General features: G+C 42.2%; 2 protein-coding genes across 2 annotated transcripts; both read right to left on the bottom strand.

The window, feature by feature from the left end:
* Positions 1 to 3380: 3380 nt before the first annotated feature.
* Positions 3381 to 8511, bottom strand: LOC115381519 (fetuin-B-like). The gene is made up of 7 exons (XM_030082979.1): positions 8305 to 8511; positions 7863 to 7976; positions 7098 to 7176; positions 6072 to 6238; positions 4577 to 4690; positions 4242 to 4370; positions 3381 to 3781 (listed from the first exon to the last, which is right to left on the bottom strand). Exons 1-7 carry the CDS (start codon positions 8500 to 8502, stop codon positions 3524 to 3526), a joined length of 1059 nt encoding a protein of 352 aa, XP_029938839.1. The 5' UTR covers positions 8503 to 8511; the 3' UTR covers positions 3381 to 3523.
* Positions 8512 to 24838: 16327 nt separating this feature from the next.
* On the bottom strand, positions 24839 to 29365 carry fetub (fetuin B). The gene is made up of 7 exons (XM_030082960.1): positions 29088 to 29365; positions 27747 to 27860; positions 27285 to 27372; positions 26946 to 27112; positions 26481 to 26594; positions 26196 to 26282; positions 24839 to 25641 (listed from the first exon to the last, which is right to left on the bottom strand). The coding sequence occupies exons 1-7, from the start codon at positions 29295 to 29297 to the stop codon at positions 24895 to 24897; spliced, it is 1527 nt and encodes a 508-aa protein (XP_029938820.1). The 5' UTR covers positions 29298 to 29365; the 3' UTR covers positions 24839 to 24894.
* Positions 29366 to 72089: the final 42724 nt, after the last annotated feature.

Below are 72089 nucleotides of genomic sequence, written 5' to 3'. Positions count from 1 at the left end.
TTCCCATCCAGCCTTTACAACAGGGGTGTGAAACATTAGCCTGTGAGAGCTTTATCAACACTGAGATCTAATCCCAGATATTAGCTGTTTGCAAAGTACTGTCTGTATAAAAAAAAAAAAAAAAAACCCACAAAATGTTGAAAAAAGCTATTTATTTTTGTAAGATTTCATTGTGTTTTGAACCAGGGAACATCGTTCAATTGAAAAAAAAAAAAAAGTCATTTTTTTCTTATTTTGTTTGTAAATTTATATTTTCTCTGATTTGGTGAAGAGATATTAAAGGAAGCATTTTTGTAATTTTTAATATTATTTACTTACTTACTTACTTACTTATTTGTTTGTTTGTTTAATAATTATTTTATTTTATTTTATTTTATTTTATTTTATTTTATTTTATTTTATTTTATTTTATTTTATTTTATTTTATTTGTTTTTACCAGTCATTTTAGCGGCTGCATAGAATGTATTAAAGTAACAATTATGGGGAAAACACTTCATGTACCAGCAGTTTGACTGAAGCAAATACAAAAGACTGAAGGTGACATCTTGTGGTCACATTATAAACTGCAGGAACCTTTCAGTTCACCAGTATAATGAATTTGTGTTAAAGTCTGTATGTCTACCACTGATCACCAGTATTTTATCCCATTTGAGCAAAACATCGTTAAAGGACTGTTAAATCTTGACTGAAGTGACTGCAATTCAGTTTCCTCTGGAAAATCAATGGCATTAAAAGATAATATAGAATAATTCTAATTCATTTTGGACAACATACATCAATTTTATTGTGTTCTTTAAACATATTTTAAGTAAGGCAGGATATTTAAACTGATTAAAGTGACCACAGCACCTCTGTAGTAACCTTAATGAATCACATCCAGATAAACAGCCGCTGTCTGAGCTGCTGCTGTGTCAATGTATCGTCTGTTACTTGGACCACGCCGTGTTATGTAACAGTAAAAATAATTCACTTTGTTGTTTGGCAGCCAAACGACTGCTCTCAAACGAGTCCGTGGATTTGCATTCAGCTCGCTCCCCTTGGCTCCACAAGGTTTCTTCTGCTGAACCGTCTCACATTTTCTCACAGTCTTCCAAGCACGGCCTTAATGGACCCATAAAGGTGTCGCCACAAATTACGCCAGCGCTTCGCTGTGGTGGCCATCTTGACTCAGGCTGGTGCCTTAAACTCTGCAGTAAACCTCACAAAGGGCAGGAGGTGTGATGAATTTTCTTTGTATTGTAGTGAAGAAGAAGGTCAGGCGGGAGCCGGATGAGATATGCTTGTTTCCTCACATAAAGTCATGAACATGCAAAACCTTCGAGCCACTTTCATTCCAAATGTTGATTTAAATGGCAGGAGCATAAACTACAGCCAAACTGGAAAATGGGGAATTAAATCCACGACTCTGTTCCGTGGTCCATTCCTGTTGATTTATCATAAACACTGGAAACCCTGACCCAAATCAATAGAAGTGTTGAACTTTTCAAACTCACTGAATTACAATAGGCTGCATTTTGAGCCTGAGATACTTCATTAAAAAAAACAACACAGTATGCCCAATATTTTATCATAATAACAATAAAAAGTTCACCTGGCAAATTGTCAAATCAATTCAGCTTTATTTATATCACTCCAGGTACAACACAGTCATTTCCTGGCATTTTTACAGAGAAAGTGGGGATGTAGAGAGGGGCATATTCACATCATGATAATCAACAACAAGGTTGTCATTTGTATTTAAATAAATATAACGTACAGACTGAAAATGTGCAATACATATTTCTGATGTATTTATCAATACGTCCCTACATATCAGACCAGATGGTTTATCTGTAGTTCATGGTTCTTCAGCCGCTCTGCAGCGGTTCCCTGGTGGAGGAGCAGGAATAGGTGTGAATACAGCTGCCATTAGATTGTTCTGTAAAATGTACTTATGTACGACTGCGGTGGTGTTTATTGGTGCAGAAGCTCACAGTGATTTTTCTTGAACATGGCTTGTTCTTACGTAAATTATGGGGCACTAACTATAATAAATAGCAAGTCCACTGTTGTGTAATGATAGCCAACTATAGTGGCTCGTTCTGTGTGTTATTACTGAACCAACTCACCTGATCTGCCCCATCGGTGCTGACCGAGCAGTTTTCACAACTGATCAGTCAAACATACTGACTGCCATCACATCATTTATGAAATACTCAAATGTTTGTGCAGTCAGTCTCCTGATGAATTTATTGAACAAAATGACTGATTATCATAGAAATACAATATTTATTACATCCATGGAAATGCTGGTTTTGCCATCTGTGAGTGACTGTTTGCTTGGATGTGAAAAAACGTTTCTTCTGTTTGACACCAGAAGGTAACGGTAAAATTTGCTGAAACTGTAGTCATTTTCAAGAGGAATTGTTTGGATTGGGTGAATATATATATACATTTTTATCTTGTATGCTCTGTGGCACAATAAAGAAAACTTTAAAATTGAAACGTAAAAGTCATGATGGCACTATTTTACAGCCCACTCACGATGAAATGTGGCCCCTGAAATAAAATGAGATTGATGTTACTGATTTGAAGACTATAACAAGGGTTAAAGGACTGACGTCTCAGCAGGATTCAGAGACGGTCCATGTGAAGGTACCCAGGTCAACACGTACAGGACAGCTGATTCAAAGCGCTGCTGCAAACACCACATCAGTTCTCAGGTGTTCGCCCGGGCTTCCTGTCACACTGAGAATAATTTTCAAACTCATACCACTGGTTAACGGAGCCTCTCAGCTCATTTGAAAACAGACTGATTTACCCTCAGATTTTATGTTGCATGGCATTATTAATAATTCAATGTTTTCTGTTCAATTTACTTAAAATGATATTAGTTTTCCTTGTTTATTCATTTTTTTTTCAGTCATTTTGTTTGTGCCAACTGCACATGTGTGTTATTGTAAATCATTTTGAACTGCGCTGTTGCTGACATGTGCGATACAAATAAAGCTTAGGGAGATTCTGACAAACTTCTCAAATCACAAGACTGCTGAAGCGGTGAAACAGACCTTAATAAGTGAAGTCTCTTTACGTAGATTCTTAAAAATTTTAGGATGAATATGTACGTAAAGGTTTCCTCCATTTTCACAGTCGTTTATCACTTTCAGAGACCTAAATCACTGTCTCAGCAGAACTGATGGAAACATGGAAGCAGTGAATTTTAAGAGATACAAAATTCATCTTTGACCTTTCTTGCAACAGTTTGTGGATAAATTAATCATGGCTTTCAAAAATATCTCAGTCAGATGGGCCCTCAGAAGACCCTGTCAGTTTATAGACAAAAACACACACACAAGTATAAAGCCTCCTCTGGTGTCAATACTTTAATCAAGCAGTCAGTATAATGTGATTTATAACAATAATCGCTGGTCTCTGGCTTCTGCCCTCCAATACTTTGATAGAGATTTCATCCCTTATGTAACTAACAGAGAGAGACTCAGGTGTGAAGACAGGCAATCATCATCCGCCTCGGCCCCGACTCATTCAGAGCCGGAGTCTATCCAGGCCCATCCTGTGCCTGTGGGGGCCTGGGCAGGCTCTGGCCGACGGGGCCGACCTGGGAGAGGCGGGCTTCTCCACCACAGTACCAAGCGAGCTCGGGGGCTTGGACGTGGCGCCGCTCGAGCTGTCTGTGTCCGAGTGTGTGTGCTCATGAGGATGCAGGTGTGTGTGGTTGTGGTGCTGATACTCAGTGTGCTCAGCGTCTGCTTTGGCATGGACCGTCTCCTCCTCCGTGGCAGCCTGTAGAAAAAGAGAATCAGGCCTGGTTTACGCAACAGCGTTACACATTACAGGACTTAATTTTTGCGTTTTTTTGTTTATGAGAAGTTTTACTTTTCATCAGCATTTTTGAAAATTATGTCTGTTTACACGGAAACAGCAGAAATGCTGACAAAGATGTAACTTTCATGCCAGACCGCCAGTGGGTGAAGTATTTTGTGTAATGAAAACACACACGTGTGCAGAGTAATGTGCTGTAAACATTAACAATAGAGAGTACGCTTTAATCAAAAATATGTAATGTAGACACATAGCAGCGGTGTACGGACCGGTGGAGGATATTCTGAACCCTGTGTGGATATACTCAGACTGAATTACCCAACGATGCGTTGATCGCACATACACCAACATATTATTTTAAATCATAGATTCTTGAATTACATTAATAACACAGGACATCGTACACAGTTTTATTTTGTACCTTGGGTTCGTAGATCTCACAAGTAACTTGTACAGGATTCTGAAACGAGCTGTCTTTTTTCCCCACCGGCCGTCTGATTTCAAACATCTCCTCTTGAGTGACATGTGAGCCCCGGCAGAAGCCTCTGTGCTGAGAGAAAGGAGATCAAAAACAATTCAACCTTCACTTGCATCTTAGGAGAAAATTCACAAGTGAAGTGTGGATGAAAAACACAAACAAGCTTAGTAGTTTATTGGTCAATATGTCTTTACAAATCTCAAACCAACACCAGTTTTTAGTACAACTTCCAGCAGAGTTCTTCCTTTAAACACTCTGATTCATTGTGTGCTACTTACAGCAAATTGACAGTCCATTGGGGGGCAGCTGCCCAGTTCACCGGGATCAGTTCCCTTTGAACACACTGTCTCCACGATGGTGAAATCCACAAAGTAAGCAGGGCCAACGACCCACTGACAAAACACATAAAAACACATTTTTAAAACTGTATTCACACATGGAAGTCCTTACTGTTCTTAAACATGGAGGAGCTGAACCTCAAAGTAAAAAAAATAAATAAATAAATAAAAAAAAGACAAAAAGACACAAAAGAAACTACTGCAACTTAAGTAAGAAAACAAATGACATTGAATTCTGTCATCAGATCAACTAATACCTGCAAATTGAAATGAACACATTACATAAGTATCACTTCACAGTAACTTTTTAAATACTGATTTGCACGGAAGATGAAGAAAAGACCTGCTTTTACTGCGAATTGCAATGAGCAAATACTTTTATCTGACACTCAAAGAAATGCAACGGTGGCAAGCGGACATCAAACACACTGCACCTCCCATTCATGGTTACTACCTTAAACTCAACTAGAGAAACTAGGTTACAAAACCACAAGAACACGATGAAACACAACCACTCATAACATTAGTAGCAGTTCGGTGAGACCACTGGAGCACCATCGCTGATAAAATGGCCCAGAAACTCAGGGTTCAGCTGCAACCCGGCCTGGTGGGTGACAGTGAGGACTGCACCCAGACTGGAGAGAGCTCTGTCGTAGCCAGCAAAACTGTCAAGGTACACCACACAGCGACGACAGGGCACGTCAGCCACCACCATTTCCATCAGTCGTTCAAATGCTTTAGGTGCATTGCAGAGCCCAAATGGCGTGATACAGAACTGATACCGCTCTCCAAGCTCTCCCCTCATTTCTAACTGAGAACACAACATTGTTAAACATGAAATGAACACAACAAAAAGGTAATAGGAAAAAAAAAAAAGAGGAGAAAAATCCCTCCATTTCTTTCTCAAAGTGAAACATGAAAATGTTGGGGTCCCACAATCATCATGTGCTATTTGAAAAAAGCCAAGTTATACCTTTGTGGATGCATTTGGCATGTGTGTGAATGGACTTATGATCCCTATCACTGGTTTTATGTGTGAAATATAAATAATCAAATATGGCGCCAGTTGGGCAAACCACTATGGTGTTTACGTTATTATAGTAAGGCAGACCGTATCTCAAGGCTGTCTCAATGTCCCACACCACCTAAATTCATGTATCATCTTCAATTTTAAAATTGTACACAAAGAAAAGTGGAAGTCATCAAATATGGTCACCTGCCTGATAAAATGTGATTTAGGGCTTCTGACAGTGCTAATATTGATGTGAGCACATTGAACAGAGGAAGCCTTTCACGGCTTTTCATTGACTGTTTTCTTTTTTTTAAAAACACAACTGAGTGGTGAAACCAATAAGGTTCAGTTATTGAAAACTAGGTTCACTTTAAAACTGATCATTCACAGCATTGTAGAGTTGACAGTTCTTTGATGCTGAACCTGTGAACTGGCTCTTGTAATGCTCTCCAGAGCGAAGTAGTTCCCCAGCTTGCTGTCCTTATTGAACATCTGCAGGGAAAGGTTGGCCGTTTCCTTCACGATGGGCTCGTCCAAGTTGTCGGCTGTGGGACAGTCCGGGCACACGCCCACCACTTCGATAGCAGGAACTAACCATGAGAATAAAGAACAATAAAGGTAACCCACACGAAGCTGACAAGGGAAAATAAAGACAACTTTCTGCAGTGTCTGCTTCACTCATGCAATTATTTATTATAAAACTACTTAAACAGTCATAGATCGTCAACTTACTTGGTGTCACTTTACATCATACCTTAAAGATGATTTGCTATATATATTTGCTTCTAAAATTAGAAGCTTTCAGCTCCCAGGTTTCTATTTTATGGAACCAGTTCAATATTTACTTCAGGGTTAAGGCTTATGGTCACCCTGGACCATTTTCTGGTTTATTCTGCTGTTAGAACATTTACCAATGTGCAAGTCTTTCCTTCCCTCTTCACACTCGTTACGTTCATCAAGTTTGTGACGATTGACTCAGAAACTTCCTCTTTGAGGACTTCCCAGCTTTCAGATTAAAGTGACCAGTAGTTCACGTGAACAAAGGAAAAGGGAGGATTCAAAAGAGAGATGAGATGAAAATAATGACAATAACAACAATAATACGAAACAACTTTATCATAGAACGCAGAGTTAACAAACAAAATCGACACTTAATAGAAAACCGAAATAAAGCTGAATAAGAAAATGTGTGACTAAGTAAAATAAATGTATAGTTTTTCCAGAGATGGTTGGATTACAATGATCGACAGCCTGATCACTTTTCATCAGCTTTTCACCTCTGAAAGCTAACACTGTAAAACATCACTGGGCTTCACTTTAAAAGGCCCATTCTCACCACTTCTGCAGTCTTTACACCGTTATCCACACTGACCTATTCCAGCATAGTGAAATTTCCACTATATGAACAAGCTGAACTATGAAAAAGTTGTGGGGATGTTTTTTTGTTACCTTGTCGAATTGCACAGGAATAGCTTTGGAGTTTGACTTCACTGTCAACGTGAGCAGAAACCTCACACTCTCCATACACCTGAAATGCACCAACAGACTTTATCAAACTTTTCTGTCAGAGCAACGTAAAGATCATAAAACTTCTACTCATATCTGTGTCAAGGTTTCTTTGACCTTTTTCCAGCCTTACCATCCAACAATAGAGACAAGTAGAAGTCATGTGAACTGTGAATATTTGGTTTATGTGGCATCGATTCTTTAATATGTGGAATGCTCTTTTACTGGCTGTGATACCTTTGTAGAATTCAAATTGGCTAAAGGAGTGCAACATCGTTACAAGATAACTTGTGCCTGACGCTACCATGTTAGTTTATCAGGAATTTTGTGTGGCTTTAAATTGGTTTCTCGCTTGAAGAAGTTAAGAAAAAAAATAATTTGTTGTATTTATTACCCCAGACACTGTTACTCTGGGTCACATGGTTCTTCTTCTAAAAATCTATGTGCACAGTTTGAGACTGTTTTATTTCTCTTTTTGTGTTTTTGTAAGATCAAATATGTCAAATGTTTTCAAGCAAGTGGGTCTATAAACATGCAACAAGAAGTAAATAGAAGACGCTAAAGCAAACATTAAAGTATATTTATGGAAACAGTCCAGAGCAGGCTGAGCAAGAGCTCAGCCTTGTTTTGAGTTTCACTGTAGGGCCCATGAAAAAAAACAATAAATAAGCTGCATAGTTCAGATGTTCAGCAGTGTGTGGCACTCACAGGGATGTCTCCAATACTCCTGACTTCACAGTCTTTCCATGGTTTTCTGCTTATTATGTGGCATCTAGTCTCCAAAACATCAATGGTTAATTTGTAGAACACACCACCTTTCTCCTAAATACACACATGGAACAATCACAATGACGTCAGGTGAAATTACATGAGCTTTCTGTACATTCACCCCAATAAGTTACTTTAATCTTAACCACAACTAGGATTCACCAACCCTTTAAAAAAATGTCTTCAATTACGTGATCTATGATTTACATAATGGGGAATGAGCAAACACTTCTATATGAAAATACGTGCAGTGGGTAAAACTCCACTGTAACTGTCATCCATGGTTCATTATCTGCACTGTTTTTGAAAAAAAAACGTTGCATGTTTTGCATAATTTAAGCTGCTGCAGAACCCTGGCACCAGTAAGTTTATTTTTCCTTACCTTGTCTGGAGAGTGAAAAACATCATAAAGTCTATTGAGGCCCCAGATGTATCCGTTTGTCCTGTCCTGGTTGATCTGCTGCAGAGCCTCTTCTGCCACCCTCACTGCATCCGGACTCGAGCAGTCTGACGGGTCCGGACTGGACCTCGCCTCCTGCTGCAGTAAAGCCAGACATAGGAGCAGCAGGTACGCACGCATCCTGCAACACAGACACGCACAGTGTGTCCAAACGGATGACCGCAGCCAACGTTTAGATGAATAAATGCACTGATATTGTTTTCTTTGCAAGACCTGAGATCCCAGTTCTTTCGACAGACACACGTGTGGCCGATGCTGGACTTTCCCCTGCCTCCCGAAAGATGAGCAAACAGCTGCTATCTGCTGCTCTGCAGGCCAATGGCTGTCTCAGTCTGACGAAGGGATCAGAGTTCACTGGGGAACAGGGGAAATTAATGGAGTGAGGTCTAATGCATGTTTCATACGCCAGCTATAATGCTTATGAAGCTGAAGAAAATTATTTAAGGAAGCGTCTTTATTAATTGCATGAAATCAGAGTATTTACCAACAAACTGTTTTCCAAATGGTTCATCTTTATCTTACATTTTCCAGTTTTCCATATTTCCAGCAGTTCAATACATTTGGTGATTGTAAGTCACTGGTTTTGTCAAACACATTACAAAACGCCATTTTTGTTTTTGTTAATGATGATGCAACCCTCAACTGGGCAGTATTTTCTTTTAGAGGTCCCCTCCTAAAATAAGTTATCTGCCATGGCAATGGCCAAAAAAGAGCCACACCAAGCAACCACGGACCACGCCGAAGCTTGAATACCATTCAAATATTTACTTTATTTGAAGTTTTTTGTTGTTTCTCAGATGCAGTTTTACTCAACTAACCAGCAGTATTGAATCACAAATCATATCAATTCAGTTCTAATCAACTAAATTATTTTTTGTTTATATGGAGCCAAATACAATGCAGTCATCTTAAGGTGCTTTAACTGAGGAGAAAAACTCACCACACTCTGTCATAGCCCCACTCCTTGTGCAACTCCTACAAGCCACCCAGGAAACCCTCGAAGATTCTCTGGTTGGCAGAGACCTGAAAGAAGCCGTTCACCAAGATTGTTTGTATTGTAGTGACTGAAGAGACTCAGGCAGAAGCATTGCATTCTGGCTCATTTACATTTCATTTTTCATTCATTTCATTTATTGGTTCATTTGGAGCAGGTCTTCACAAGAAAAGAAAATACAGTACATCAGTACGACCAGTTCGTCAGATACATCTACTGCTCAAAAAGGAGTGGGAAGAAGAAAAACTTATTGAATCCCACCCCTGTCTCCCAATTCTGACATAACTAAATATAAGAAATTAACTTCCTTATCTGTACAATAGAGAAAAACAAGACAAATGCAAAATTCATTCTCGTTCAGAAAAAGAACACAAAGGTTTTAGACAAAAGTTACACATATGGTGTTCCTCACAGAAACATTTGACTATTACAACAGATACATACCAGCAATAGTGAGGACAAAAATACCAACAATGGTAGAACATTAAACTTGTCAACACTTCCCAGCTGGCACTCCTCTGATTGAAGGATTTCTGTTAAATTTATATTTTGAACCTTTCAGTACAGAGTTTGCATGTCTTCTATGTGGCTTTTATTGTGGTTTTCTGACTTCCTTCTGCACACCAAAGAAGTACTCATTAATGTGCCAGCTGTGGCTCAGGTGGTGGAGCAGGTCATACTCCATTTCCCTGATTGGCACCTTTCGTCATCCGCATATCAGAGTGTCCTTGGCCAGGAAATTGAACCTCTAAATTGCTCTCAATGGAAACACCTTGCGTGGCAGTTGTCACTATTAATGTGTATAGTGTGAGAGAGAGAGAGAGAGAGAGAGAGAGAGAGAGAGAGAGAGAGAGAGAGAGAGAGAGAGAGAGAGAGAGAGAGAGAGAGAGAGAGAGAGAGAGAGAGAGAGAGAGAGAGAGAAGTTGTTCATGTAATGGTGTGAGTCCCATTGAGACTTCTGGAGCTTAGTTTATCATCAGTGCATCAATCAAAAAGGATGTAAACACTGTCATATGAAATTGAGAATGTGCTTAAATAATTTTAAAAAAGTATAGATTGGACATGTGGGTCATTTGTAAGTCATCAGTGTTCATAAATCCCATGCTCATGTACTTTTAAGAACATTTTCCTTCAGAAATGCCTCCAATGAAACCAGATATGGCAACCACACATCTCTTTACAGTTATGTCAAAGAGAGTGAGAATGAGAAGCTTATCCAAAACTCAAATCTAGGTACTTGTCAACAAGGTTGAAGCAAACAAGAAAATGTTGTTTGGTACACTGGTTGTAAAGACCAACAATATATATATATATATATATATATATATATATATATATATATATATATATATATATATATATATATATATAAGATACTCATGGCAATTAATTCTGTTGATTCAGAGGACAGATGGCAGATGTGCTCTGGGATGGCTTCAGTGCCTCTTGCCTCTAGCTCCAATATAGTGCATACACTCTGGCACAAATCTGGCATAATATTTGTTTTGGGAAGCGGTACCTACTGACATAGGTGCCGACCCCGTAAGTGCACTGATGCTCGAGCTTCCACTGAAAAGGATGAGCATCCACTGAGAAACAGCTGATCAAAACAACAACAACAACAACAAAAACATAAAGAAGTCTGCATCCTGGCCATGAATCAATCCCCAGCCTCCCACACAACAGGTGAGAATTCTAGCGCTGGACTATCCGTGACTCCACATGTGACATGGACTCTTACAAGGCTTTTGTGATCAACCCACGCAGGCATCAACATAATCTAGAAAATTCCAGAAGAAAATTTTGACTTTGTGCCTGCAAGCTGCTGCCGAATCTGTGTGTGTGAGTATGTGTGTGTTTGTATAACAAGGTCGATGATAGTTGCCATGGAAGCCAAAAGTGTCATTCAGCAGGCTCATTGCCGGTTTTTGGCCATTTTCTCGGTTTATTTTTCACCGGAGCGCCGAGAAAAGTCATAGCACACCATTCCCAGAAATGACACACGTTTTGATGTGACTTTTATGGTGCTGCATGCACCTTGCAGACACAAAGAAAAATGTGCAGTTGTCAGTTAAAAGCAATGATAACTTCATTTTCACAGTCCTAAAACAACAATTTGAAAAACATACCAATCCTACAGGCACGTGGAAGACGCTACTCAATAACTGAAATAACAGTCGGGACAATCTACTGCACATCGTTAACTCTGTCAGAGTGACAAGGTGAGCAGACTCTTCCTGAAAGAGAAGTAACATATCACTAACGCTGTGTCATGATGAAATTTAATTAACTAATTGAGGCAGCAGCCTACTTCTCCAGCACGGGCTGTTTCCCCCCTAGCTGGCTCACTTGGCTGTCACGCGAAAACCTCCCTCAGCTGCATGCAGCAGTCAGCCCATGTCTCTGCACAGCCTCAATACCAGGAGCACTCATTGCTCACACCTGGAGTTTCACAGGGGGAGAGTTCTCTACCTGCCCTCAGTGGAAGCTGGTCTCAGGGCTGCGTCCCTATTGGCTGCCACTCACAATTCCTGATGCGCCACACCTGATGGGATTCAGCTGGTCTCGCTCCACCAGAAGGCTTAAAAGGTAGTGTGGCACAGCAACTCCTGCAGATCGCTGTATGGCTCCTCTTGTGGGGTGTAATTTTAAATTATGCCCCCCCCCAAAAAAACCCGCGAACTCTGAAGAAGAGTGTCATGAAACACTAAAGAAAAAGACTAAATCAGGTAAATGATGATCAACCAGTGTGATTATATGAAGCTCTGCAGTGTTTGTAGACTCTTAACCTCACAGAATGTTTTTCTTTTTAGATGCTGCAGCAGCGCGCAGACCTCCAGCCCGACCCTCTACAGCGGTAATGGTGAGGGAGGCAATTGAAACGCTGGACCCGGGAAACGGCGTTTCTGTCCAAGTGATAAAAAAATACATCATACAGATGTACCCCTCTGTGAACCCGGTCCGCCTGAAAAAGTTGTTGCGGAACTGTTTTATTAAAGGACTAGAAAATGGCACTTTGGTGAGGCCTGCCAACTCCACCGTCCGTGCAGGAGCCATTGGAAAATTTAGGGTAACGTGTCATTTTTAATGATGTGTACAATGTGCCCTGACATATTCATTACAAGTACCTGTAACAACGCTAAATTGTCACTTGAAAGTTGCAGTGCCGGTCCGGCACCAGCATTTTTTGTCGAGAATTTGAAAGGAATGACGTAATGCACGCTCCGGCTGGCCTGATATAGTTAGGTTTCATTTTGTCTGTCATTACTCCGCCAGATGCTTAGTGAGCAACAACTGACCAGGATCTTCCAGAAAGTAAGAGAAGACCAGCTTCTAGCACTGCCACAGCTCCAGCACAGACTCCACCAGGTAAAAGAAACTTACATTTTACTCGAGCGCTGCTAAAAGAGCGAGGAAGGAGCTCCCCTCTTCCGTGCACGCGAGCCACAGGGACGAGTTTTTCACTAAGCTGCATTACGCCCAAGGCTTGCAGGGGGCGCTGTTTCGCATAAAACGTGCAAACTCCTTAATGCACCTTTAACGTTGTTTAACGTTTACTTACACACATCGTTATGAAACAATGAAATTATTGAATGTGATTCATGGTTCGAAACAGATAATAGACAAAACAAATAGGGGCAATCAGGGTGACCAATTAACCCAACATGCATGTTTTTGGACTGTGGGAGGTAACTGGGGAACCCAGAGGGAACCCATGCCCACATGGGGAGAACATGCAAACTCATCACAGAAAGGCCCTGAGCCCCAGCCAGTACTTGAACCCAGGATCTTCTCACTTGGAGGCAGTAGCACGAACCACTGCTCTACCATGCAGCCCCGTACGAAGGTATTAAAAAAAGAAAAATCAATCTAGGGATGAGTGAGAGGAGTTTTTCCACCATTAGTTCCTTTGTAATTTTAAAGATTACATATAATTTTAAAGATTGTAATGATTTTTGACATTTTGACAGCGCTTAATTCAGCTCAAAAAGTAATAAAAACTCTGAATAACAACTTCTTCTGTGGTGACAAAATGCAAAGTTTTCCTACATTTAAACAAATTTCCTCAGGAGAGAGAAATCGAGTGTGCGATTCTGTGTGCCCCCTCCTTCAGCTACGCTCCTTTCACCCTTACAGTGTACGCTTGTGCCACAATCGCACCAAAGCTAGAAGGTCAACGCCGGACGTCCGGCCTTTTCTTTAACTTTTCTGGTTCATTCTTCTCAAAGACATTTCAGGAAGCGGTAAAGTGACAGACTTTGGATTCAATCCTCCTGAGTGCTTTGAGAAGCTGCAGAATAATGAGAAAAGGTGGGAGAGAGCAGCACATTGATTAGTTTTCCAAGAAGAGTCCACACCGTGGCGTTCTCCAGGCCCTCCAGCTGCACCACCTGCTGCTGCTGTTGCTGTTGGAGATACGCGTCTGACAAGCTTCCAGCGCCTCCTAAAGGTTGGAAATGAAACCTCAGGTGAAACAACTCATCTGTGGTGCGCCGCTTAACACTTGAACGTCCGGTTATTTCTAGAAGCATAATATATAAACCAAAATGCTACAAGTATTTTGAAAAACTGGGTTGTGATAACAGTTATGGCCTCGTGTGACAAAGCTAGTGCCTGAAAGTTAGAATTAGAATCAGTGTGACTCACAAACCACTCCAGTTTCCTCATCAGTCATGTCTTTTTCAAGTTTCACTGTGTCAAAAGGTCCAAAAAGATCTTTTCACTTCTTGTAAATGTGTGGGCACAGGTAAAGTTTTAAGGCAAACAACTGCAGTTGTTTTACTTTCTTTAAGATTATTCAGAAAATCGTGATCCAGTTAAACGATGTTATCTGTATTTTCAACATTTGATTCATTTCTGCAACATGCAGAAAGTCAACACCCCAGTAATTAGTGGAAATCCTCTAACAACAGATATTTTTCCACTGTGTTGCATTTTGGTAATTTGTTTAAGTGTCAGCAGTGTTGTGAATTACTGAATCATTTGAGAGCGCGCTGCTCTCCGCCTCCATGAAAACAGATACAACATAACTCTTCATAAAGGGGCTTTCCTGTGATCATTATGAAAATGTTGCCATGTGAACATGAAGCTCTTCTCAAACACATAATTTCTCTCCATGTCTTTCATAGATTAAAAGGTAAACACCAGAACTACTGGCACTTGTGCTTGGAAATACTGCAAAACATTAAATCCTGGGTCTAAAAAAAAGGTGTGCTGTACTGCTTAAGGGAGGGATCACCTGAGCTTCAGAGTCACATTTAAATCTCAGAAAAGATTCCAAGTGAAAGCCACAATCTTCACAATCTCAGCATTCGGACTTTAGTCTACATTAAATAACAAGGCTGCGACATATGGACAGATGCAACCGTGGGCAGTAATGGTATTTGTCTGAAACAGAAGAAAGACACCAGAAGTGTCTGTGACTCATTTTAAGTTTCATGTTTTCAACTTTGCTTGAGCTCATCTTGCAATTTGTGGCAGTTCCTTCAATTCCCCTCAAAGAAAACCAAAGACACCACTAATGCAAGGCGATTTCTTTTGAAAACTGCATGCCAAAAAAAACTTTGGCAGCCATTTTTCTAAACGTGCTGATATATTTTAGAATGAATGAATGATTTTATTGTTACAATCAACATGGAAATATGTGCTTTAAACTGTAGCTTTACAGGACCAAAAAAACAATCAAACTATTAATTTCATTTGTGGTGTTAAGTAAGTTTTCTACTTTATTTAAATGTTTCTTTCTGAAAGACACCTCTATGCAAACAGAAACAACTCTCCTCAAAACAGTGGTTGTTGCTTTAAGCCATGTTGCCTTCTTTCTTAATGTATGGGAATGATAAAGAATGTCATGTTTTCATCATTTTAAATGATAACTACTCCATCAAACTAAAAGACTTTCCTCTTTCTCATTCTCTCTTTTAACAGCGTGATCGCTGATGGTTCGAGCCCGACTGTCTCTCCCAACGCCCTCCCCTACGGCGCAGACGGGTGCGACGTGCTGGACAGCACCCCGGACCCTCAGCGTACGGAGCAGGCCATCGCCCAGCCGCAGCAGAAAATCCTCAAACTGAAATCAAGATTGAACAAACCGCACGCGACGACGACAATGTGGCCGAGTACCTGAAACTGGCTGCTAATGCCGACAAGCAGCAGAGTGCACGCATCAAACAGGTGTTTGGGAAGAAAAACCAAAAATTAGCTCAGACCATCCAGCAGCTGCAGAGGAAGCTGGAGCACTATCACCGCAAGAGAGATCGTGTCCCTCATCCGCAACAGGTTTGGCAGTGCCGACAACATTGCAGCCCTGAAGGACTCTATGGATGAAACCCAGGGAGACGAGGGTGTTGGCACCTCTGTGCTCTCCTCATACTGATCAGAGGGCACTTTGAAATTATGTTGCACTTAAGCAATTTTTTTTTTTTAATAGAAAATGGAAGACAGATGTGGCACTTAAGATTGTTGAGCACCTGTTGTGATACTCTTATTGATTTCCATTTAAAGTTTCACGATTCAAACACTACATTATGTGCACAGACATGGTCAGAGTTGTGCCTGCATCACGCATAGTCCTAAGTTTAAGTGCAAGTTGAGAAAATTGCATACTTTACATGAGAATGTTCATATGAACTCACCACACGCACCCACGCACAGATGATAAGAGACTCCTGGAGCTGTGAAACTTTGAAACAGTGAAACCAATTCAATATTTTAATTAGAGGCTCTTCATTAGCCAAAAGTCATCTGTCTGTTTGTGTTAGCTATGTGAGGCATAGTCTACCCGTCCAGGCTGCAATATTCCCGTTGTTAGCTCAGATAGATAGCTATTGATTGAAACTGATTGGTGTATCTCACATGACATCTCACACAGAAACAATTTTGTGATTGTTCAACAAATCCAGACAGCCTTAACATAAATCGGCTTATTGTATGGGCATGTACTTTACATTCTTTCACAAAAGTATATTACCTTTCAATCTAGATGTAGGTAAACTCAAAGAATATGAGGCGTCCATCCATCCATCCATCCATCCATCCATCCATTTTAAACCGCTCATCTGGGACTGGGTCGAGGATAGAGCAGTTTAAGTGGGAATGCCCAGACTTCCCTGTCCCCAGACACTTTCTCAAGCTCTGCCAGGAGGATCCTAAGGTGTTCCCAGGCCAGCTGAGAGACATAGTCTCTCCAGCGTGTCCTGGGTCTTCCCTAGGGTCTCCTCCCGGTGGGACATGCCAGAACACCTCCCTAGGGAGGCGTCCAGGAGGCATCCTAAAAAGGTGCCCGAGCCACCTCAGCTGGCCCCTCTCGATGTGGAGGAGTAGCGGCTCTACTCTGAGCTCCTCCCTGGTGGCTGAGCTCCTCACCCTATCTCTAAGGGAGCGCCCAGCCACCCTACGGAGGAAGCTCATTTCAGCCGCTTGTATCCGGGATCTTGTCCTTTCGGTCATGACCCAAAGTTCATGACCATAGATGAGGGTGGGAACGTAGACTGACCGGTAAATTGAGAGCTTTGCCTTTCGGCTCAGCTCCCTCTTCACCACAACTGACCGATACAACGACTGCAACACTTCAACTCTGTCCATAAAAATTATGAACAGAACCGGTGACATAGGGCAGCCCTGCCGGAGTCCAACAATGGAGGTGAAGAACATTGTTCACTCGGACTCAACGTCCCCAGCCTCCCTCGGGACCTTGGAGAAGCTCTCTCGGAGGAGGGATTTGAATACGTTGCTGAAAGAGGGTTTCACCAGACTTTCCCAGCAGATCCTCACATGTTTGGGCCTGCCAAGTCTGGTTTCTTCCTCCACCAGCGAGTCCAACTCACAACCAGAATATGAGGCGTATTCAAAAAAAGAGACTTTCATGTAGGGCTGTCATTTTAGTGCATTAATTAGATTAATTAATTACACAGCAAATTAGTGCACTAAAAAAATTAATCTAAGATTAATTATAGCACACTTGAGTGGCAATTCAATGTTAATGGAACTGTTGTCTTATTTAGAGGCATGGTATACTTGTAGTATTCATTTTAAATTGCTGAATTAAGTTATTTTTAGTATTCATTTTGAATTTAGTTTGCTTAAGTGGCTATTTGAGACTCAGCCTTATTTTATTTCAGAATTCTTTTATCAATGTTTGTACTGCATTTTTGAATAGTGCACCCGGCCGAATTGGTTTGCTGCGATGTACTTAAACTTTTTCTTCTTTTGAATTTATTTAATGAAACACACTGAAAGTGTTATATAAGTTGCCTGATTGGGCTTAGAATTTATTTTGGACAAGATGTCCTGACTTAGCTTTCATTCATCATTATCAAAATTGTGGATTTCAAATCTTCTCTTCTCAGTGTTTTCATTTGATGAGTCAGGCACAACAATTTTGTAACGTCCCTGAATTTGAATTCTTCACTTGGGGACATAAAGCAGACATGAGATTAAAATGCGATTAATTAGATTAATTAATTACAAATCCTGTGATTAATTAGATTAATTTTTTGGATCGCATAGTGCTGTCATGCGACGTCGTGCTTTCATGTAGACTTTGTAATTTTTTCCCCGCGAACCGTGGTTCTGATTTAAGAAAGGAACCCAATGAGTAACGGGCCTTGAAGAAAGAGAGGAAGGAAGTACAGCAGGAAGCTGATGAGAAGCTCTGAGTCCACACAGTGTAATTGCTGACACAAACATCTCAGCCACTCTCTTTGAAGAATCAAGTTGCATTTATTTCACGACCGTGGCTAAAGGTGACTTTTTTATAACTCCTGCTTTTCATGCACCTCACGAAATGTTTTCTGGACTCTAAATTTTCTCAAACATTCGTTTTAGCTTCCCACAGTGCCGAGCTGTCGTAGAAATTACCTTGAGGAATGCTGCATTCTGATCTCCGGTGCTCCATGGAGCTGCTTTAATTTGCCACCTCACCAGAGACTCAAGATAATTAGTCCCAATGAGGGATTAACTTCCGGCCGCTGCACATTTCAGATCAGCAAGACACAACTGCAGCTGTGTAATCGCTCCGTGAGTGAACTCTGGTCAAGGACAAACACAACGGACAATGAGGAATAGCAATGCTAAAAGTTGTGTTGAATGCCAGTGGGATCAAAGATGATACACTCGCTTGTATGTGAAGGTAATTCATGAAATCTGACTCTGTGTTTTCCAGGCCTGCGGTCTTGAACCCCCGTAGAAAGTAGCAAGGATGCTGAAATTAGTTTTTCAGATGTCAAAGAAAACCATGGAAGGATGTTTTCTGTTAATTACAGCAGAGCTGGAAAATGGCTTTTATATCCTGAGTCTGTACATTGACAGGAGTTCATGTGTCCCCGAGTTTGGTGGTTCACAGCTTTTCTGAGGGGCATTTCGGGTGGGTGGGTGGGGGGATTGAAAGAAGTTTATGAAACAGTTATCAAACTGTGTGTTTACCTAGTTATCGTCACTGAATCATTAGTTCTGAATGTATTGTTGCAATATTTACACATACAGGAGCAAAATTAACTTTAATAGTTGAGTTGAACCCAGGCTCCAGCGATGCAACAACAAACTTCTACTGAACCTTTATCTGATCGGACCCTCATAATCAACATTTTAGATGTTTTCTGGTCTTTTCAGACATAGCGGGTTGTTGTTATAAAGAAAACCTGGTGAGAAATGATGACTTATCGAAGGGGAATAACCTAAATTTGTATCTACAAGTCACTGACAATCTGAAAACTGACCGTTATGTTTGTGGCAGACCTGCAGTGTTACGACCTACAACTCTGGTGACTTGTGTCAGAGGGACATCTTTTTTAAACTAACAATACGGTATTGTGAGCTTTACAGATATACTTGTAAAAGCTAAAACTACTTGAGTGTTTCCTTCCTCTACTGTTCTTTTCCGAACAGGAAATTCCATGGTAATGAATTGTCCAGAAGCAGCATGCTCTGCATTGTTAGTTGATGTATAGAAATGGGTTTGCGCACTTTATCTATATACAAAAACGTAAGTTTAATAAAGGAAACAACAGCTGAGAGCTTCACTGGTTTAACTGTATGAAAATACATGTGAAATCAAAATGCAGCTGCTGGGATATTTTACATCAACTCCCACCCTTGTTCTTCATCACTATAGTTTGAATCTACTGGATTCCATGATATTAATATACCAGATTAACATTCCAAGCTTTTATTTTATCAGTCTTTGAAGTTAGCACTAGAAGACTTTCTGAATTTGAACATTCTTTGCGAATTTTGTTTCCGTACAGTCTCTGCACTGATGCGTGTTTCCTGTAGGAAGTCTGGTTTCCTTCCTCCGTCTAAAGAGGTCAACATGGGGTGAAGACAACAAGCGCAAATGTGGGAGTGCTTCACTGGCTTAATCCACACGGAAACTGAAAATACAGTCCAGTGCAGCAAGTCTCTACATAACTAAATAGTACAATGACCATAAGTAGAAACATCCCATAGTTATTAGCCATCGCCGGAGGCGATGGGTATTGTTCTGGCTCAGTTTCTTCTGTATTATTATTATTCTTTGTCCCACGAGAATGCATTTTTGACCCCGTGAACATAGCTGAATGTGGGGTTTTTTGGTATCTGCGCGACCGGCCCGGCGAAAAATTCGATAAAATTTATACCTCCACAGTGACAGATCAACGCTGGCTCAACAGCGCCACCTACAATCAGACCCCTATGGCCCACAGAGTGCGCATATTTTGACGTAGGAACACGAAATTCACACCAGTGACAGAGCATGAGGGGACAAACAGAAAACTCTCTTGGCTCAAATCTGTGGGACCAACAGGAAGGCGGCCATCTTGGATACAAAATTCGCCACCATTTCGCTTTTCATTTTTCAAATGAACTGAACTCTTACTTCCTTTCTTCCAAATGAGCCCAAACTCAGCACACTGCATCTAGACACATTGACTTTCAATAATTTTTGATACGTCGCTCGGTCTCCTCACAGCACGCTGTCGAAAAACGCCTTCATTTCCTGTTATTTCGACAGCCCCTCACGATCTCAGGCATTGTCCTAGAACACTCAGATTACAGTCAGTCATGTGCCATAATGGTCCTCATGTAAAATGCATTATGAAGTTTAATACAACTCAACTCTATAGCGCCCCCTACCTTAGACCTAAAACATTAACATTTTTCCACAGTAACCAAACTGTGCAGTAAAATTCTATGTCTGAAGACAAGCAAAAAATTATATTATCATTTTGATGCATTTATAACCGTTGGCCAGCAGGGGCGCAAAGACCCCCCCGAAAAATACATAAAAATTTCTTACAAGCACATGCTTTGTCTGACTGTCTTGAAATTTCGATCAATTATACACAACATGATGCTGATTATATTGATGTATGAATGACTGTGACAGATGCTACAGCGCCACCTATGGGAGTGTGCAAAGATTACAATGCAATTAAAAAACATGACTTTTACCAATCTTTTTCATATTTGACAGAAAATTCCTTTGTAGCCTCCTGATCAGAAAAGTCAATCAGCTCTTTCCTGTAGCTCCCATGGTTTTGATTGTAGAGGCTTCTCTAAAACCCATTCATTGTCTATGTGGAAATGTCGTTTGGCTTCCAATTATTCAAATGAACTGAACTCCTAGGTGTTTGGACCAAATGAGCCCAAACTCAGCATGCTGCATCCAGACACACTGACCTTCAATAATCAGCCAGCTCTTTTTGATCTGTCACTCAGTCTCCCCATAACAAGCCCTCAAAAATGCCTTCTTTTCCTGCCACACCAGTCCACTCTGGGCTGCCTGAACTGCACCCCCCCCCCCCCCCCCCCCCTCTTACCCCCAACCCCCAACCCCCTTACCCCCTTACCCCCATCCTTAATCTCCTGACTTTGATATACACACTTCAAACTCTGTACGAAATTCTGGCAGAGGACACTGATCAAAATGTCTATAATATCTTTAACCAATTCCAATTCATTTCCATCAGGGGCGCAAAGACTGGAAAGTGTGGTGTTAATGTCAATTTAGCGAGCGCGAGACGTCAACGGCAATAGCAGGGAGTGAAGCACTATCGCCGCGCGCGGCTTTAATTTTTCTTGTGCTCGTATTCATTTTGGTTTCACCTGACATGCTTGGGTTTTGAACTGTGGGAGGAAAATGACAGAAGTTGGACTTTAGACTGACACTTTACTTGGGCTTGAGTCCCATTTTTATGACTTAATGACTTGATTAAATAACAAAAAAGAAGACCTGGAATTGCTTGGCCTTTAAGTGCAGTGATTTGGACCTGACTGAAGTTACAATATAACAACAAAGTTTTTTTAATATAAACTGTGACCTATGAATTGTTATCACTTCATTTATGTATAATTGATGTGACAGCAGGTGGTTAAACAAAGCCAGTTTCATGAGTCCCAGTTCAGACCTGCTACACACGTGACACCCCATTCATTGTTGGAAGAACTGAATGGGTCGACCAAGAATTATTTACTTTGCTTACGACAGTTATAAAGCCGTTAACAAAATTGACTGTTGAATGCAGGTTTTGCTATTTAAAGATGGCAGGCGGTCTGGAACTACTTCAAACTTAAAATGACACTTGAATAAGCACAAGGATAGGTATGTCCTATCTGCTGCTGCTATTGTTGTTGTTGTTGTTGTTGTTATTTAGCATTTGACTAGCAAGTGAGCTAATCCTGTGGAAGCTCTGTGTCTGGTCCTGTCTTGTAAATTCCTAAAAACATTGTCTGATGTTAGCATACTGTCAACTTTGAAAAGCTGCTCATGCCCTGCTAATATTTTTGTCATAGATTATGAAGGCTAGGTAGCCACTACTATCTGAACTATATTAGTGCCAAATTGGACACTAATGGGTCATTTGTATATTCTCAGAATAAAATGAACACTGCAGTTCGATTTCGCACAGCAAACTTTTTACTACTAAAGTGACTCATAAAATAACAATATCCACAGATCTTTAAAACTGTGTCAAATAAATGGGTTGCAGTCTGCAAAATATGTTTATGTAATATATAAAGTATGTCTTAAATGTTCATTTAGAAATCCAGTGCAGTATGTGCTTTCCAATGCTTTGAATTGCAATGACCCAAGGATCCCTGTGGTTCCCCCTGGTTCCCAACCAACACTGTCAATCCCTAAGCGTTAATTTAACTGTGAGTGTCTAAATGCAACCAAATTATCCATCAGGGTTTCTGGTTCCACGTGCACACTCAAAACAATGACCAAGTGGATGAATGCTGATGACAAGTTGATAACTGAAGGTATATGAACTCAGTTAATGAATTTAAAGTTAATAATTGAATGAACATGAAAACCATGAGCCAAATGCAGTTTATCAAACATTTCAGACTCCTCTGAACCAAGTGTCCTCTTTCTCCAACAAGGATATAACACTGAATTTAGAAAACTGGAATGAAACTGAACCTCACCAAGGCTAGCATATGAAATTAATAATTTCAGTTTGGTTTTGTAGTGTACGGTGACAACAGCAGATCTACAAGCTGTTGATGGGTTGAAAGTTTGTAGATCTAGGAAAGACGGACATAAACGAAAATTTTCGTTAAATTCAATTCATCGTATGGAGAACAACTGCGAGAAGAAGTAATTTTAAAGGTGACATGGTCTTTTAAAGTTAAAGTTTTACATTTTGAAACACAGAAATGACAGACTGAAGGAGTATTTTTCTGAGTTTGACCTCGATTTAATGAGATAGTTGTTGGACCACAGTTCGCAGATTCTGACTTTGAGCATCACTAACTTCAACGAAACACCATAAACATACAAACAACACCTCTTTCCCGTTGGTGTGAAGTGGACAGTATTCTGCAAGCTCATTTGAATCAAAAGTTGATTTCTTTCAAGAAACAGAAATAACACCAGTCTCCATGTGTAGCTGTTGTGCCAAGTTTTGCATGCAAGCTGAGATCTGCAGGGAAAGTCTGCAAATTGCACAACTGCTGCAACTGTGAAGAATGATATTACAAAAACATCTATATTATGTCACTTTTAATCACTGCAGTGCCACAAAAATTACTGCGGCCATCACTTGTCTCCCGCTGATCATACATAAAACTCAGTTTGATATGACGCTTTTTTTCCCCCAGCTTCTTCTTGTAGTGTCTGTCTTCACTGTTAAAGCCGTTTTGGAGACCTCCTTGACTGCAGATCGTTCCTGTGCAATGGTGCACAACCGGCTGCACATTGGTGTAATTTTTGCTGATCAACTGAAAGCTACTTTTGATTAAAATGAATTTGTAGCATATTGTATACCTCAATGAAAAAAAGATGTTTTTGTTCATGATAATTTGTTAAAGAGTCCCACAGACTTGTTAAATATGGGAGTTGAAGGATACATCCTGGTCCAAAGTAACTCCCAGGTTCCTCTTACTGTTACTGGACATCAAAGTAACACCACCGTGAGTGTCTATATGTTTAGATTTTTTTCTCTCTCAGATGTTTTGGGCCAAATATAATAACTTCTGTTTTATCTGAGCTCAAACCACAAAATTATGACTCATCCAGAATTTTATGTGTTTAAGACAAGCTTCTACTTTGACAAGTTGATCTGTATAATGTAGTTACATACATAAGTAGATTAGTGTATCATCTGCATAACAATCGATGTTAATGTGGTGTTTCGTAATAATATTTCCCATTGGAAGCATGTTTGTTGTAAATAGTATAGGTCTTAACCCAGAACCCTGTGGAACTCCACGTTCAACTTTAATCTGACCTATAAAGTTATCATGTGTATGAAAGTGGAACTTGTCTGCTAAAGATGGTTGAAACCAACCTTGTGCCAATAGCTCCAATGTTCCAGTGTCTGTAGTAGGAAGTTATGATCAACAGTATCAAATGCAGCACTGAGATCTAAGAGGACCAGAGCAGAGACCAGTCCTTTGTCTGAGGCTGTGAGAAGATCATTACAAACTTTTACCAGAGCTGTATCTGCAGATATGAGTTCAAAAACTTGACTGAAATGACTTTGAAAAATTGTTTGCACATAAATGTTAATACCCTACATATTCACATGTAGTCTGCTCATTTGTTTTTGAAATTACAGGTTGATGTAATAATTCTTCACTACTTATATCAAAATATAGAATTTTTAGAATTATTTTCTGATAGGTACTTGAAAAAGGTGCTCTTTTTTAAACAAATATTTAAATCTGTTTTATTAAAACTCCATTTGAGTATGAAATCTTCCCAAGGACAGACACTTGCACCCATATCCCAATGTTGTGTGAGGTTTATATTAAAGACGGGAGAAGCAAACTGTAAGCCTCACATAAAATTACAATAAGAGGTTGACGCTACTTGCACTGTGCCTTTATTTGATGATTGAAAAGAGTCAGGAAAGGTTACATGTAATGTACACATGACAATCATTTTGCCCAAAACTGATCAGGAAAACAGTCAAAGGCATTTAGCACATGCCATCAAGGTAAATGTAACAAATGTCATCAGAGTTTTCCTGTGTTCATAAAAGCTGTGTTCGTGGTGAACATCAGTTCCCAGCTGAGTTTCACAGCTGACCTTATGCTGCCGGCTTGAACATGGGATCCTCGCCGAAGACTTTCTCCACCAGGCTGTCACCTGGCACTGGAGTGGGGCACTTGGCAGAGAGCGTGGCTGGGAGCTTCTCGATGAAGGGTTCTGTCATACCGGGAATCTGGGGGTCAGGTTTGAGGGGCAGAGTGACGCCGACCTCAGGGCCTGCAGCAGGGACATCGGGGAAGGAGGGCAGGATCATGGGCTGGTCCATGGCGGCCACCACCGTCACCGTGCCCTCTGGGTGGTCGTGCGGAGTCGTCTCATGAGTGTGGTCGTGGTGGTGGTGGTGGTGCTCGTGCTCGTGCAGGTGACTGTGCTTGTGGTCGTGGTCCAGGGCGATCTCATGGTCGTGCTCATGGGTGTGTGTGCCCTCGGCATGCTTGTAGTTGTGGTGCTGGTTGGGGACGTCACCGCTGTGGTCGTGTGCCTTGGCGTGATGGGTGTGCACGTGATCGTGGCCGTGTCCGTGGTCGTGGGAGTGGTCGTGAGCATGTTTGTGAGCGCTGCCTGCATCGTGGTCATGCGTGTGGTGGTGGTCACTGTTATCAGCGTGCTGGTGGGTCTGGTCGTGGTGAGCGTGGCTCTTGGTGTGGTCGTGATCGTGGTCGTGTGTGTGTGCAGCGTCGACGGCATGTGCTGTGTCATGGGCTGGATCATGAGCATGTGTGTCATTGTGGGCGTGGTCGGTCTCTCCGCCCAGCAGATGCAGCTTCTTTTCTCTGTCTGCAGCCTGGAGAAAGCAAACAAGCAAACACATTTTCTGTGAGTAAAAATGCATGAAGGATTCAAAGACGACAGACAATCAACAACACATTTTTCAATTTTGAATTTGGGGGTTTCATGTTCTTTGCCAAATGACTGTCAAATCAGAGTACTGGGACATCAAATTGTCTTGTATTCTTTACTAGTGTCTCATGGCTCATTCTGCGCCTGTGGTCATGCTGTAATTCTGGATCCAAATGCTGTTTCAAGCGTGTCTCTACTGCACGGACAGCAAAGGAGATCTGGTCGAGTTGAAGATGTTTAAAGGTCCCATATTATACAAAATTCTCTTTATAAAGGTTTTGTAACAGTGATGTGTGTCCCCGTAGCCTGTGCATGAGACTCCAGCAATGCAGAAGAAGCCTGCTGTTTTACACACTTGCTTACTCCACCTTTTATAAAAAATGTGGCCAAACAGGTGAATCAGAGATTTTCCCTTCCCCAGAGAGGCGTTAATCAGGCATGTGCAGACACAGCCCATCAGCACTTAAAGGTACAGACACCGAAACAGCCTGTTCTCACCTCAGGCTCGAAGATCTCACAGTTTACACTGAGGTCAGTTTTATCACCGGGCTGCTGGTACAGAGACGCCGTGCAGAAACCCTTGTGCTGGAGGAGAGAGGAACGAGACGAGCATGTGAGAAAAGTGAGCGTATACAGATCAGTCATGATTCATGACGCTCTCTGATATGAACATAACTGAATTAAAAAAAATGCTTCAGGAAAAAAGTTTTAAAAAGTTATCTATAATGAGGAGCAGAAGTACATGAAGCTATTTTATTTAGCACACATGAAGATGAGACTCACGGCGAACTCGCACTCCATTTTGGGGCACTTGTCAAGCTCGGCTGCCTCTGTGCTCTTTGCACAGGTGGTCTCCTGGATGACGAACTCCACATTGTAATACATCATCATGGCCATCTGGACACACACACACACACACACACACACACACACACACACACACACACACACACACACAGACACACACACACATAAAGACAGCCTTGGGTCAGGAGTCGGTGCAGTAGGAAGTCTATAAATCTTGACAAACACAGGTATTTACAAAGACTAGAAAAGCTGTTGGCTGCATTTATTTTTGCATTTTTGATCACAAAGGAGAACTTTGTTTTGAGTGAAGGATCACTGATTTATGACTTGATGTTAATACCAGGCCTTAAGCTCGTCACATCTGGATGCTACGCATCTTCCTTGTGTTGAGTAAATATGGACTATAAGACTTGGAGGATAAATCTCATGTCATAAACTCACCCCAGCAGTAGCACGTTCCACATGGACCACAGAAAAGACATTGGCCAGCTCATTCTCCTTGTTGAACTTCTGCAGGGCCAGAGACACGGTCTTCTGAACCATCTCGTCGTCCTTGGCAATCAAAGTTGGGCAGTCGGGACACTGCTCGGCCACTTTAGCTGCAGGAACTGTGAAAATGGAAAAGCTGCTTTCAAATGCACGGTTGCTTGTTTTTCATCAATGCCTGGATGCCAAAATAGAAATTATTCCAAAATGATTTGGGGTATCTCATATCTTCATTTAAATGTTAGAGATAAATCTAGTTCTTGCAAATGCTTTTACTAATAGAACGATTCTTACCTGGTCTGACAATACAGTTGTATTTGTAGAGACGCACCACTCTGTGCACTTTGCTGATGTAGATGGCAGCTTTGCATTGTCCATACACCTGCACAAACAACGCAATGATCAGGAGATCCAATAAAATAAAATTATAAATATGATCAGGTTAGATTTATTATGGCTTTGCCCAAAAATTAGAGTAGCAGCTGATTTACCAGCTTGAACCAAACGTGTTGGGCCAGTCTTTGCGACAGTGCAGCCCTCATTCATCTTAATGTAGTAACGCGCGTTACTTTGAGTTTGTCATGAAGTGAATTAGCAGTAAAATACATTGTAGGATCTCATGTGACAAGATGAAACCCTAACTTTTGTAAAAACATGTGCAGAGTAAACTCTAAACGTTTGATGTATGTGTGTGAAAGTGGATGTTTGTTAAGAATGGCGAGCAGCAGAGGGCCATGCCAGCGTGTGTTTTCTAACCGGCGTGTGGTGGACGGGGCGAGGCTCGCAGGTCCTGGAGTCGTCCCTCATCAGGACACTGCAGTTGGTTTCCACAACATCCAGGGTCAGGTAAAAAACAACGCCAGTCTCTCCCTGTTACATAAAACACACAAATGCACAGATTATCCGGAGATCTAGCAATGTTCAACCAATAAAGAATTTTAAATGTTTGAGATACTGATCTGCTTTCTACCACACAGTTACACATTGGTAGTTTTTTTTATTGATGGGTGATGATTAAAATTCAAAAGTCTGTATGCAGTGAGTGAAATAAATGAAACATTAAGGGAATTTATATTGTAATTCAGATATTGTTGCATTTATAATTTCTATTTTCCACCCATCATATAAAATGAGTGCCATTTTATCTTATAAATTCAAGACAACGACTTAAAAAAAACTGCAGCTCAGTTTTTTTTTGTAAGCATATATAAATCGCCGATGGAGGAGAGCGCCATATGAAATCCTGCCTCGGGCGTCACATTGGGTAGGACCGCCTATGAAGCCGTGACACAGCCAATAAAAAAAGGCCATAAGGTGTTAAAACAACAAACCACAATGCGTTGTAGTCGTTTTTCCTTGTTGCTCGACACAGCCAGCATTTCTGGAGCACGTTCAATAACAACAGAGGCGACTCGCTGTTCGGAGGCAGCTGTGTAAACATAACCTCTCTTCTTGATTAAGACTTGAGTTGGTTTTGAGGAAAGAAAAAAAAAAGAGAAAATCCTAACCTGAATATGAGAGATATCTGGAATAAATCAATGTGATTTAGATATATTTACTTGAGCTTCATGCATGTTTGTCAGAAAACTACTTAAAACAAAGAACATTTACTTTTCAGAGGCGACTGAGCCTGACTTCACATCACCTACTTGGTACAAGGCTGAGTCGGGTTTTAATGTTTCCTGACACTTTTATTATATCAGTGAAGCCAATTACTTTAAATATCAAGCAAACATACATCTTACAAACCTTGACCAGCCTCACAGTAATAATTCAGTTAGACAGCAGTGTTACGCTTCAAATTTGGAATGCAGTTTTATACCTGTATTATTTTTTCTTTAACTTGCAAAACTTCAGTGGATGAATGATCACACATGATGAAAACTTTTAATATTTACAGTTACTGCTTTATCTAGTGTAAAATCCACATGTAAGTATCTAAAAATCATAGAATCTATTATTTCTGAGGATGAAATGTGACATTTTTGGCTTGCAACTAAAACTAAATCCAAATCAAGCTGCATGCATTCATTCTACATGAAAACACGCTCTGTCCTCGTTATGTCCACTGGACGGGGGTCTCAGTGTGGGACTTACGTGGGTCTTCATGTGGACGTTGGACAGTCGGAGCAGGTCGAAGCTGTAGCCCTCCTTCCTCTCGTGGTTGATCTTGGCCAGGGCCAGTTTTGCTGCACCTTTAGCTGATGCATCGTCACACGAACCCTGCTCCAGACCACCCTGGTCCACTGGTGCACCGTGGACGCATCCCAGCACCAGCAAGAGCGGCAACAGCACGTAGGTTTTCATGGTCAACCCTGCTACGACCCTCTCTCCCTCACACAAACTCACACACACACTCGCGCTCAGGCTGGAAGGAGAGATGCCTGGAGAAGGAAACAGTGACCTCTTATATCCCTCTGCGGGTCACATGGTCCCATCAAAGAATGTTGCATCTCATCGGCCTCTCAGCCAATGAGCCACTGTAAAAAAATTGCACAACGCAGCTTATCAGTTGAGAGATAGTCCACCCTGCAGCATGCTCTCTTCTGTGGGATCGATAGGGACAGTTGGGGGGTTTGAAGTCACTTGATCCACTCATTTTGCTGCGTTCAGAGGGAAATCTTACCACTGAACTCATTAAAAGCACACCTGAAGGGATATGGACTTTGATTGGATCAGAGTGAAGTAGAGCAAACGGGATTTCACTCACAATTAGTACCTAAATTCAGCAGGTATTTGAAGAAAAATTAAATTGTGATTCAGAATTAAATGAATCTTTTGCAGGCTGCACGGTGGCACGGTGGTTAGCGCTCTTGCCTCACAGCAAGAAGGTCCTGGGTTCAAATACCGGCCGGGGCTCGGGGCCTTTCTGTGTGGAGTTTGCATGTTCTCCCCGTGTGTGCGTGGGTTCCCTCCGGGTACTCCGGCTTCCTCCCACGGTCCAAAAACATGCATGGTAGGTTAATTGATCACCCTAAATTGCCCCTAGGTATGAATGTGTGAGTGAATGGTTGTTTGTCTATATATGTCAGCCCTGCGACAGACTGGCGAACTGTCCAGGGTGTACCCCGCCTTCGCCCACAGCAGCTGGGATCGGCTCCAGCCACCCGCGACCCCGAAAGGGATAAAGCGGCGGAAAATGAATGAATGAATGAATGAATCTTTTGCACTGGAAGGAGACGACAATCACGCATTAACTGAGCCGTCGACACTTTAATAACTGAATAACTAATTAAGTTCAGCTGAAGCTACATATTTTACTGTAAGGAAGATGCTCTCTCAATTATTTTATGTCAGGGCATTAGACCAACAGCACTGTTACCTGTAGCAACAGCAACAAATCTTTTCCCTTTTTTAATGCAAAGATAAACAAGTAAACTATGAAAATGTGTACATTTAATGCTTTCTTTTTAATATAAAAACAATGAAACATAATCATGCGTGTAAGTGTGTTATTTGAATTTATTGCTCACTCCATAAGTGACGATGATATGAGTACTGTAGACCAGCGATCCTGCATCTTTTCCAGAACCTCCTAATCCAGCACATCTGATTGAAGTGAATCGCTCACTGTCAACCACATTTATTGACACATTTAATTGCATCTGATGTGTTTGAGTAAGCACATCTGGCAAATAAGCAGAAATGGACCATGGTCTCGAACCACAGCTGTGTGGATCACACAGCACACAAACGGCCAAAACCAATGAACTGAGCCGCACTGTTCCTTAGCATATTCCTGAACATTGACCTGCAATCACTTCCACAGGTCTTGACCTTACTGAACAATATTTGCACTTGCCGCTGCTTTTCTTTTCCTCCTGTGTTTGGCGCATGCTGTGATAGTGAAACTTTTGACCTATGTCTTCACAAAATCAACAGTTCTTGTGAACCGTTTCACTAAAAATCGAAGGTAGCTGTGTTGCAACTCACCACCATGTACACTTATATAAGATACAGAACCGCTGGATCTTAACTGCTTCCGCATACCAATAAGAATCAGCGCTCCACACTGATAGCCGACGAGGGGCCGCATGTCCACTGAAACAGAATCTTGAAGGAGGTCGTATGTTAACTTGATAACGTCACAACATGACCTCAGAACAAATCACAAGTGATTAAATTTGGCATATGTCCTCTATGTGTTTAAAATCAGATTATACTTTCCAAAAAGAAAAAAAGGCATTTAGCAGTTTGTCAATGCCCACAGTGTGATTGTTATGGTGTTAGATCGAAGGAGTTGCCTCGGGAAATGCAGGCCGTCCCAGTTCTCACTCTTTGGTTGTTTAATTTTCCCGGATATCAATAAGGTCAGGATCAGGTTATCAAACCAATATGCGCTTAAGCCATGATCACCAAAGATCGCTGTTTACTGAGTTTCAGATGAACCAACACAATCCAACTCACGGTTATTGTATTCATTACTTTATAATAATAATAAGCTAGATTTTTTTTTTCTTAAATTTAAATAGCTGAATCGATAAATACATTGCCCCCATTTCCAAATTGTCCGGATGCTTTTTTCAATGAGAAAACTGATTAAAATCTCTAAAACACATTAGCTACTAAAAACAAACAATTAATGCTGACACTGAGACATTTTGCCATTTCATGGAAAATATTAGCACATGTTGACGTCGATGGCAACAACATATCTTGAAAGAAGTTTGACCAAAAAATCTGAAAAAAAACCTGGACAAACATTTGACAGCAGACACCAGATGACCACAGGTGTCCAGTCTTTTCTGATCTAAAAAAAACTGAGAGGGATTTTGCATTAATGGGTATGAAACACTATTTCAGAAAGGTATGCCCTCTCAGTCTTAAAGACAGACAGATGTTCACCAATATGCAACAACCTGCTTTTCAAAATTGTGAGAGACAAGTCCAGAAAAATGTTCCTCAATTTAGAATACAAAGACTCTGAATTTCCCTCTATTTACAGCAGGCTTGGACAAATGACGACTGCTCAGTCTGGTTCACTGAATTCATCCAAATTATATTGTGAAATTCTATCTTTTGAAACCTCATTCATCTAGCCTTTTTTTCTGCAGTCTCCACATTCCCCTAACAGATAGAGCACTGCAGACACATTGACCTTTGTTGGGATGTGGAATCAAGCTCCACCTCCCTTTTTCACTTTCTATAAAATACAGAAAATGGAAAAGTTGACAGTATGTTCCACTTTAAAACCAAGGCTAATTTTAAAACAAAATCAGAGTTAGCATTATCTTTTTTTTTTGGGGGGGGGGGGGGGGGGGGGGGGGGGGGGGTTTGCAGGCATTTCAATGAGCAAAACCTTCTTTGAAGGCAAGTGTTTTTGGAAAGAAAGCCTGCTAGAGACAGCAGGTCCTCTTCTGGAGAGCAAAGTCAAGTTTGACAGTTAATCCTGAAACACAGTGATAAAGATAAAGCTGATGAGTTAAGTAAAACACATTTAATCTTTTGAATAAAGTCAGAAAACTTCTTTTTCTTTCTTTCTGAGGGATTAGTTTTGAGATAAGGAAGGAGTTTCGACCTCGGAGTCCCTGAAAGTTACAACACGGGAGGAAAACGTACATATTCTGCTGTCACTGGAGGTAACTTGTGAATGTCACTACGAATGGATCACCAGATCAGACTTGAAGAAATGCTAAGCATCTGAAAATAATCCAGGGTAAAGTGAAAGAGGAAAACTCTAAAAAGAATGTGTTTCTCTTTTGTCTCCACTGCATCAACTTCTAGAGCTCCACTGAAGATGTTCAGTGTTGATAATGCTGGTTGTTGGCTCAAGTGTAAAGAAAGACAAGACATAACGATGGGGAGGAAACAGCAGACGCTCCAGAGACGTGGTCCCTACTGCACCAGCAAGGTGGAGGACAAGCTGCCGGCTTCACACAGGGAGAAGATGAGCCTGGCTGTGAATGCTACCACACTCAAACAACAGCGAGCAGAGCTCAGGAAAGTCAACAGCTTCCTGAGAAACAAGGTTTCTGCTGATGCTGCTGCAGCAGGATTGGGTTTTGCTTCCACCTTCTGCCCTGACTGAGTGCCTCAGGCTGGAAGCAATCATCCAGTGCCTCGCTATGTAGAGGCGCACTTTCCCACTTCTCTGTTTGCGTCTTCCCGCTGTGCCCTGGAGCTGGTGTACGCGGTACCGGTGTGTGGTTTAAGGCGGTTGTTCAAACACCGTTTTGAGCCGTGTCTCTGCTTTGCTGCAGTGTGTTGTGTGGCTGGCTTCATATCTGTGTCCACTTCTGATCTGACAGCCTGCTGGTGGCCAGAGTGTGTGTTGCAGCCTGTGTGTAATGTGCCTGTGGTCTTTGCAGAGCTGCTGCGCTGAGTAAGTGGGCCTCGTGTTAAGTTGATATCTTTTCTTTTGGTGGAATCCTCCCCTGCAACCGCCCTCTTCCATCCACTAGGCCTCAGCCCAGACTAGGCTTTCCCCCGTCCCCCTTACTGTGTGGAGTTTTTAAAATCGGAAGCACGTCTCATGCCTCCTATGAGCAAACAAACCTGTGTGCCTTTTGGGTAATTCTCTGGGTGAAATTTCCAGAGTGGTATTGTGGAGCTCTTTTCTTAATGAGCTGTAATATGTTTGAATTTATGCAGTGTTGCACCTTACCCCATGCTATCAACAGACTACGTTTTGTGACTATTTCATGAACTGCAGTGACAGCGGATTGGTCGTGCAGCTTATCCAATCAGTAAAACATTTTACTTTGTATGAGCAAGGGCACTTTGGTACAGTCTGCTCATTACAATTCTGGAGAAGACTGAAGAGAATCACCAGGACTTATTTCACCACTGTTCTGTGGTTAAAGATCCACTCCAATGAAAATCATGTTTTTCATGTTGTTCACATGTTTATGTGGCATTTTTCTGATGCTAGACGACGTGTGTTGAGAAAACTAAGCTCAAAATTGCATTTCTGAGTATTTGCATTGAAACTGTGATGAAAAATAATCCGACCAGAAAATGCAGAATCGGCTACACTGGATTTCAAACGTCCAAACCCACTTGGTGGGCCACGAGCTCGCACTCCGCCCACTCTGCCCGCGCAGTCTGATGAAGGCCTGAGGCTTCGCCTGTAAATGCAGCTGAACATATAGCATCACGGCCCTGTTCAGAGATTCACAGGCTGGAGGGGTTCGTGGACAGAAGCCCCTGCATGTGAGTGTGCAGCTTGGGTAGCGGAGCTTCTCCCGGGCCGGGCACCTGGCCGTCCCCTGCCACCAGCGGGGCTTCTCCCCAGCCTCGCCGTCCGGCCAGCGGGCACCACAGGATCGGCTGTGTGAGCGGGTGAAGCCCTGAGCCTCCGAACACAGCCCAGACAATGCGCGCTAGTCGCTGTTAGCAGGGAAGAACCAGCATAATGCCTTCAGCCGCAACTACGTAATGACCGCCCCTTGTCCAATCAGAAAGTTCCGCTGTCCCCAGCATTAAAGGCAATTAAAGCCTTGGGTTTTCCCATGTAAACATGAGGTCCATTAACATAATTTGGAATTCGAATTATGTAATGGGAAGTGAATCAATTCCGAATTAAAAACACCATCTAGCCACACACTATAAGACAGACAAACATCCCAGATGCATCACGCTGTTCTGTCTTGTTTACAATTCCGTGAGCTGTGCACAAAGCCTCCCACCTCGCACCTTTGACTTTCTCGTCATACTGGATTACTGTCTTGTGTTTGCACAAGTAAATAGTGTTGCAATATGGCCGTGATGTTTGTCAGCATAAAAGCAAACTGAGTGCTATTCTGTCAACATATGATATATTTAATGTAACAGTCTGCTATCTTTGTTCAGCCTCTAATAATAAAACCCACAGAACTACGTTTACTGGATCAGGAGAGTTTAAAAATATATGGGCCTCTTCCTCTTTCGTCATGCTTTTGAGGCATCGATTGGTCTGCTGGCTTCACCCTTGGTCCAGAGAGAAATATCAGTCCATAGTGAAAACATGGGTGCTGGCATGGATGTTTCTTTTCTATATTAAGATAGTGATAACAGTGGTACTGCTACAGCATGTATGTATGTATGTATGTGTATATATATATATATATATATATATATATATATATATATATATATATATATATATATATATATATATATATATACACACACAGTATTAAAATACACATTTCAGACTGTTCTATTGCTATTGTGTGTGTGTTTTTTGTTTTCATTGTGGTTTGTTTGGCATTCAGTCTTCTTTGATGGGAGAAGTTGACAATCAAAACAAAGAGAGTTGGTCTGTAGGTATTATCATTGCATTTTGAAAAAATGATCAGTTGTAAAAGTTTCCTGTTTCTATAATATTCCTCCCCAACACTATATCCACTGTTGTTTTGTACCTGCAAACCAACCAGCCTTATTTTTGTATGAATATGTTCCTGAACCAGTCTGTGATTCAAGATTTGACAAAGCTTTCTGAAATTGTTTTTATCATAAAATAAATGAACAAATAACACATTTTTCAGCTGTGTTGTCACTGCAGTTACTAAGGGCTTCATATGAGAATAGAAGAAACGAGTATTAGATGTTTTCCAACTTTTACAGGAAGCAAACCACAGACTTTGAGTCAGCAGGGCTGTGGAGTAAACACAAGGTGGTGCTACAGCATCAAATACCAAACACTCTTTAACAGCAGCACTTATTTACTCAACTTATGTCTCCATGCTGAGAGTGACCAATCGATTTAAAATTAGTACAACCAGGATTAATCAGTGTACAAACTGAGACCTGTATTTATGCCTCACCAGGCCTTCACTGAGTCGATCTACACATGTGGGCATATCATGCAATGTTAAATAAAAGTCCAGAAACAAAACAGGACAGTGACCAGTGTTCAACCTGTTTGCATCGAGGTCAGCAGCTCACATAAAGAGAGCGCTGTCGTCACCCCTCTGCGGATTTATTACCCATGAATCACATCAGAGCGCTGTAACCACTGCAGAGGAGCAAGAATGAGCCAGAAGAGGAACAACTGCAGCCCACAAACCCAGATCGTGACTTGGAAGCTGTTGATCTCATCTGACTTTCAGATCGCACTGCAATCACCAGGGGGATGTTATCGCCTCAGCGTGCCTCAGGTTTTCAGTCTGGGAAGTTCACACATCCACATTAAACACAAAACTAGAGTGGTTTGTGTAGCTGTGCGGTGTGCTGGAAAAGCTGTGAGTTCCACTCACGTGTGTATAATCATTAGCAGGCGGTTTCCTAATTTCACTCATAAGAAAACTATTCTGGTTAGTAATCATATGCAATTGGTGTTGAATTCATACGACAGACAGTCCCTTTACTGATGAAGCTATTGGCAGTGATAGTTAGAACATAGACGTAAACCACGTCCTGCAGAAATATCAGTTATACAGATATAGATACTATATGAAGAGATTAGCACTAGCAGTGTATATTACCAAAGAAGAAGAATACGTACCAAGACGAAAAAACCCTAGAGCCACGGCCCAACACACCACACCTCACACACCACCCCTCACACACATCACACACCTTACATCAGCACATCAGTATCTGCTGATAAACCTGCTGAGAAAAGTAAATTGATTCATTAAACATCAGAAACTGAAATGAAGTGCCAACTGTCACATGCCATTTTTTTATTTTTATTTTTTTGGGAGCACACCATGAGCGTGCTCGGCTACGAGGTAAAAAAGCAAGAAAGATACTTCATCTTGCGATGAGCATGTCCACATGGAAGTTTTTTCTTCCATGGAAACACACTGCATCTGAACACTGCATGCCTGATGGGTGTGTCACTTGCAGTCGGCGAGGCAATGCCTTGATAAAAACAGGCTTTCTTTCAACAGCAACACTTTTAAAGTTGACGTCTATCTACAAGCTGCCCTAAAGACCAAGCTCGCTGTGCACTGCTGCACCATCCAACGCACTGTTAATGACTGTATGAGTTACACTTTAATCATGTGCAACATGTAGCATCTCTGGTGTGTGGAGCACAATTCTCTTACAGAGCTGCTGTGTGTGACCTCTGTCACACACATTGGTGAAGCATCTCACCTAATTCAAATACATTTCTGCAGCAGACACACAAACACACATACAGCTCAAGTCGCAAAGCGACAGGATCTATGTCATGGAAAGAGGTCGAGCAACAGATGGCGCCTTTCTTGGTCCTGACCTACAACTCATGAACCTGCATTGGGTTACATGAATGCAGCGAGGCCATCGAGATCACCTGAACTCACAAGTGGTTCTCCAAACAAAGTACCAGCCAAGTGCTTAAAAACTGCTCTGAATGAAAATTGACCGGAAGTTGTGGTGCTGTAAGCAGCCTTGACTGGATCCTCGTTACCTGTGGATTTACACTGTCGGTCGTCGTATGAATGTCTTCAGGGACAGAGTTTCATCAAACCTGAAATCTGGAGCTGATGGTTTTGTAGACCAGCAGATGGTGTTTCCAGCAGGTGGTGCGATGACGGGTGTTTGTTATTATCACATGAAGGTCAGCAGGCCTGGACACTGATGTAACGTTTGATGCCGATCAGACAAGGTTCAGGCTACTTACGCTGCACTTGTTTTTTCAGGGCGAAACGCCAAATTTTGACTTTTTCCTTTTCTATCAACAGGCCAAACTAAGGGTTATTTGGAAATACCCGCCTGGAATTCGCTCCAGAAAATGTGCACATCTGAGTCAAAATTGTTCTCGGAGTTTTCATATGTACCCCACAATTTTTTGTGCATCTTGGGGTGTTACATATGTGTACCCAATTTTGTAGCTGCAGGTGAAATGGGGTGTTGGTTCATTGAGGCATTTTGCTAGTCATGTGTATTTCCCTCAAAATGTCACAATTTTTTCACCCAATTTGGTGTCTGTGAAAAGTTTGATCATTTTTTCAGTACATTTAAATTTCATCTAAAGTGATACAAAAATAAAAATTCCAGACAATCAGATGGGAAACTACTCATCATCAGTGAGTAGGTGAGAAACAAAGAAAGGCTATAAGGAGCCTTCGGAGGTTTATTACATAAACTGAAGTCCACCTTTCAGAATTCCCACTGTTGGCCGCTCCATGCTGACTTTCTACGGTCAATCGTTCATGGTGCGGGCGGTGCAGCGCTCTCTCAAGGAGATACAGCTCCATTTCACCGACTGCTCAGTGGAACACTGTGGGGGTCTTTACCGGTCATGTTTTTAGAAATATCCCTATATCAACACACAGGCCTGAAATGATCTGTATCTGGAAGACACCCCATCAGGAAAACCAGGATGGAAGACATCTGATACACGTGTTTCACAATTCTTGTTACACTAGCATTGTTGTGTTTGGTGCTGCTTAGAAAAAAAAAAAAAAAAAAAAAAAAGTACATAGTTATGTCCCATGATCTAATTCAGGGGCCTCAGACTCAAGTAAACTGGAGGCCACTGCTGGTACTCTCTTCTCACGGGAGGGTGAACCTCCTGTTTGAATGGTATAAAAAAAAACAACAAAAAACATTTATTTCTCAAAGTATGTGCCATCATTTGAAACTGACAACATTATGTTAAAATCTTTTCCACCAGACTTAATTGGTGCAATAGTTTACACTTTTAAAACGGCAACACCCCAAATTCATCCATATTCAACTGAATATAAAACCCACTGGTTTTTGATCGCCAGTGCAAATACCTTGTAAAAAAAAAAAAAAGTATTTGTTATTTATTTACTCTTATTGAAGGTCACTACTGAATGCAATCAAGAAATAATTATTTCAACGTGAGCGAGGGGGGATTCAGCAGGAATACGTTGACAACTTAAAAAAGAGCATTAGCCTGAATTATTGATGTCAAGTCAGAGATCAAAGAGAGGGGGAACTGGGCCAGCAGGAGCTCGCAGGCCATGAGATTGAGACACCGTAAGTTTTCATGTTTTCAAGGGAAAATAGAAAACTTTTATTTGCATTTTGGGTCTGGGGTTAACCGACAATGGTGCTCAGAGGCAATGAAAATGCAACCTTTTGAAAAGTCTGACTGTATCTCAGTGCAAATATTGGAAAATGCAACTTTTCGTACAAACGCTTCCAATTATCAGCTGCAAACTGGCTTTGTCAAAATTGGCCTGTCTGTCAGTACAGTCCTTTGTCTCTATTCCAAAATTCTAAAATCAAATCATAGTATCGTGAATACTTGGACTGTTCAATAAAGTACTCATTTGTGAGATACTTCAGAGCTGTTTGAAAACCAAAGAACATTTCAAACAGGAGGGGCGACTGCACAGCTGGACTGTGAGAGGAGAAAACAGACCAACTCTCTCAAATCATTAGCTATTATAGTCAAGGTCGGCTGTTGGACTCAAATGCGAGGCTTTGCAGGAATGAACAAAAACTCCTTTTTTCAAGGAAGAGAGAACACGGAACACAAGAACTCAAAGAAGCAGGAACACAGGGACAACACAGTCAAAACACTTTCGGGCTGAAGACTTTGTCATGACATATGAGTGGAAACAATCTTTACTTTCACATCTAGTTTAGAGAAGTGCTGAAGGAAAGAAAATTCTACCTCTGAAGGTTTTCTCTTTTGGGTTTCTTCTGAGTAAAATTGCCTTTGAAGGATGTGACCGCCACAAAACCAGTACCCCATTACTGCGCACGAGTGCCTCCTGGAAAACTCAGCTTTTTATACAAATGCTCAGATTCCCAGTGATGTGTTTATAGTGTATTGTTCTCTGCTCACGTGTGTGTGTGTGTGTGCGTTTGGTTTCATTAGAAAAAACACTCCACCGACTTGTGGCCTGGCATGCCAGCGTGGTGATGCTGCTTTTGATTGATCCTTTATCTGATTTTATTGCACTGTCATGGTTAAAAGAAAAGAAATGATTTTTGCATTAAAGGGATTTAGACACTTGTGTTTTGTGGCTGCATGGCTGTGATTTTGTGTATTTCTACACTATTTGGACCCTCCTGTGTGTAAGAGAGAAAATAATCACACATATCAACACAAAAGGAGTTAATCCTTCAGAAACACTGCAACTTTACTTTTGCAAATGTCAAAATGTGGAAAATGCTAAATTACATCATGCATCGTATCACAGTGAGTTGGTAACCCGGCCGGGATGTACCTGGTGTCACATGACATAATGCTAACCCTCGATGACCCGACTGCCCTGTACTGTTCTGAAGAGGTCTGAGAAATGTGGGTCAAATTGCGCCAGAGGGATTCAGGGTGAGAGACAGCAAAGTAGGCAGGAAGATGCCATTTCCCAGCATGAAGGTTTGTTTTTATTTCTACTGCAGAAAAAAACATGATGAAGACAAAAAGGAGGGCCGCCGTACTCTTGCGTATATGATACAAAACTCACATTTTATACAATCAATAGTAAGTTGGACTGCGACTGCATCACAGAAACAACAACAGTAGATTAAAAAGAAAAACAACATTTTATAAAGACAATAATGTAATAATCTGTCCAAAGTGAAATATAATATTTATGTTAATATCATAAAAACATTTGGCCAATACTTTTATGACATGCTGTCACACTGAGTGTCTAAAACATGCATAATTCAACAGCTAAAGTAGAATTTGATTTTTTTTTTGGGAATGAAATTTCACTGTATTTTGCACCATAAAGTATCATTAAAATTGGCTTTATTTTGAGAGTATTATAATGGTTTTGCTTGAAATTGTTTGTTTATTAAAGATATAGATATTTTTAGCACATATTGTCATATTTGTGCCACAACAAAGAACATTTTTAATCTTTACATTTAAAGCTTATTATTACTGACCCTACTCACTGAAGAACAATTTGGGCTTTGTGTAAACCATGAACTAAAATATGTTTGACACCCCTGCTTTATTATCCCAAACCATTAGCAAATGAAAATACTAATAGCTAAAAGATTTTTTTTTCTAAGAATTAATTTCATTCATAAACAACAAGGTTGAACTTTGAAGCACTTTGGTCCAGGTGTCCCTCACAGGGGAGGGAAGTATGTGAGACAGATTGTAGAGAAGTGCGCCCTTTAATGGTAATGTAAACATCTTCTGCTGTCTGCCATTTAAGCACCAACTGTAGGGTTTACAAAGGTTCACCTTAAAGGGGAACCAGACGACCAGAGCTGTAAAACAGGTCAAGGGACAGGCCTTAGGGATGCAGATAAAAAAGCCTTAACAAGAAGATAATCAGACGGAGTCAGAAAGCTGAGGCCTTAACTGATGACGTACAGATAATATCAGATATGAACTGGAAGATGGATGACCTGCAGTAAGCCTAGACAGGAAGGTCTATCCCTGTAAGGGTTCTGAACTGTGAATATTAAGGTTTCTGGCATTTTGGGGTCCTGCAAGACACCAAGGATGACTCCAGCTGCATAAATACATGACCTGATGTTGCATACTGGTAAAGAGTGATTTCCATCTGCTGTTTTTTCTCCCTTCAATTCAGTAAGAATCTGGGCAACAGCTGCCAACTCTTACAACTTGAATCCAGCATGATAGGAGAAGAGCAGACCACACAATTGAGATTTTCTGAAGGAAGTGGGGTGTTCTTTTCTTGTTTTATAGAAGGAAAGCACTGTTCAGACATTTGAGGTGTCCGTCAAGCAAAAATAATACCATCAAAGCCTCTTTTCCATTCAGCAGATTTTTCACAAAAGCTTGTTTTCTCCAACTCTTGGTCAGAGAGAGCTGTTTTTGGTGAAACCAATCCATGTTCGATTGCTGAAAGTCACAACAATCTTTTATTTCCTGAAGCAAGAAGAGCCTGCTTCTTTTAGTAGGTTTGACGTTTGCATAGAACACAATATTTTGTGGATCTTTAAAAAATCAGGGTTGAAAACACAGGCGCCCTGCGGCCTTCTGCACTGAAACTATCTGGCAGTCAATGAGTTAAAGAAGGGAAGAACTCAATGAAGCAGGAACGCAGGCACAACACAAATGAACAGGCAACTCACAAGAGAAGAGAAGGGTTTAAATAAGGAAGTCGCAGGTGCAGCACATGAGGGTTATGAGCAAATGTGGACGGATTATTCCAGGCGTGTCTGGCGCCGGCCCTCCAGGGCGACATCCTGCATGTTTTAGGCCTCTCAATGCTGCAGCATGCCTCCGTCCGAGGCTCATGTCCCCATCAAGCTTGCAAAAAGCCCAGTAATGAGCCTTTATGGCAATTAGGTGTGCTGGAACTGGGAGAGACTGAAAACGTGCAGGACGCCGGCCCTCATGGCCCGAGACGGGGCGGCCCCGGACAACTGGATGGTTGGAAACATGAGAGGGAGGCGCCGAAGAGCAGCAGGCACATAAACTAATCAGGAGCACGCATGGAGACAAGGCTTAAAACCGAACTGATGCTCTGAATTTGAAAATTCTACTTCACCTGAATTCCTGTAATCGCCTCAATCCAAAAATCACTTCTTCTTTTTTTTTTTTTTTAAATAAGAAACCACGTTCAAAACATTCGCGAAACAACTCACTTGGGTCTTCAGAAAGACAGATGGGTTGTTGATGTGCCTGTAACAAATTTCAATTAAACTCAACAACAGAATTAATTGTATCACCATTATTTAAGAAATTAAATATCACAATTTGTACATAGAAATTGGAATCATTTATTTATTTCAATAAAACACCAACTGTTCCAGCTTGTAGGCTCTGCCATGATATATGAGTGGAAATATACTTTTGTTTTGAGAAGTGTTGAAGGGAAGAAATGTCCGCCTGTGAAGGGTTTCTCTTTTGGGTTTCTTCTGAGTGGAATTGCCTTTAAAGGATGTAGCTGCTACATACACCACCGTCTGATTCTAATCAGTGTTTCCTTACTCCCGTACGGAAACACGAGATCATGTTGTTGCCGAATGAGCACAGCGCGATTTATGCAGGCACCACATTCACTCCTTAAATATAAACACAGTAAATCAGGTTTCATGCCTTTAAATGTTCTCCTGGGAAGTAATGCTGAGACAATATCCTTTAAATTGAATTTGATGGGTATTTAAACACCGGATGACAGATCTTTTTTCTTTTATTTTTTTATGTTCTGTCTTCACATCCGTGCTGACATTACAATAATTAATGTATTAATAAACTTGAAATATATACAGTGGTGTGAGTCATAATTACAAGTGCAGAAATGTTATGTTTTACACTGGGAGGACTTATAATAAACATTTCTCAGGGCGAGAAGAGTTTATTTGTCTCGCACCATTCATACGCAGGGCGATCAATGTGCTACACAAAGAGAAGGGAAGGCATGAAATCACATTAAAATCATACGAGTAAAACATGGCATCAGAAAACCGCAGAGTAATTACAACAGGAGAATCAATAGTTAAGAAATTTATAATGAAGCAAATAAAAAAAGCATTTGGAAAAGTGTATTTTATGTATTATGACTCGTTCAGGATTCTCCCTCTGGGTACCGCCGCCCGGAACTATTCACGCAAACTCTGTTAAAGCTCAGTGCTTACCTGTGTCTGCTTTCGGGTCCGCTCAGTTCTCACAGCTCCTTGTCTGCAGTAGACTGAGCGGCCGGGCTTCATGTGTGTGGCCATGCGATCCATATAGCATGTGGCACGTGGCACGTAGCATGGCTCGGAGTTCTGTGTTGATCAGTTTGAAGTGTGTGGCCTGATTAGCTAACATAACCCCATCTGGACGACGGCATTCTGCGTACAGTGTTTGTGTATTGTGTGTACAGATGGATCTGATTCATTATGACACATCTACCGTTTGTCATTAATCAATCCCGTCTATGTGAAGCAGCATTTCACGAGGTCTTTATTTATTTGTGTCACAAAATGTTGAAGAAAACTGTAAAAATGTGTCAACAGATAAAATTATTATTTTAATCTTTACTTTGAGTCCATTTTTATTGACTGAGAACATTTTTTTAAACACATATATCCCAGACCTAATAAACTGTAGCTGTATAAATGTACTCATTGCAACATATTAATGCATCTTTGTTTTTCCTGTATGCCTCATGGTTTTACTTTCACTCATTGTCTGTTGAGATTCCCTCCAACAGCCGTTGGATAAAGTGCAACAGAACAAAAACACATCACTTTCCAGTGTTTAATGTTTCCCAATTCCACATAATCTCATTCCCAATCAATCAGAAGAGACAAACATGGATTCCCACTTCCTCCTCTGCCTTTGACAAAATAACTAAAAACAACCAGCTTCTTCAGGCTGACGACAGAAAACTGTGCTCAATACGAGTTCACATCGGTAAACACAGTCGGCGTCTTTGGGCTCAGAGCAATTTCTGTTTTCAGATGGCCCATTTATAACAGCTCCCTTCTTCAGCACTTGAAAAATCAAAATAAACACTTGTCGAGGCCAATTTGACAGGAAAAAGCACTCACTGAGTAACTGCTGTTGTCATATTTTACCTTCTTGTAGCTCCACTGTATTAAACAAAAGTGAAAGAAGCAGCAGTGACGACTTATAACATGTTTTTCTTTATTTTGTGAGTAATAAAATCTGCTTTATATGTGGTGCGAATTAAAATGCAAGGTGTAGTAAATCTGCTCTATAGCGTCAAGCATGTAGTCATAACACACATGAACACGCCGCCAGGTGCTGTTAAATATCCTCACATTTGTGGTTATGTCATGTAAACACTGACGGCAACAGATCGACCGAGGAGACAACCCTCTAAAGACACAAACTGTGCGGCTGAGACTCTGCAGACGCTGTACTAGTGCTCTCTGGTGCCGTAATGCGACCTGCAGACCAATGTGCTGTAATCACAAGTCGCAGCTGTTGAACTGGGACATGGTCTTTGTAATAACAAACATCAGTGACCCACATGACAGAAAGATAAAGAGGAGCCTCTGCTTATTGTGAGGTTGTCGGAGTGCACGTGGTTTATTGTATGCAGATGGTCTTCCTTTATTATCAAGAGATCCGTCTCCAGACTTGTGCTTCGGCTTTCAAAAGAAACAAGAAGTATCTGTGGCAAATATTGGCGAAAGAAAATAAACTGCTGTGACACAATAATGCTGCGTACATGTTGTTTTCACATTTTGACCTAAAGCGACGTGTGCCGTTCCACCATATCCCAGAGGAGCTCTGTGGGACGGATATCTGTGCCTGTTGAAGTCATCGGAGGACGGTGAACTCATCAACGTGCTTAAAAACAAGACAAGTTAAAAACTTAAAAACAAGTTTCGGCTGCGTGACGTGGCGTGCGATCCAGCTGCCACTGTCCGTCACAAGACATTACACTGTGATAACGAAAGGACGCCCGTGGAGTTTCAGCCACACTGATACTCAGGGACTCCTCCACTTCATTACAGCACCAGCTTCAGTTCAACAATTCAGGACTCATCATTGCTTTCGTATTGTTTACACGGAATTCTGACCAGATTGTGTGAACATGGAGGCAGAAATGTAAATTCATGAGAACGAGTTTGGTTTCACCGATCTTCCATTGCTGTCCTGTTGTCCAGTTTTGTTGGTCCTTGAACTGTCACCTCGGTCTCCTGTTCTGCGCTGACAGGGTCCTCCAGAGCGACCTCCTGCAGATTCCAGCTTCACCCTGTTTTGAAAGGTCAGAGATGCTTTTCTGCACACCTTGACTGGAGCCTAGGTCAAAGTCAAAGTGAGCTTTATTGTCAATTTTGCTGTCCATTTATGACAAACAACCAAATCGAACGTTTGTCTAACTTGCTCGCCTATGTTTCAGATGCATATCGCACAGAATAGAAGTTAAAAAACAGATACCCAGAATGGGCACCAAATAAAACCATATACTCCGGTTCATGGAACATATAGTAGTGCACATTTTTGTGTTTAATGTTTTATACATTGCTAATGTATAGTACATTATACTCCTGAAAAGTACAATAATCAATACAATATACTCCTAAAATGGGCAAAATACAACACAATATACCCTGAAATGAGTATTATATGATACCATATAGCCTACCTCTAAAGTCACATTACATGTTGAAATATATTGTGCCAGACATTACTTCTTTATAATACAGTATACCCCTGAAATGTACAATATATAGCACAATATACCCTGAAAAGTGCAGTAGGTATTAGAAGATACCCAGAATATTCAATATATAATACCGTATATTATAAGATGAAATGTGCATCATTGGACCATAAGTGAATATATCTACCTGCTCCTTTTGGAGCACAGTTCAAATATTACTGTACTACTACTACCGTACTATAAATGGACAATTGCTGCTATTATTGTTGCTCAAATAAAGAGATTGATTGATTGATTGATTGATTGATACTGTGTTCAGCTTTTCTTTTCACCAGAGAGCAATTTGCATTTAAGGAAGGTTTGGGGATGTTATTGACATTAATGGAATTAAATTAAATCTAATTAAAGGTCAAAGACCATGATGGATGTTTGCGGTGGCTTGGCTGCAGAGACTTACTTTATCTGTGTTTGGTTTATTTTCAACAAAAAAAAAAAAAAAAAAAAGAAAAAAAAAGAAAATCTGTCTAACTAATTTATTAAGATGGATCTTTGATTAAAAATGATGGTTTACAATCCAACCAAAATGTAGGACTTGGTTTCAGGTTACCACTGAGCAACGTTCTGAGTGACCTGACTTCAACCTGATTTGCACCCATCAAGATGTTTATTCATTGTGCTTTGGTTCACTCTGGCTTTCCTGAATATATTTTCATCGACTTCATTATCCTCATCCATGCACCCACTGACTTACTTATTCAGTTCATTTGGCCAATATTACGTGTGTGTTCAGTTCGTGAGAAGAGATGTGTTGCGCCAGATTTAGCTAGAGGGTAATTTTCATCTGTACTCCCCATGAAACTGTATCAATAAACACATTTGAAACAGTATCTGAGACACTGAAACTCTGCCTCAGGCCATTTTATAACGTGTAAGTGAATATTCTTAATAAATGAAGTCTAAATAAACCCAAACCTCTGTCATTTCTCACTAAACTGCTTGGTTTTCAGCATATTGGAGCTGTTCCGTGTTGCATATATTCATTTTGTTGGACTAGTTTTGTTAGTCATTTGTTAGGAACTGCATACATCACTGTGGTTGAAATAACACAATTATTATTGATTATTAACACGGTGATGTGCTGCGGGCACATCGTGTTTTTTTTTACGGACAGTTTCACGTTTTTTTCCCCCTCTCAGATATTTAGGGAATATTTATCCTGTTTTGTGTTTTGTTACTTTTTTTGAAGTAATTATCTTCTTCCTTTTTTGTTCGGTTTTGATTGGAGCGAGTCGCGCCGCCGCGCTATAAATAGCAGCGTGGAGGCGGCGCTCTGGGTCGTCGTCGTCCGGTCTCTCTCTCGCTCGCCCACCCACCTCGTTACACCTGTCGCCAGGTGCGCTCGCCGGCGCGCCATGGACTCCGGCTCCGACAGGCAGGCATGTGGCTGCAGGGCATGCTAGCCCACTAGCCGGCTTTGCGTTCTCTTTGTTGCGTTTTTTCTCTTCTTTTGGATCGCTGTCTTTTTCCGTCCAGGTGTGACCAGCCGTCCCGTTTTCGCCTTTCTTTTGATCGGGTTTAGTTGGGGTTTTGTCTTTAGTTTGGACGAGGGATCAGCTTCGACGGCTGCATAGCAGCTGGGCTGTGAACTCGTCTTTTTCTTAAGTTTGGCTGGCGCATCTGGGCCTTCCTTGGTTTGCTACTTTGTTTCTTTTTTTTTAATACAGTTTTGGGGCACGGGTGATGAGGGTTATCTTTCTTCCAGAGCCTCGTCAGGTTCCAGCTTCAAGACGCCGACTCTGGAGAAAGTGTTAAATAAATGACTGGACCCTCATCCTGTTTGTCCTGTGTCCTTTAGAAATGTGTTTGACTCTCCGGGTCATAACATATTTTTGGGGGCTCGTTCAAACTTAAAACCCTGGCAGATGGCCATTTTTGCCCTTTTTGTCACCTGTGTAGTGTTTTTTGCCCTCCGATCTGGGTTTTTCTTTGTGCAGTGGTAACTTTTGGTTTTTTGGGCATTTCCGTTTGGCTGCGTGTGGGTTGTCTTTTGAGTGTTTGAGTGAGGAAGTTTGTGGGGATTTTTCGTGGAGTAGTGGGCAGTTTGCTGCGCGATAGTTTTTTTTTCTCTCTCAGTGCTTTTGTTCTATCGTCGGCTTCGGAAATGTCGTTCGTTTTTTCCCTGGATGATTTCGTAAAGACGCCTAACGTGGATGTTATTCACAAGTGTTCCAAAGATGATTTGTTGGCGCTTGCTGATCACTATAAGGTGCTTGTTTCGAAGCAGGATAAAAAGAACACTGTTAAAGCCGCGGTACTTGAGTCACTGGTTGAGCGTGGTTTGTTTTCTGCCCAAGTGCTCCCAAAAAGTCCTCATTTGTCCTCGACCAGAGAGGAATCTGTCCGGCTGAAGGAGTTGGAAGTGGAGCTCCAACGACTGGCGCTGGAGAAAACTAAAGTTGAGCAGGAAGCTCAGATCCGCCTGCGTGAATTGGAACTCGCCATGAGCCAGCAGCAGCTGCAGCAGCAGAAAGACTTTGATGTAAGTAAGAATATTCGTCTTGTTCCTCATTTTAATGAGAGGGACGTTGACAAATATTTTACTTTGTTTGAGAGAGTCGCTGTGTCCTTAAAGTGGCCTAGAGAGGCGTGGACATTATTGTTACAATGTTCACTTGTTGGTAAGGCACAGGAAGCTCATGCGTCTTTGTCTGCTGCTGACAGTTTGGATTTTGATAAGGTTAAGGCGGCTGTTCTTCGTGCTTATGAATTAGTTCCGGAGGCTTATAGGCAGAAGTTCCGCAAGTTAAAAAAACAGCACAACCAGTCGTATGTTGATTTTGCGAGAGAGAAAGAAGTTCTTTTTGATCGGTGGTGTTCATCGCAGGATGTGAGTGATTTTGTCCAGTTAAAGCAGCTAATGTTGATGGAGGATTTTAAGAACTGCCTCCCCGACAAAATTGCTCTGTACCTGACTGAGAGCAAGGTTACCGACGTCTCTAAAGCTGCGGTGCTTGCTGACGAGTATGCGTTGACGCATAAATCTGGATTTGGGGATCGTCCCTTTGGTTACGGTCGTTTTGAGCGGGACCGAATTAACGGTAATGGCAATAAGGCTGTGTCTGTGCCCACTGAACCCGTTTCTGGCTCTCTGTCCAGTGCCGACGTTAAAACCGAGGCACCTGAGTCTAAGAGTAGAGACGACGTCACTTGTTTCTATTGTAGGAAGAAGGGACACGTCATTTCTAGTTGTTCTGTGTTGAAGAAAAAACAATCAAAACCTGTGGCTTTGATTAAAACGGTGACTCCCGTTGGCCAGCCACTTCAGCCTCAGACACAGTGCGATTATGGTGATTTCAAGCCGTTCGTTATGGACGGATTTGTGTCTGTGTCTGGCGGAGAGGGGAAGATCCCAGTTAAAATCCTGCGTGACACCGCTGCTTCTCAGTCGTTTATTTTGGAGGGGGTTCTGCCATTGAATGATGTCACTGCTGTTGGGTCTGACGTTCCTGTGCGCAGTTTCAATATGCAGGATGTTGGCGTTCCCTTAGACAAAATTATGATACAATCAGAGCTGTGGTCCGGTGACGCAGTGGTCGGTGTGCGTCCCGGGTTTCCCATAAATGGCGTCTCCGTTATTATGGGGAATGACTTGGCGGGAGGTCGAGTGCTGGTGACTCCCGAGGTTACACCTGTCCCGGTTGTGCGCACAGGCCCGGATGAGCTGGGGAATAGATTTCCTGATGTTTTCACGTCCTGTGCGGTTACTCGCGCAGCTGCTAAACGTGAACAGCAGGAAAATAAAGAATACATCGATTTGAGTGACAGTTTCTTGTGCGACGGGGATGACGCGTCAGTTTTGAATGACAAAGGCGGGGATTGTGCGGAGCGCAAACCTGATGTGAGCGCGTTGTCGTTGTCCAGACAACAGCTCATTGCAGATCAGAAAGCTGACACAACTTTGGCGCATTTGTTTGTTGGTGCAGTAACTGATGATCGGTCCGAGTCCATGTCCACTGGATATTTTGTGAGAGACGGTCTGTTAATGCGTAAGTGGACGCCGTTAAATGTCTCTCCCGCTGAGGAGTGGAGTGTGGTTACGCAGATTGTGATGCCCGTTTCATACCGCGCCGAGATTTTGAAACTTGCTCATGATAATCCGCTGGCAGGTCATCTTGGCATACGGAAAACATATGATCGCATTCTGCGTAATTTCTTTTGGCCTGGACTGAAGCGCGATGTTGTGCGCCATTGTAATTCGTGCCACTGGTGTCAAGTATCTGGAAAGCCGAATCAAACCATTCCTCCCGCTCCCCTGTATCCAATTCCAGCGGTCGGTGAACCTTTTGAACGAGTGCTGGTTGATTGTGTGGGTCCGCTGCCTCGTTCTAAGGCAGGGAATAAATTTCTGGTTACGGTGATGTGCGCGGCTACCAGGTTTCCTGAAGTTTTTCCCGTGCGTAAAATCACCACCCCAGTTGTTGTGAAGGCCTTAACAAAGTTTTTTTCAGTGTTTGGGTTGCCTCGGGTTGTGCAAACTGACCAGGGGTCTAACTTTATGTCCAGGGTGTTCGCGCAGGTGTTGAAACAGCTCGATATCAAACATTGTCACTCCAGCGCGTATCACCTGGAGAGTCAGGGCGCACTCGAGCGCTTTCACCAGACGCTGAAAACAATGCTTCGCACTTACTGCCTGGAATTTGAGAAAGACTGGGATGAGGGGGTGCATTTACAGATGTTTGCCATTCGGGAGGTGGTCCAGGAGTCCCTGGGCTTTAGTCCATCGGAGCTGGTTTTTGCGCACACCGTTCGCGGACCGTTACGGTTGTTGCGGGACAAGTGGCTGTGCGGCAAATCTGAGCAGAATCTCCTTGAGTACGTCAGTAATTTCAGACTGAAGTTGCGCCGTGCATGTGAGATCGCAAAGGGAAATCTGGAAGTGGCGCAGGCACGAATGAAAGCAGTGTTTGACAAGCGTGCGAAGGAGCGTGTGTTTGAGCCCGGTGACAAAGTTCTGGTTTTACTACCTATTCCCGGGTCAAGCCTACAAGCGCGCTACAGCGGGCCGTATTCCGTTAAGAAAAGGGTCGGGAACTTGGATTATTTAGTTGCCACGCCCGATAGACGACGGAGGTCCCGCTTATGTCATGTCAACATGCTGAAGCCGTATGTGGAGCGCGCGTCTTCCTCCTCCGGTGGTTCGGCGGCAGGACGGGAAGATGACGTCACCGCGTCGGAGCCGCGTGTGAGCTTGGCTGCGAATCGGGAGGAGCTGCCCGGAGCTGAACCTGACACGGACGGGTTTTCTGCAGCTTTGACGCAGGGACGATTTTCTAATTCGGTGGCATTGGAGAACCTGCCTCTCTTGTTCTCCCACCTTGATTTTTCCCAGCAGGCTGATGTCACTCATTTGATCCAGTCTTATAAGTCGCTGTTTGCCGATATTCCCACTCAGACGCGTGTGCTCAGCCATGACATCGATGTGGGTGATTCTAGACCCATAAAGCAACATCCTTACAGGGTGAATCCAGACAAACGTCGCCGTTTGAGGAGTCAGGTGGAGTACATGGTGGAGCACGGCATTGCTGTGAAGAGCAGCAGTGCGTGGAGTTCGCCGTGTCTCCTCACGATCAAAGCCAATGGAGAAGACCGCTTCTGTACGGATTTCAGGAAGGTCAATGGGGTGACTAAGCCGGATTGTTATCCACTGCCTCGGATGGAGGACTGTGTGGACCATATTGGGGCTGCCCGGTTTGTGTCCAAACTGGATCTGCTGAAGGGGTACTGGCAGGTGCCTCTTACTGCACGCGCCCAGGAGATCTCCGCTTTTGTCACACCCGACGACTTCCTTGAGTACACGGTCATGGCTTTTGGGATGTGCAATGCCCCGGCGACTTTTCAGCGGCTGATGAATGTCGTTTTGTCTGGTTTGCCATTTTGTGAGGCTTACATTGATGATTTGGTTATTTGTTCTGCCACATGGAGTGAGCACATGAACCATTTGAGTTCTGTTTTTGCGCGTCTGAGTGAGGCCAATCTAACCATTAATCTATCCAAATGCGAATTTGGTCAAGCAACGGTGACTTATCTGGGAAAAAGAGTTGGGGGAGGTCAGGTGCGCCCTGTTCAGGCGAAGGTGGAGGCCATTCTCTCTGTTCCGGTTCCCACCACACGGACTGAGCTGCGCCGGTATCTGGCAATGGTGGGCTACTACAGGGGTTTTTGTAAAAACTTCTCGGCTGTGGCTGCCCCTTTGACGGACTTGCTTAGTCCGAAAGTCGATTTCCGCTGGTCCGGCCGGTGTCAGTCCGCGTTTGAACACACCAAGTCGCTGTTGGTCAACGCTCCTGTCTTGTCCGCCCCTCATTTTGACTTGCCATTTAAGTTGGCTGTGGATGCCTGTGACTCCGGCGTGGGCGCTGTCCTGTTGCAGGATGGATCTGATGGGGTGGAGCATCCAGTTTCATATTTTTCAAAGAAACTCAATAAACATCAAAAATGGTACTCCACCATTGAGAAGGAGGCGCTGGCGTTGGTCCTGGCACTGGAACACTTTGAAGTTTATGTTGGTGGTTCCAGTGCTCCCACAGTCGTCTTCACAGACCACAACCCGCTGGTGTTTCTGGACCGCATGAGGAACAAAAATCGGCGCCTCATGAACTGGTCTTTGCGGCTGCAGTCATTCCACATCGTTATCAAGCATATTCGCGGGAAGGATAATGTGGTGGCTGATGCTCTGTCGCGCCTGTAGATGTTTGTTTTGCACTGAATAGGTCGATCATTATGGGGTTTTTTTTTGCCTTGCTCGATCCTATTCAGTGTCTCTGGGTGGGGGTGTGATGTGCTGCGGGCACATCGTGTTTTTTTTTTACGGACAGTTTCACGTTTTTTTCCCCCTCTCAGATATTTAGGGAATATTTATCCTGTTTTGTGTTTTGTTACTTTTTTTGAAGTAATTATCTTCTTCCTTTTTTGTTCGGTTTTGATTGGAGCGAGTCGCGCCGCCGCGCTATAAATAGCAGCGTGGAGGCGGCGCTCTGGGTCGTCGTCGTCCGGTCTCTCTCTCGCTCGCCCACCCACCTCGTTACACCTGTCGCCAGGTGCGCTCGCCGGCGCGCCATGGACTCCGGCTCCGACAGGCAGGCATGTGGCTGCAGGGCATGCTAGCCCACTAGCCGGCTTTGCGTTCTCTTTGTTGCGTTTTTTCTCTTCTTTTGGATCGCTGTCTTTTTCCGTCCAGGTGTGACCAGCCGTCCCGTTTTCGCCTTTCTTTTGATCGGGTTTAGTTGGGGTTTTGTCTTTAGTTTGGACGAGGGATCAGCTTCGACGGCTGCATAGCAGCTGGGCTGTGAACTCGTCTTTTTCTTAAGTTTGGCTGGCGCATCTGGGCCTTCCTTGGTTTGCTACTTTGTTTCTTTTTTTTTAATACAGTTTTGGGGCACGGGTGATGAGGGTTATCTTTCTTCCAGAGCCTCGTCAGGTTCCAGCTTCAAGACGCCGACTCTGGAGAAAGTGTTAAATAAATGACTGGACCCTCATCCTGTTTGTCCTGTGTCCTTTAGAAATGTGTTTGACTCTCCGGGTCATAACAAACACAAATATCCTAACACAATTAAATTGTAAATGATATCATGTGATGGAATTACTTTTGTCTCAAAGTCCCATTTTTGCAAATTTTGTTGTACATGAATTAAAAAAACTGCAAGATAACAATTAAAGCTTACTTTGTTATGTGACACACTTTTCTGAAAACGATCCATTACCTTCAGTCTAACCCCCATTTTACACCCGGTGCATCACTTTGCCATTCCACATCAGCTGCGGAGTCTCAGTGGAGGAGGGTCGCTCAGATTCAATTCCATTCAATTCAGCCTTATTTATATGGCACCAAACACAACAGACTCATAGAAAACACAACAGATCCACATGAGCAAGCACAAGTGACTGTGGAAAGGGAAAACTCCCTTTTAACAGGAAGAAACCTGCAGAACCAGGCTCAGAGGTGGAGGCTCTCTGCTATTCCGGTTAGGCTGAAAGGACAGAAAGAGCGAAAGGGAGAGGACTGAGTGGCCATATAATGAAACTTTTAATAATCAAAGCAATTTATTCTGATTGAAATTGTCCAGTCTTCTTCTTCTTCTTCAAAAAAAAAAAAAAAAAGACTTAAGAAATTTGGTGGTTTAAAAAATATTTTATCTACTGCACTACAAAAAAAGTGTTAATGTGGCTGCTGTATTTAATTGCCAACTTATTATTTATATGTACTGTCTTTAAGATGTGAAATGCAGCAAATAATTTTTGAATAAATCCAATTTCTCAAACTATATTCCCATACTGTCAACAGTTTGGTACCATTTAGATTTTGTGAATGACTGGTTTCTCCTTTAAAGCGAACAAACTGAAGCAGCGAATGCATGGATTTAGGAATATTTAGTGAGACCTCTGATATGAAATGAATGTGATTTTTATTCTGGAACATGAATGCAGACCGGGCCACCGAGCCGAGCCGTCAGCCGTCAGCGTCCTTCGCCCTCCCGGTGTCGTACAGTTCACTAAGACAACTGGACATGTCCGTCCCTGACAACCCGTCCCGTTCTGTCCGAGGCTCATAGCGTGAGATCGCGTCCTGCAAAGTAGTGATGTTGGAGTATGAATGAATCAGTCAAAACGAAGTAGCTCGCCGGAGACGAACAGTGAAGCTAACAGCTCACTGATGCCGGGAGCTAAGCTAACAGTGTGCTGCTTTCACGCAGTGGTCTCTAAAAGCAGCGGGGTGCTGCACACACAGCAGGTTGTGTGTCTGCTGGCTAATGCAAACGCCATGGTTTTTACAGTCACGCAGCTTCTTTTTTTTTTTTTTTAAGTTGTAACAGCGACCGAGTTATTTGCATGAGAAATGTTAGGTGTGGCGTGGGGCGTGTGGATAAGTGGAAATGTGTGTGAGAGTGGAGATCCCTGATAATCAGTGTTATTAGTGGCTCATGTTCAAATAATGAAGTGCTTTTCCACAAATCCTCTGTGTTTATGTGTTGAGAGTTTTTGGGGTTTTTTTGCATCTGCATGGAGGCACGTGCATACTAGTATGAAACAAAGATTAACTTTGTGTGTGTGTGTGTGTGTGTGTGTGTATGTGTGTGTGTGTGTTTTGGGGGTAGCCCTCCCTCCTTACACTGCCAATAAAACAGTCACACCAAGTTCTCCATTAGCCACTCATGGGGGAGGTGATGTGTGGGATGAGGCTGCATGTGATGTCTCCTCTCTGTTTGTTATGGAAAAATCTGTTTCAGTCCACGCCAGCATTGCTCTTAACGGAGGGAATATGTTCAGTGTGAATTTAATGTAGGATTAAACCTTCAACACAAGAGAAAGGCATATTTTAACTTCTACAATCTACGTATCCAAAGCTTGTCATGTGAGTTCATCACCCGGGGTGATGCCTTCATGCATCAGTAACGTCGCTTTGCATTTTAAGACATTTTTACATTGGCGAGCACATTCACACACCGGGGGGGGGGGGCACTCAATCAATCCACTGGGAGGGGATATGGGAATCGAACCAACAACCTTCTGATTAAAAGACATCCACTCTGTAAACCAAGCCACAACCTCCCCATACATATACACTTTCCCATGGGGAAACATTAACCTAAAGTATTCGACAAAAACAACAGTGTAGCATATTGATTAGTGTACTAGCATATTTTAATGAAGTAACAGTTTGATTGTTAATGAAGTTTAATTAAGTATTTAATTATGTGTAATTACACAAATGTTAATGAATGTGAAATGACTGCTCACAGATTCCAAATAATTTTTGTTTCTCTTGTTATTATCACTGTAGTGCACCTTCCTCCTCAAGCGAATGCTAAGCTCGTGCAAGCGCAACCACACATGGTCAGTAGGAAGCAAAGGGTCTTAAATCCCTGACCTGGCAGCCACATTGAAGTCAACCTGTAAACGGTCTCGCCAACATTAAAAACCCACACAAAGCCTTCGCTCACGCATCCACCCCTGCTTAATGACCCCTCATTGAAAAGGATCCATCACATGTCAGCGACTGAAGAGGCACTGGCACAAATTCAGCCCTGTTTGGAGTGCACACAGTGGGAAGTGCTCACTCAGCAGGCCATGCAGGGCCCAGAGACGGACCTGGAGGAGCTCACCTCACCTGCCCTCTTACATCAAGTGTGACCACGGAGAAGAAAAGTGCTTCTGAGTTGAAAAGACTAAAAAGAAAAAGAAAAAAAATGAAAAGAAGATAATGTAACTAGACACTCGGAATTGATGTAACACTGATAAAAAAAAAAGGAAGAAGAATAAAAGTCAAGAATATTTACTGGCATTACGTAGAAGACGTGCAGAAGAGCATCAAAAATCACCACCAGTCATACGGAGGCGGACCTTGATGTGTTCTGAATGTTGACCCAGACAGAGTCCTGTGCAGCCCACCTGATGGAGACGCTCTGAAACATTTGCAAACTACTTCTGGAGCTGGAAGCAGTGTCTCAGCAATTTTAATCAGCCGGCTATTGCCCGGCAACAAAGAGAAGAAAACACAAATCTGCCAGCTGAGTGACTACCTTTCAACTGCCATCGCACTGACGATGATTAACTGTTTTGAAAGAATGGTTTTACCCCACTTAAAGGTCAGAATCCTGGCAACCCTGGACTCGCACCAATTTGCATACAGAACAACTAGACTGACAGGATGTTAGCTCTACAGCTCTTCACGCTGTCCTAACGCAGATCGTTTAACGTTTAAGGCCTTGTTGTAGTATAATCATACTGCTTTACAAAGATTATGACAGAAGGATCTAAACTGCATGGACTGCATTTCCTTCTCGCATAAATAGATTACACTTTCAGGTAATCCACCAACAGTGACACCATGAGTGAGATCCCTGTGCCTTCATGAGGCCTGTTTTAGACAAGACCGATGTGCTTTGCACAGCTTCATTTTCATGTTTGTCTGCTTAGGTTTGTTCAAGAGTGACTGGACGGTGAATTGAGCCCCCAGTTACGTGGATAAATCTGATTCTGTGAAGTTGGATGTCCAGGTTGAGGAAGCTCTGAAACGTATTTGAGTATTACAGCAAATAAATTTGAATTTGTGAAAGCAAAATAAAAGCTGTTTAAAAAAAAAAGATTTGAAAAGAACAAAAGATGTGGGAAGGAGTACAGGAAGCGACATAAAAACTGCAAATAAAAGTTCATAGGGGCCAGCAAAGGAAATGCTTGTCTGCTATAATCTGTGCCGGTTTCCACTTCATTTTCCAAATTTTGAAAACAATCTAATCATAACCGTTTATGTTCATGGTCCATCTTTAGCTTGTATGCATCATCCCAACCCCACCTAAAAAAACCCAAAAAAACACACACACACACACACACACACACACACACACACACACACTATACACATTAGAGAGACTTTTAACAGGAAACTTTTGCTGCTTTGTGGTTGTGTGTTGCCTGGAGACACTGAAAATAGAACTTTTTGAAAATGCTCCAATTCCAGCTGTAAATGGGGAAAAAAACTTTCATGCAACTTTCATGAAATGTTGCTACTGAGCTGCTGAGCACCACGGCCACAGTAAACACTTCTTCTTGCACATGTGCAACTTAGATGGATGATAACAACAATGTTTGCCTCCTGAGTGTCATGATTCGCAGTCCATATTCTCCTGGGCCCTTGAAAGTTTGATATTTGACCGTCACCCGTATCATCAACCCAAATTACTGTGAAACACTGCAACAGCACTTGCATTGCCATTTGAACTCAGTGTTTTCTCTTGCATAAATTATATGTGCTCACCGTAGGGAATACAACTCTCCTCGGCAGAAATAAATGTCAACTAAAACTCACAAAACGTGCACAACTATACGTAAGAACACGCACTGAAACGTGACCCAGAGTGGAGTGTGGCCATAAACACGCAGTGCAGTGACTCAACGTTCCTCACCATGTTGCCAAAGCTGTGAATAAGCCCACCCAGGAATGCTGATTTCGATAGCTGGACCCTGCTCGGTGTTCTGCACGTAGCCTCATCACAGCTCATTATGACCGGCCACGAGTGACTTACCGGCAATGACTATAAACAATCACCACACCGACCGTCCCTCTTCCTTTGCACATGTACTGTGAGTTCTCGGTTCCAGGTCATTAAACTGGAGCTGGAAAAGTCTGAGTCCTTTGTTTGGGTTCGATATGCTAATTGTCATGGCTGAGAATGCATGATGAAAGCTGTCTTTACAGTAAATCCTGAGCAATTGGAAGCAGACAGTGTTTGAACTGTCATGCCAGAAGTAAAGAAAAAAAAAAGAAACCAAACAAACAAAATAAAAAGCTTAATTTTACCAGCTGAATTTTTTTCCACAAAAACAACAGCTGCTCTTCTCCTGTTTCTGTCCTTGAGATGTAAAATTATGCTGGAAAGGTTTTTATGGTGCTTTGAGCTGCTCGAGGCAAAAACAGATTCGGTCTTCTCATCTGGAAAAGTCAGCTCACACTTCCATTATGATTACAAAAAAATTATTCTGGGGAACATGAAGGAGTGGGGTGGGGGGGGGCCTTACTGTGATGGGGCTGGATAACAGAACGTACCAATTTACAAAATGTTTTCAAGTGAAACGGAAACCTTTCGTCACATTTTGGGTGTCTGATTTCTGACAACAGTGCTCGGGATCTCTGAAAGTGCTACTTTTTGAAAGCGTCTTCCAAGGTGGAACTTGTTGAAAAATCTCCATCTCCATTTATATGAGGGAATCACCATTTTCCTGAAACCATGCATATACTAAATACTTCTGCACATGCACGAATTGATGGGCCATAACAATGACAGTGGCCTCCAGAGTGTCGTGACTTCCAGTCCATATTCTCCTGACATTTTGTAGTTTTAGAGTGGAGAGTTGCCCGGAGTAGCAATCAACTTAGTAGTGTGTCCATACTATTCATATTCGACCTTGTTAATGTTCGTAGTGAACTGTTGTCTGCACACGTGTGTCTTGTTCCATCGGCCTGGCATGCTAGCTACATTGTTTTAAGCATTTCCACCATTTCTGTGCAGAGTAGCGTTGCCGTGTAAATGTGTCTGAAACACGAAAACACTGCGTTTCACTCACAGTGACTTTCAAACGAGCAAAACTTTCAACACCTTTGGACATTTTAAATGCCAATATTGTATCTGGCATTGAAACACGTGTTACAGTGGTAAATGTCTACTCACTTCCCCCACTCAGAACTCACTGTCTTCATTGAGCATCAATTAGCAGCACCTGCACTTGTATATTAGATTACACTCAAATATTTAATGTGAATATGTTGCATTTGTCTAAGTGATGCTAACATTACCTGGCTAAGACAATAGCATTTAACCTGCCAGTCAGTCTGCCGACTGCCAAATGCCACTGAAATGTTACCAGCTGTGCTTTACATTGATGGATTTATGGAAGAAAAGAGTAGGGGACTTAGCACAGACACTAATTCCAGCTAAATAGAATACAGAAAGCCCTGTACTATGGAGAAGAATTTTGATTTAATATTCTAACTTCTGCGTTAAAGGTGCCTTAAGGAGTTTGCATGTTTTATGCGAAACAGCGCCCCCTGCAGGCCTTGGGCGTAATGCAGCTTAGTGAAAAACTCGTCCCTGTGGCTCGCGTGCACGGAAGAGGGGAAATCCTTCCTCGCTCGTTTTGTAGCGCTCAGCTAAGATTTAACTTTCTTTTACCTGGTGGAGTCTGTGCTGGAGCTGTGGCAGTGCCAGAAGCCGGTCTGTTCTTACTTTCTGGAAGATCCTGCTCAGTTGTTGCTCACTAAGCATCTGGCGGAGTAATGGCGGACAAAACGAAACTTAACCAGCTGGAGCGCGCATTACGTCATTCCTTTCAAATTCTCCCCAAAAAAATTCTGGTGCCGGACCGGCACTGCAACTTTCAAGTGACAATTTAGCGCTGTTAGAGGTACCTGTAATGAATATGTCAGGGCACATTGTACACATAATTAAAAATGTGTAACATATTTATGGTGGAAAATAAGTATTTTTAAAGCTGAAAAACTCCTTAATGCACCTTTAAATTAGGGGTTTTGGTGGTCTGTTTATTTGTGTTGTGTTAACTTTTGCTGCACTGGGATTAGGAGACGACCTGATGTGTTTGATATCACCTTACATTTACCGTAGTGCTTATGAGGGCTTATGTAAAGTAACATCAAAAGAATGCAGCTCCCACCATATTGTAAACATGTAAACAAGGACAAAAGCATGAAAAATCTTAATTTTTTAGTCTTGTTGACATGACTATTCCTCATGCAGTTATAATTCCTTGCAGATCCCCTGAAAAACACAAAATCAACACTGCAATCAATTTGCATGAGTTTGCAATTTTGCCATCTTCATAGAGGATCTTAGTGAATTAGCACATAATCAGCCCTAACAGCAGGAGGAACTGACATTTCATTATCCTGAAATGATTAAACGATTAAAACACAAAGCCACAGTTGGAAACATTTATTAAATAAATATAAAACACCCCAGATAAGCACAGTGTTGAATATATCTTTATAATTTGTCAAAAATCTTACATCTAACGGGGCAAAAACCTTCATTTTTTGCCATCATACTGCTGGTTTGGCACCCAAAACATGAACTGATATCCTCCTTTACCATCGTTACGTTGACATCTGCTTGCGTTGTCATTGTACATATTTGTGGTGTGATTAAAATTAATTGACCCATTAATACAGTCTTGGGTTTTTTTTCGGGTAGGGCTGTGGGTGCTTTCTGTGGACTTTGCATGTTTTCCCTGTATATGTGTGAGTTTTCTCTGGGGTGATCCGGTCTTCTTCCTTGCTTCAGGTTTCCTGAAATATGTGTGTGTTCAGCTGTGCTTGTCCTGTGATGGACTCCTGATCCATCCAGAGCGTATTCTGCCGTCACTTTTAGGCCACTGGGATCGATTTCAGCTACGCTGAATTGGATAAAGATGCACAGAAGATGGATGGATACTCAGTCTGGAAGCTTTATTCTCGATGAAGAGAACATACATGTTGAGACACCCTTTGCATTTAAAAAAAAAAAAAAACAACTATTATTCAGATCACCCCCAAGTTTCATAACAGTTACATAAGAAACACCTGAGCTCCATTATGGCTTATGCTTTGACTTAATAGAAAGGTTTTTTTTTCTGCTCAGCAAATCAGCCCTCTGAAGTGGTGAAAACAATTGGCTCCGACATGTAATAAGAGTGTTTTTCTTTATCCGGTTAATTTATTGTGCAATCTTCAACAAATCCGTACAAACTAAGAAGATCGATTGCACACAACAATTTATTCAAGTGAAAAACATTAAACCTTTGTTACATTTTTTTGTGTCCTTTCATACTACAAAAATACTTGAAACCACTGAGAACAACTTTTTGAAAATGGCTCTCAAGGTGGAACTTTTGCAAAACCCTCCAACTCAGTGTAAATGGTAGAAAAACAACTTCTCTGACACTGCAGGCATAGAAACTAGTTCCCCTGCACATGTGTGAGTAGATGGAAAATTGGAACAATCCAACTTTATGATCTGCTCATGCATAAGTCCTTAACTTGCCATTATCAATGTTTATGTGTGGGTTCATCACAAAAAACAAAATAACAGCAATCATTAGTGGCGTGGCATGTTAACTACATTCATTTCAGTGTTTCTGTCAGTGTAAATGGAGATTGTTGTCAAAATGTTGCTGTGGGAAGGTGAACCCGCTCGGCCATGAAAACAATGAATTTCACTCGAAACATTGCATATAAATGGGAGGAGAATCAAACTTGGATATGTGGACTCGCTTCGCATTCTTCAGATTGATAAAATCGGCTCCCACGGTTTGTGTTGTGGCTGAAGGGGATTCAGCTCTGTTCACCTCACGGCTGGAGACTAGTCTCGGCACATCCTTGAACTGACTGGAACCATCCTCACTGAGTCACTTCACACACCGTTTCTCCTTTTCTAGTGTCAGATCAGGAAATTAGATAACACATGCATGCCCTCTAAGATCAGCAGGTTATGATGCACATTTAGGGAAGTTTGCCTGTGTGGACAAGAGACGCTAAGCACACAAAATAGAAAAACTAAACTAGGAATTAGGGATGTCAACTTTTACAATACTTTCTACACGTGTAACCGGGACTTCTAACCGACGTGTAACCGGTTACACGTGACGTCAGAGATTTGTGATCTTTTTCTATCGCAGTTGTGCTATATGACCACAAGAGGGCTCTGCCTCTATTGAAATACACTACCTCATAATCCCATTAAACCAGAGCCGTCCCAGTAGTTCTCAGACAAAAGGGCCACCGTTTCAGCTATTAAGTTGATGATATGTTCACTAAGTGTTTTGTCACATTTCTTTGATTTGTTGTATATAAAATCCCTCATGCTAGCTTGAGAACCACTAGCGGCACCTAGCTAGCTAGTGTTAGCACCGATGCCAGCAGCAGCGTCTCACCCTCCAGCTTGCTGGGGTGTTTCCATGGCAGCTGGTCTCTCCTGGACCCCATGCTGCTGTTGTAAACCAGATTTATCTGACACAGCCTACACCCAGCAGTATTTCCAGTTTGTTAGCTGCCGTCGCGTCCCCGAGTCAACTTGAACACAACATTGACTGTGGCTGCCTTTTCTTCTTTTTTTTTAATCAACATAACATTGCGCTGCATGTATCGATTATGTATGTGGATAACTGCACTAGAGGGAAGAGTTAGTTAGCTAATGTTATCATCTAAAGCTTTCAGGCAACATCATGACTCCAAAAAATATTATACATAGGTAAAAAAGACAGAAGAGGAGGAGGAGGAGGAGGAGGAGGAGGAGGAGGAGGAGGAGGAGGAAAATGACGTGTACACGGTAATTGGTTTTTCTATACGGTTATGATTATTATCCGTGTGCACGTTTACACGAGTAGACGCTGACACCCCTACTAAGAATTAGTTGTTTTTTCTTCCTTCTCTGATATAGATGATAGAAGTAGTGTGTTAGATACATGTGTGAATAGGAAAATGAATGGATCCTGCTGTCATCACAAAGAGAATGAAATAGTACGTACTGCACTGCCGCAACCACTCAATGAGTCATGAAACCAAGGCCAGTCTCTGTGACTTTAAATTTTCTCAATTACTCCAAAAAGTCATATCCTATACGTACAGTGTTCATGTGAACTGTCAAAATAAATTCATGAAGTCATTCTGAGAACCAGATAGGTGCCTCTGTGATTTAGCGTTGGATTCACTCGGCTAGTTGAATTGCTCTTCAGAAGACGCATGCTGCTTTTGACCACGGGAGATGCAATTATCCTTCAGTGACTGTCTTCTACCAAACCGATGGGAGTGGAGTTGACAGGCTATAAAAGCGTCGGTCGTCCCTCCTCTGTGGATCTGCTACATCAGTGAGGTGGAGGAGAGGCCTGAGTGGGATAATTTACTGAAACAAAGCCACTTTGCCCAGGCTATTCCCTGTCAGCTGGTGTGGTTTATGAGGACCCACGTCCAGCATGCAGGCTACGGTCGCCCTGATACTGCTTCAATTGCTCTTGACCTTTGGAGCCATTAACAGAATTATAAAGGTGATGCGCCCCACCCCCTCACATATTAAACAGCAGTTTTTTAACGCTTTGATGGGTGACTTCTCACCAGCCTCATCCTGGGAATCACCTGAACTCTTCATAACCTGATTTAGTCCACGTCTTTTGGTGAAAAACATGAGTTTCCCTTTTAGAAAGTGACTTCACACAACTTGCACAATAAGCTATATATAAAAAATAAAGACTTCCTTTTCACTTTACAGTCATACTTATTTTATATTGTGTACTTTTGCACTTAATTAATCTCTTTTCCACTTTTTAGTTTAGCTTTTATCATACAAAAATAGTAATTTAATTTAATTTGTTTATGTATTGTATTTACGATTGAGTATTTTTAGTTAATGTATATGTTAACCCCCTGTTAAAGCTGATTAATTTTATTTGTCTACACGACATTCTCAAGCAGAATCGCAGAAGTTTTGGGTCCATTTTTATATGACAACGGTTCTCGGAGCAACTGAAAATGCAGATTTTGAAAACAGCTCCCAAAGTGTAACTTTTTAAAAATGTTCAGACTCAATGTAAATGAGGGAAAATGCAACTTTTCTGAAACACTGCGACCACACGTGCCCACTATGGGCGCAGTGAATAGTAAATCGTTTCCAGCATTTCTGATTCTTTCTTGCAAGTAGATATCGTTTCCAAGACGCTGCCATGTAACATTTCTGAACCCCCCACCAAAAAAAAGTATTTTCACTTGAAAGATTCTCATTTACATCAGGACCTCAGCCATGCATCCTCTATGTAACAACCAAGGTATTCAATTCAAAGAACTGCAATGAATTGTAACAGTAGCATAGCAAGGTTTTGTAAAAACATCCATTTTCCGTATTTCCGTCGTGGAGAGCCGAAGTAAATCACTGGACAAGCACACAAAGAGACCGACACACTCACATTAACACCACTGATTAACATCACCAATCAACCTCCGGTACACCTGGAGGAAATCTCTGTACGCACAGGAAGAACATGTACACACCACACAGAAAGCCACCAAGCCCAGCCTCGACTCAAAAGAAAACTTTCTGCCTTACGAAAGAGCAAACCATGACCCAGTTTCAGGTTAACACTTTAAATAGAGTGTCTTGTTAAAGGACGAGATCCACAGCATGAGACGGGACTGACATATCCAGGAGGTGTTTCCAGTATATCCAAACTTACACCCCAAAAGGAAAAACGTGTTTAACTATTTTAGATCCACATTTACTTTTGTATTTGTTTTCTTTTTATCTCCAAGATGAGAATTCATTTTTCTTCATTTGTTTTGAGCAAAATTACAATTTTTTTTTTTTTTTTTGGAGCAAATTTTCCCGCAGCACCTGCAGGTCTGGGTCTCGCTGTGTCTGTGTGCTGGAGCCGTCGTCACCTCGCTGCTGTGTGAGGTTGGCCTGAGGCGCTCTAATCATATCCTGCTGTCGGGATGAGTGCTGGTTAGTAACAGGAGATTGTGAGACAAAATTTATAATCAGCTCCACGTTGACAGAAACCGAACACGCCTATTTTACTGGCACCGCCCTTGTCGCTGTGAAAAACCTAAATGTTGTAGTTTGCACAATGACATCTTAATCTGAGGATCTACAGGAATATAAAGCCTTATTATGCCTTTTCACTCTTGGTGAAGTGCAAAATGTTTGGTGCTGCATCCTGCCAGCACCTTGTGGCAGCGATAAGATGGAGAAATAACTCGAGTGTGGGCTGTGAGAAAACAAAAGTTACCAAGAGGTACTTTCAATATATATAAATATATAAGAACCAAACTAGAAAAACTGCACGGCGATACTCTTTTGTCCACTCTTCTTAACGTAACTGGTTTATCTGCATCATGGACATGGTGGTACGTTGGTCATTTTGTGTATGTGCATAAAAAGATTTGCCGTATGTGTAATGACATTGGAGTGTGTGTGTGTGTGTGTCTGCGTTTACATAAACTTGTATGTTTATGTTCAAATATGCATGACAAAAGTTGCCTATGCATGATCTGTGCATGTGTAACCTACTTTGAAGACCTGTCAATGTTTTTGTCCTCCCCTCACCACAGGCTCTCATTTGCCCGTTTACCGCCATGATTTATGGCTTAGGTTTGCCAAGGTTTGTTTTGTCTTTATTCTTCTTCTTTTTTTTTTTAACCTAACAGTATTGTGGGCTCCCTGTATCAGGCTCTGCCCCTTCTGATCTGTGATGATTCCAGGTAGATGAAATGGAGTCAAATCACCATCAGAGCTGAAGTCGTGCTCAAAATTTCAAACATGCACACACAGACTTAAATTTAATAAACTACATCGATTTAATACACATTTTGCTTTGCAGATACAAACGCACCCACGCACATGCACACACACACACACACACACACACACACACACACACACACACACACACACACACACACACACACACACACACACACACACACACACACAAATCATAAACAACAATCTACTAAATCACCCGAACTCACGTTTCACTGTTTCCTCCAAACAAACACAGATGCCATCTGCTGAAGCACAGCATTTGTCAATATTTTGCAGTGACTAACTCTGCAGCTGAAAGAGTTGTATTGCTTTTCAAAAGATGAAGGACAAAACAGCAGACAACCGTAACAACTTTGACTCCCATTGTGTGAAAATATATTTTCCAAAAAATTGTCCACACTGTCGGAGATAATTCTTCCATTTAAGGGAACCGTTGCAAACTCTCTATGCTTCAAATGCCCATGAATGTTGCCTGCAAATCACTAAAGGTATGTTTCTGGTTGAGCTTGTCTTAGATCATTTGAGAAAAACGATCCAAGAGCAAGTATCCTAGCAGCTTTTAGGCATTAGATAAAAGGGAAAACAGTTCAGCGCTAGAGAGTTAGATATGAGGTAAGCTGTGAAAAGCCTGCCAGCAGATGAAGGCAAGGACACGAGAGGCACGCTGCCGATTTTCATGTCAGCGATTATACGCATTTTACTCTCCAGACCTGAAATTTACATCTGCTTGCTCGCCGGTAAATCTTGTTTGTTTATTACCTGAGTGAAACTGCACATGTTGAATCAGTTTGCCCTTTCAGGTCAAGACGAATGAGCAGATTAAAGCAATTCAGCCGGCCTCGCAGTCCCGCATCGTGTTAAAGGGAAGTGGCACAGAATGATATATCCAATTACACATGTTTTACATGTCAGTGTGGAATAATTCAAAACAGCGTCATGAGATATCCACTGACTGATTCAATTCAAAACGAAAACAAAATGAGTTTTTAAAATATGTCACCTGCTTCCCAGCTGGTTATTAAATCTCCTCACAGTGTTGCTGTTTGTAAAGCTGCAACAGGAGCAAACCAGGTGAAGTGGAAAGTCAAAGCACTCGCGTTCGGGGATGATTTTTGGGGATACAGCTCGAAAACGCTTTTGTCATGCAGATGGCGAGGAATATAAAACCACTGACCACCAAAACAGATGCCCAAATTCTTGCTATCGGAGCATTAAGTCATTATACCACCCCATTAGTGCCAAACTGGGCCAGAGAAGTCAACAGATGTATCGTATACATAATGCACAACAACATGACATAATGTGTTTTTTTCCTTTCCCTTTGGTTTTTTTGCTGTGAGGTGCAAAAACTTCATGAAAATGTTCTTTTTTGTACGTTTTTTTAAAACGCTGTGATTAAGAATCTGAATTTAAAAAGTGATTTGCTTTATATTTATCTGGGTTAAAATCAGTCATTTTTCATAGAGTGAAATTTCTGCATATAGTTCATTATAGAGATTTTCATCAACTCACTCTCACTGAGTCATTTTGCTGGGGACAGATAGTTCTCACTGCAGCATCTTCATACATTGGCACCTGTCTTTGTTTTTTTTGCAGTGTTGTGTCCTATAATCATACCGGAGTAATCAGACCCTCAGTGGACATAATAAGAACGAGTTACGTATGTAACTACGGTTCTATGAATCCCTACTGACCGCCAGAGGCGGTGCTGAAAGCACTGGAATGTTCCCTTCGCGCATGCGTAGTTCGAGTACGTAAACCAACAAATGTCACTCGTGACTCCCCGGGCAACCCCAGAACTGTATAAACACCGGTTCCCTGACCCGAAATCAGCTCCTACGGAATCTTCTCACGTACTATGAGGATTCGAGTGACAGAGCGCTCTGGTGGTCTACCGGGATTCATAGAACCGTAGTTACATACGTAACTCTCGTTCTATTTTATCCCTACTGACCGCCAGAGGCGGTGCTGAAAGCACTGGAATGACGAACGCCAACTCAGTCACAAGGAAGTCAGGCACCCACCTTACTGAGACGCCTCTGCTGGGTCCAGCACCACCCGCAGCGGATGTGGAGGCACAACATCCAGCCTGTAAAACCTGGAGAAGGTGCCCGGTGTCGTCCATGATGCGGCAGCACACAGTTCCTCCAGGCGCACCCACTTCAGGGCGGCCCACGATGTAGACACCACCCTGGTGGAGTGGCAGCGCACCCTCTTGGGGCACAGGCCGGCCCGTGGCCTGATAAGCGTGACGTATAGTGTCCACCACCCAGTGGGACAGGCGCTGTTTGGACAGCGCAGAGCCCTTACGACAGCCACCGTAGCAGACAAACAATTGATCTGACGCTCGCACATCCGGTGTAGCTGACACATAGCATCGCAGGGCCCTGACTGGACAGAGGAGTTTCGACTGGCCCCCCAGGTCATCCGATGGGGGGTCGTATCGAGCGAGCCAAATGGGCTGGCCGGCTCGTCGTGACAACACCTGAGGTAAGAAGGTGGCGTTCGGCCAAAGCGTGACACCCGCCCCATCCGGGTGCCACCGGAGGCACGTCGAGTGGATAGACAGCGCGTGCAGCTCCCCTACACACTTCGCTGTAGCAATGGCCAGCAGAAACGCCGTCTTTTGGGACACCCACTGAAGCTCCGCCATCGCCAAAGGCTCAAAGGGAGGCAGGCACAAAGATTCCAGCACCAGATGTAATTCCAAGGCCGGTGCCCATGGAACTCTAGGGGGCCAAAGCCGCAAGGCCCCCCGGGAGGAAGGCTGACACCAGAGTGTGGCCCCCAACCGTGCCGCTTGCGACCGGTGCATGGGCAGCAGAAATCGCTGCCACATACACCCGCAGGGTGGACAGGGAGTGGCCCCTGGCCAAGAGGGACTGCAGAAAGTCCAGAACCACCGGAATCGGGCAAAGCACCGGGTCCTCCCCGTGGCCGTCACACCACTGTGCAAACAGCCGCCACCTGTTTGCTGGCGGCTGAAAACATTCCAGTGCTTTCAGCACCGCCTCTGGCGGTCAGTAGGGATGAAATAGAACAACAGTTCGCCAAGTCATGCCTGGTTGAGTGAATTTGACATGTGCTGAGGAGAAACAGTGGAATTAGATGAAGCTGCCACTGTCAGGAAGAGAAGGAGAAATCCTCAGAGGGGATGGATGCATTTGGTTAAAGGGGTTTGTGTAACCGCGAAAGAAAGAGTCTGCTATACCCAATGCTACATTCAATACAGACAGAGAAAACAAACAAGCAAATAAAAAGTTTTATGAATTAAAAAAAAAAAACAGCAAAAAACAACAGCATTAACTGGCATTTAACACGGATGGTTGATATTAGCATCAACTCGGATAAATTGAACTTTGTCACACTTTAGTTTGTTTTTTTCTTGAGTCTTAAATGTACTTATTGACTATACTGTGAATTTTGTGAAGAATGAGTCAGCTCCGATATAGATTAATCTGTCAGGTTTGTTATCTCTCTTTTCATTCTAGTCCAGGTTCAGGTCTGAACTGGTTTCCTGTCTGACTTTAGTGAGCTCTATCGACCTCGCTCAGCGACACAGCAGCGGGTTTCAAACCTGCAGCTCTCTAATCCCAAGCCCACTGCTCTGACCTTTAACCTCTCGGCCACACAAAGAGCACATCTCTGAACTCATTAAAAGATGTAGAATAATCTGAATGTAACCTGGTTTCTACTCAGTCTGAACCAAATATCAAGACACCTGGAGGAAACCTCAATCTCTGACTTCTTTGCAAACACGGCTGAAGGATTTTCTGTTTGCTACTGCACACACACCCTTTATGCTGCACTATAATTCCCTCTTTTTATTATATTGCTTGTATTTTTCCTCTCTTCTTGTTTTTGTTCACTCTTATATTTCTGACTCTGATATTCATGTTTGGATTGCCTCATTGATGACGCAGTACGAATAAAGCTGCTTTGTCAATTATCACGTAAATTTAATCTCTCTACCGCACTCATGCATGTATCTGTGTACCTGTATACAAAACACTGTTGAGTTTTGGATCACATTTTCCAGACTGTTAATGAAGTGCAACAACAGAATAGGGCGTGAAAAAAACACAGGCAGCAATTATAATCTTTATTTTAGTAATTGCTGGCTCAGTTTGGCTGCATAATAAGAGTTCGCACCCCCTCCACTAATGAAGAGGAGGAAATGTGTGATTTTGGAATGATGACTCCATTAAATCATGTGTTTTTTTTTATCCTGTGATGAATTCCTCCACAGTCTGAACATTTGCCACACTCCTGCCATGTAACAATGTGTGGTATCATGTCATCTCTGCTGGCCAGCCCTCCAAGCGAACAATACTTTGAAGATAATTACGCCTGCGGCATGAAGATTTTAGGCTGATGTAATCTTTGCCATCTAATAGCGGCTGTGCAAACATGTTCCTCATTAGTAATTATAGCTTACAGTCACTCCAAACTTGTTTTTTCCCCCCTTCTCTGATTGAAATGTACCGCTCGACTAGTAATTGCAGATTTTTTTTGTGTAATAATCCATTTCAGTGAGCCACTCATTCATACACATTCACCTCGCTGCATTAATGCCCTTCATTATCCGTCTGGCTACTTTTCTATCAATGATGGATGCTGTCATGATCCAGAAAAACAATTATGATCGCAGCGGCCTCCTGGGAACATTAAATGTCACTCATAGCTGCTTTCTACATTCATGGTCAGAGCGCAATCTTGATTTAAAGCGGTTGAGTTCATAAGCAGATTCTGATGAGATTTATTGCTAAGAGATGCAGTAAAAGATCTTTTCTTTAACCAAAGGAATGATGTGGATGACATTTTCATTCTAAAATAATTACTTTATCCATACATGACTAGAACTGACAATATTATTTCAAAATTCTGAAGTTAGAAGTCTAGACACGCTTCAAGACTTTCTGTATTTTCACCCTCAGAACCGTGAGTGAAGAAAACTGAATGATGTTCATGACAGTCAATTTTTCAACTCTTGTATGGCAAAGTCTGAACGCTGTGAATTATGGGTAGCAGTTTACTTTAATGTAACATCTTGAAGCCCTCTGAGGCAACTGTTGTTGTGATACTGGGCTATACAAAAATAAATTGATTGATTGATTGATTGACTTTAAGTCGCATTTCACTTTTCAAAGGGAGACTGGCGTGGTGTCAGTGGAACAGAAGTACCGTATATTATACAGTTGAAGACAATAGGATGGATGGCGAAAGGAGAGAGAAAGAGTCTGCGTATTCCCACTGATCAAGGTAGGAATCGTCCTACAACAACTGAATCAGTTTAACTGGACTTGAACTCACATGGATCAACGACCTGCTTTCAAAATGTTGCCTGTAATCCGGCTCAAGCAATCGAGCACAAACGTTTGAGGGAAGCAGTTAAAAGTGGTGGCTGGATGCTTCGAAATCAGTAACGAGACAGGGGAGTGAGAGAGGAGGGAAGAGAAAACAAACGGAACAAATTTGAACTTCCTTTTGTATCAGGCGTATCTGAGAAAGCGAAACGGATCTTCAATAAACACATCCCAGTGTCTCTCAAACCCAGTAACACCCTCGGACAGAAACTGGTACATCCCGTTAATCGCACTGCAGAAAAACAACTTGTTGAGTGATGCTCATAGCAGCCAGCAGTGCAATTGATTTTATATGGGTCAAACCAAAAGTAAGAACAAATCTGGTGCAACACAGACGATCAAACTTCTCATTATCCAGTTTCAAAGGGTCAGAGTCATTCACAGTGGCCTCCTCTGCACCCTATGTGGACATGTGTGACTCCAATGATCACATTGATAGCCATTGCAAGAGACAATAGCGTCAGCCCTCGGGTCCTATAGTCCATCATGATAGGCTACTAAGAAATGCAGTCCTGGAGTGTAAATCCCCGTTTAAACAACTCGATTTCAAATGAAAACACATTTCTTCTGCATTTTTTGTTCTGTGCGCTTGATGTGTCTTGTCCACACAGGCAAATGCATCATAACCTGCTGATATTAGAGGGCATGTAAGCGTTATCTAATCTCCGGAACTGGCACTAGAAAAGGAGAAACGGTGTGTGAAGTGACTCAGTGAGGATGGTTCCAGTCAGGTCAAGGATGTGCAGAGACTAGTCTCCAGCCGTGAGCTGAACAGAGCTGAATCCCCTTCAGCCACAACACAAACCATGGGAGCCGATTTTATCAATCTGGAGTAAGTGAAACAAGTTCATATCCAGGTTTGATTCTGCTGTCAGGTCCGATCCACACATTGACTCTAGTGAAATTCGTAGTTTTCACATTTACACGGCAATGTGTTGACAATAATTCAGTGGGGGAGTAATTAAATGGCAAGAACAC

The sequence above is a fragment of the Salarias fasciatus genome, chromosome 23 (genome assembly GCF_902148845.1).
Source record: "Salarias fasciatus chromosome 23, fSalaFa1.1, whole genome shotgun sequence".
Taxonomy (NCBI): Eukaryota; Metazoa; Chordata; class Actinopteri; order Blenniiformes; family Blenniidae; genus Salarias; species Salarias fasciatus.
The sequence above is the reverse complement of the archived record's forward strand: the minus strand, read 5'-3'. Positions and strand labels throughout refer to the sequence as shown.

Bases quoted from the DNA above. Each gene is read 5' to 3' on its own strand.
- LOC115381519 (XM_030082979.1), bottom strand. From the start codon at position 8,502: ATGCGTGCGTACCTGCTGCTCCTATGTCTGGCTTTACTGCAGCAGGAG. The intron at 7,177-7,862 runs GTGAGTGCCACA...GGTGCATTTCAG, and splicing joins GGAGTATTGGAGACATCCCT to GTGTATGGAGAGTGTGAGGT. The intron at 4,691-6,071 runs GTTCAGCATCAA...GTGTTTTGTCAG, and splicing joins TTACAAGAGCCAGTTCACAG to TGGGTCGTTGGCCCTGCTTA.
- fetub (XM_030082960.1), bottom strand. From the start codon at position 29,297: ATGAAAACCTACGTGCTGTTGCCGCTCTTGCTGGTGCTGGGATGCGTC. The intron at 26,595-26,945 runs GTGAGTTTATGA...GTGTGTGTCCAG, and splicing joins TGGAACGTGCTACTGCTGGG to ATGGCCATGATGATGTATTA. The intron at 26,283-26,480 runs GTGAGTCTCATC...TCTCTCCTCCAG, and splicing joins AAATGGAGTGCGAGTTCGCC to CACAAGGGTTTCTGCACGGC.